Genomic DNA, 72089 nt, shown 5'->3' with positions numbered 1-72089 from the left:
GTCCCTTTACTCCTTCAATAACCTGAGGTAAATACCATCAGGCCCTGAGGTCTTATCCATCTTAATACTCATTAGGAGGCCCAATACTTCCACCTCTGATGTTTATAGAATAAGATGGACTCTTTGATCACACAATCAACCTCATTATGAACTTGCACTTTATCGTTTACCTGCTCTGCACTTCCTCTGTAGCTTTAATACTTTATTCTGCGTTGTTACTGTTTTACCTTATTCTATCTCAATGCACTGTGTAATAATTTCATTCTTGTAAGTTAAAAATCTGACAAAGTGTCTTGGCCCGAAATATTAACTGTTTATTCCCTTCCATAGACACTGCCTGACCTGCTGAGTTCCTCCGACATTTTCTGTGTATGCAAGACAAGCTTTTCACTGTAGCTAGGCATATGTCACAATGATAAACCAATAGTAATAGGGTGTGCATGGTGTCCAGGGAGGGGTAGCACCTCTGATGAAGGGGCTTGTCATGTCCGTTCTGGGGCAGCTGACACGCCTTTGGTCCTCACCTGACACTCAGCTCTCACCTGTTGGCTCCAAGTAGCTGTTTGCATGCGATCGCAGGCACACCTTGCTACACGGCTTCAACAGGCATGCTAAACCAGGAGACGGTAGCCAGCAGGTCTCATACCCCGATGAGATAGGGTGGTATGGTCGTGTAGTGGTTAGCACAGTGCTTTACAGTACGAGTGACCTGGGTTCAATTCCCTTCCCTGCCTGTAGGGAGTTTGTACATTCTCCCCGTGACTGCATGGGTGTCCTCCCACAGGCCAAAGACATACTAGTTAATAGTTGAACTGGACATTTGAAATTGCCCTATGATTAGGTTAGGAGTAAATTGGGGAATTGCTGGGCAGTGCAGCTCTAAGAGCCGGAACGGTCTTCTCCACGTGGTACCTCAATAAATAAACAAAACAAATAAATAAGGACTTTCCTGTCCATGGCCATCCACTGCAACCAAGGAAGACCGCAGTTTGTGAAGCTTGTTCGTACTACTGGATCCAACTTTCAAGCTCAAGAGAAGAGAGAGGAACTCCCTCAGTGCATGGACTTTCCTTTTTAAAAATTCTCCTCTATTGGTGTCCTGTCAGTTAACATGGCAATAATATCAAGGCTGCTATTTATTCAGTCAAGCGAGGTAGCCATCATACAAGAAAGACAAGCCATTTAGTAAGGAATGTTTGTGCAGACTGACAGTTTTCTCAGTGGGCAAGGCTGGGTTCAGCACATTTGGTGTCATGCCTGGTCTGCTTTGATTCAGTCCTTGTATTGCCTTGAGATAAATTCTCCCAGCCTGAGTTGAATTCTCCATTGCTCTCGTGATAACTATGGCAACTCCATGATCTCCAGCAGCTTCCCAGCCCATTAAGCTGCTTATCTGGTCTTTGAAACCCATCTTTGATAATGTTATTGCACTCCCGCCTGCAGAATCATCATTTGTTCCTGCTGATTCTCTTTGCACGCTGCACTCTACACTTTCAGTGTGACTATGCTGTTGAAGTGTCATTAGTAATGGATGGGTGAAGTGTTTCCCTCATGTAGAATTCCTTTGCTCTGGGCATTTTGCTGAGAGTTCATCAGAGAAAGTTGCTCTCTGGGCACCTCTTGGCAGTTATTGGTATTCCCACACCTTGGACTTCTTGAAGATATTTACATCTATACTCACAGTGCCGTCATCATCAAGGACCACCATCATCCAGGTCATGTTCTCTTCTCGCTGTTGCCATCGGGAAAAAGATTCAGGAATCGTAGGTCCCAACACCACCAGGTTCAGGAAGAGTTATTACCCTTCAACCATCAGGTTCCTGAACCAACATGGGTAACTTCACTCACCTCAACACTGAGCTGATTCCATAATTTATAGACTCACTTTCAAGGACTTTACAATTAACATCGTCAGTGCTGTTTATTTACTTATTTATATTATTAGTGGTTTTGTTTTGGTGCTTGTATAGCCTGCCTTCTTTTGAGCACTGGCTGTGTGTCAGTCTTTGTATGCAGTTTTTAATTGATTCTGTTGAACTTTATTCTGCTGTGTACAGTATGCCAGCAAGAAAATGAATTGCAGGGTAGGATTTGGTAACATATACTGTACATACATAGATAATAAATTTACTTTGGACTTGGAAATTTGATAGAACATAGAACATTGCAATAGAGTACAGGCCCTTTTGCCCACAATATTGTGCCAACCTATTAATTTACTCCAAAATCAACGTCATCCTAGTTAGCTCTCCATTTTCTTTCATTTATGTGTCTATCTAAGATTTCTTTAAATGCCCCTATTGTATCTGCCTCAACCACCAGCTCCAACACAGAATGCCTTATGGAGTTCAGATGCAGCAATATTCCAACTGTTTCCTGGTGAATCTGCCCTGTGAACTTGACTGTTGATTCATCTCCATAGACGCTGCCCATCTTGCTGAGTTCCTAAGGGGGCAGCTGGCAAATACTGGCATGCTTTCAGTGTCAACACAGCCTACCCACAACTTACCAATCCTAATACAAACTTTGGAATGTCTTTGGGATGTGGGAGGAAATTGCCTCACCCGGAGGAAACACACTTAGAGGTGGGAATTGAACTCTGGTTACGGGGAGAAAGCAGGAGACGGGGGTTAAGAAGGACAATAGATCAGCCAGGATAGAATAGCAGAGCAAGGGCAAAGGTCTGCATGGCCTAGTTCTGCTGCTATGTCTTATAAGACCATAGAACCATATATAGGAGTTGAATTAGGCTATTTGACCCATTGAGTCTTGCTCCACCATTTCATTTTGGCTTATCCAATTTTCCTCTCAGCCCCAATCTCCTGCCTTCTCCCCATATCCCTACATGCCCTGACCAATCAAGAATCTATCAACCTTTGCCTTAAATATACATAAAACTTGGACTCCACAGCTGCCTGTGGCAAAGAATTCCACAGATTCACCACTCTCTGGCTAAAGAAATTTCTTCTCATCACCATTCTAAAAGGACACCCCTCTATTCTGAGGCTGTGTGCTCTGGTCTTAGACTCTCCCACCATAGGAAATATCCTCTCCACATCCATTCTATTAAGGCCTTTCACCATTTGATTGATTTCAATTTGGTCACCCCTCATTCTTCTGAATTCCAACGAGAACAGGCCCAGAGCCATCAAACATTCTTCATATGACAAGCCATTCAATCTTGGAATCATTTTTGCGAATCTCCTTTGAACCCTCTGCAGTTTCAACACATCCTTTCTAAGATAAGAGGCCCAAAACTGCTCACAGTACTCCATGGTCTTATGGTCTAAGTAAATCACATTTTTAGCAACACACAGAATGCCGGAGGAACTCAGTGGGTCAGGCAGGAATTGGACAATCAATGTTTCAGGTTGAGACCCTTCATCTAGACTGCCATATCACCACACCCACCTGACTTCCTGTCTCTGTCAGTCCAGATGGTGGGTCTCAACCTGAAAAGCCGACTGTCCATTTCCCTCCATAGATGCTGCCTAACTTGCTGAGTTTCTCCAGCACTTTGTGTGTTTCTCCAGGTTCCAGCATCTGCCATCTCTTGTGTCTTCACTGTGATGCCACGCTTTCAGGTTTCTAGGTTTGTGTTGATCATTTTCCTTTCAGTGCTTCCAACCTATATCTGTCAAATGCAACTGAACTGTGTCCTCTGAACTCTGACCCCCAATTAGTCTCACCTTGCGGAATATTAACACTGCATAGAGCTGGACTTGACTTTGACCAGAGTGGGCAACCCTAAGCATAGAAATGGACATAGAATTATGGAAATATATAGCAAGGAAAAAAGACACACCTGCTTAGCCCCTTGATCAGTGTCTCATGAAGCCATGGGAGAAGGTGGTGGATGGCTGTATGAGCAGCTGGTGCATATCACAAGTCCTGGTTATACAACCACTGATGACAGACAGCCTGTCTCTGAAGAGTATTGATAATGGCTGGGGTCACCCGTCTTGTAAGGACTACTGCCCAGAAGAAGGCAATGGCAAACCACTTCTGTAGAGAAAATTGCCAAGAACAACCATGGTCAAAGACCACGATTGCCCACATCATGAAACAAGACACATAATAATGATGATGATGAGTTTTCTTCTTTAGGACGTAGAGTACCCCAGGGCTGGGAACCTACAGGAAAATCACATAGACAACATCCGACGTCTGGGTTTACCATAAGGCAATAAAACATAGGAGAAAAATTTGGCCATTGGCCCAATATGTCTGTTCTGCCATTTGATCATGGTTGATTTCTTTTCCCTCTCAACGCCAATCTCACCCTTCTCCCCGTAACCTTTGACACCCTCACTAACCAAGAACCTATCAACCTTCATTTTAAATATACCCAAAGACCTGGCTCCATCGCGGGCACAACCCTCCCCATCATTAAGGACATCGTCATGCGCCAGTGACTCAAGAAGGCAGCATCCTTCATTAAGCGTCTTCAACATCCAGCACATGCTCTCCTCCTATAGGGGAGGAGGTAGGGAAGCCTGAGGAACTACCCACAGTGCTTTAGGATCAGCTTCTTCCCTCTGCCATCGGATTTTTGAATGGATCATTAACCCACAAACACTACGTCTCTATTCTACTTTTGCAATATTTATTTATTTGTTTTTGTGACATATGGTAATTTTTGGCTTGCATTGTACTGCTCTTGCAAAATAACAAACTTCATGACATACAGTGCGTCAATGATAATCAACCCGATTTTCTGCCTTAAAAAATATTCAAAGGCTCTTCTTCACTTTGAGGAAGAGAGTCCCAAAGATTCATAAACCTTTCAGAGAGAAAAAGAGTACCTACAAAATGCTAGGTGAATTCTGCATCTATGGAGAGATATTAAGAGTTGACATTTCAGGTCGAGATGAGACTCCTCATCAGGGCTGGAAGGGAGAAGAAGCCAGAATAAGAAAATGGTGGGGGTGGGAATGAATATAAACTGGAAGGTGATAGGTGAGACCAGGTGAGGGGATGTTAAGTGGGTGGAGAAGTGACGAGGGAGAGGGGGGAGGGATGAAGAGAGAAGCTGGGCTGGAAGGTGATAGGTGGAACCAGGTGAGGGGGAAGGTAGGTGAGTGGGGGAGGAAGGTGATGTGAGAAACTGGGGGGTGACAGATGGAGGGGGTAAGGAGCTGGAGAAGAAAGAATCTGATTGTAGTGGAGAGTGGAACATGGGAGAAAGGGAATGGAGAGGGGCACCAGAGGGAGGAGAGAAGCAGAGAAGGAGTAAGAGGAGTCCCAGAATGTTGAATGGAAAAGGACACACGAGAGAAGGGTGGAGAAATCACCAAAAGTTGGAAGAGTCAATGTTTATTCTGTCAGGTTGGAGGACGGGCATTACAAATAAAAAACATTGCTTTGCTTTCGATGGGAGACTTGTCAATATTTTACCATTTCTAGATTGCATATCCCCACTCCACCCAGCCAACCAAGACTTCTCAGAACTGAAAACAGCTACTGGACACCTTGGCAAAAAAGCAAGGGTATAATACTGAGGCTTTATGAAGCATTGGTTAGTGTGCACTTGGAATATTGTGAGTAACTGTTTCAGCTGCTTCCGTCTGGCAAATGGTACCACAGCATTAAAGCCAGGACCAACAGGCTATGGGACAGCTTCTTTCTACAAGCTAATAGACTTTTAAATTCACATGTCTCTACATTGCAACAGAGTCATAACACAAAGATTTTGACTCCCTCATGTTGTGGGATGGACGTAAGGTTTTAAATAAATTCAAAAATTCTAATTCTAATTCTAATTTTGGGGCTTCTTATCTAAGAAAAGATGTTTCTAGCAATGGAGAGGGTCCAAAGGAGGTTCGCAACAATGATTTTAAAAAGAAAATGTGTGAGGAATATTTATAGAGTCATAAAATCATAGAAATCACAGCACAGAAATAGGCCCTTTGGCCCATCTAACCATATCTAGCAATTTAAACTGTCTAGTTCCATCAACCTGCACCAGGACAATAGAACACCATAATCCTACATTCTTTGTACCTGTCCAAACTTCTCCTAAATGTTGAAATTGAGCCTGAATGCACTACTTCTGCTGCCGGCTCATTCCACACTCTCACGATCCTCTGACTTTTCCCATCATGTTCCCCTTAAAGTTTTCACCTTGCACCCTTTGGTTGCTCTGGGCCTCTATTCACCGGAGTTTAGAAGAAGGAGGTGGGATCTCATTGAAATTTAGAGAATATTGAAAGGCCTAGATAGAGTGGACATGGAGAGAATGTTTCCAAGAGTGGGAGGGTCTAGGATGAGAGGGCAAGCCTCAGAATACAGCACTTCCTTTTTGAACAGAGATGAGGAGGAATGTATTTAGCCAGAGAGTGGCGAATCTGTGTGATTCATTGCCACAGATGACTGTGGAGATCAAGTCACAGGATACAGTTAAATAGAAGGTTGATAGGTTCTTGATCACTAAGGACATCAAAGGTTACAGAGAGAAGGTAGAAGACCGGAGTCGAGAGGGATAATAAATCAGGCATGATGAAATGGTGGAGCAGACTCAACAGGGCCGGCTATCTAATTCTGCCCCTATGTATTATGGTTGTAAGGTCTGAGAATCATCTTCCATTCAATGAGTTAAAATGAAATCTCTCTTCTCCTAAATGAGTGTATATTAAAAAGGAAGATACAGAATATGTTTGAAAGGAGCTGCTAATTCTATCCGTTAATTAATGCTGCCTGCTGTTTCCACACTTGTGTGGCAGTCCAATTAAAGCAAATTGGATAAACATTATTGCAGTTATTTTATTTTTGCCCTTTCCTCTTTCTTTATCTCCCTATTTTGCACCCTTTATAATTTTCCATCTGTCTTTTTGGTGAATATATATCTCCTTCGCCCACACTCACTCCATCCACCTTCCCAAATCATCATCTTGGAATCCAAATAGGCAAACTACCTTCTCTCCATCTGCCTGCCTTTGAAGAAATGACATGGGCTGATAAAATAGATTCTCATCCTGCATCAAGTTTTTGTTAGTGGATTTTTATTTCACTTTGTTCAGAGTCTGATATATAACCATCTGGCTTGGATCTGAGGGCAAGCTTCAGAATAAAGGGAATGTACCTTTAGAATAGAGAAAATGATGGATTACTCAGCGAGAGGGTGGTGAATCTGTAGAATTAATTGTGCCAAGTCTTTGAGAATCAGAATTAGAATCAGGTTTATTATCATTGGCATATGTTGTGAAATTAGTTTTTTGTGACAATGGAGCCACGCAGTACATTAAAAAATATTATATGTTATAATAAGAAAAATAAGTATCGTAAGAAGAGAGCAAATAGTGTTCATCGGTTCAGGGACCATTCAGAAATTTGATCGCAGAAAGCAAGAAAGTTATTCCTAAAACATTGAGTAGGTAGCTTTAGGGTCCTGTACCTGCTCCCTGATGGGTGCATTTAAGCCAGACACTGATGGAAACATAGAAACATAGAAAACCTACAGCACAATACAGGCTCTTCAGCCCACAATGCTGTGCTGAACATGTTCGTACTTTAGAAATTATCTAGGGTTACCCATAGCCCTCTATTTTTCTAATCTCCATGTACCTATTATGTCTCTTAAAAGACCCTATTATATCCGGCTCCACCACTCTCGCTAGCAGCCCATTCGACACACTCACTAATCTCTGCGTAAAAAACCTACCCCTGACATCTCCTCTGTACCTACTTCCAAGCACCTTAAAACTGTGCCCTCTTGTGATAGCTGTTTCAGCCCTGGGAAAAAGCCTCTGACTATCCACACGATCAATGCCTCTTCCCATCTTATATACCTCTATCAGGTCACCTCTCATCCTCTGACGCTCCAAGGAGAAAAGACGAAGTTCACTCAACCTATTCTCATAAGGCCTGCTCCCCAATCCAGGCAACATCCTTGTAAATCTCCTCTGCACCCTTTCTGTAGTTTCCGCATCCTTCCTATAGTGAGGTGACCAAAACTGAGCGCAGTACTCCAAGTGGGGTCTGATCAGTAGCTGTAACATTACCTCTCGGCTCTTAAACTCAGTCCCATGGTTGATGAAGGCCAATGCACTGTATTGTTTCTTAATTGGTAAAAGGATTAAGGGTAACGGGGAGAAGGTGTCAGAGTGATGTTGAAAATGTCAGCCATAATTGAATGATGTAGCAGACCCAATGGGCTGAATGAATTTGTTCTACTCCAACACCTAATGGTCTGACACAGAGAGCGGTGGGTATATGGAGCAAGCTGCTGGAGAAATCGGTAGAGATACAGAAGGCACAACTACAATGCTTGAAGAACATTTGGACAGGGGATATGGATTGGACAGATTGGAAGGGAAGTAAGGTAAGATGAGCTTTATTTGTCATGTACATCAAAACGTTAAGTGAAATGCATCCTTTGCTTCAATAACCAACACAGTCCAAGGACATGCTGTAAGTACCGCCATGCTTCTGACACCAAAATTGAATCCCAACAACTTTGTAATTCTAATCCATAGGCCTTTAGAATGTGACAAGAAATCAAAGCCGCTGGAAGAAATCCTCACGGTCATGGGGAGAAGGTACAAATTCCTACAGACATTGATAGGAATTGAACCACAATCAATGTCTCTGCCTTCAGGAAGGTGAAAGCATCTCGCCCAGCTGAGGTACCTGGCTGAGTACTCATCAACTGGCCGGAGTGTTCACCAACATCTGTGACCTCTCGCTTCAGCAATCTGAGGTACCCACCTGCTTCAAGCAGGCTTCAGTTACATGGTGCACGATACGAATGTGGTGACCTGCCTCAACGACTATCATCCAGCAGCTTACATCCACTGTGATGAAGTGCTTTGCGAGGTTAGTGATTAACATCTACTTGAGGAGCAACTTGGAACTGCTCCAGTTTGCAACCGTCGCAATAGATCAATAGTAGATGCCATTTCATTGGCTCTTCACTCATTACTGGAACATCTGGACAGCGATGGTGCGTATATCAGGATGCTCTTTACCAACTACAGCTCAGTATTCAATACTATCATCCCTTCAAAAGTTATCAATAAGCTTCAAGTCTTAGAGTTCAATACCTCCTTGTACAACTGGATCCTCGATTTCCTCACTTGCAGACCCCAGTCAGTTCAGATTGGGAACAACACCTCCTCCACGATCTCTAACGCCACAGGTGCACCTCAAGGCTGTGTGCTTAGTCACTGCCCAGCTCGATCTACATTTATGACAGTGAGGCTATACATGGCTCCAGTGCCATATTTAAGCTTGCTGAAGACACCACTTTTGTTGGCTGAATCAAGCATGGTGATGGATCAGTATATAAGAGAGAGATTGAAAATCTGGCTGAGCGGAGTCAGCAAGACCAAGGAGATGATTACTAACTTCTGGAAGCAGAAACCAGAAATTGATGAGCAAGTCCTCATTGGGGCATCAGAGATGGAGAGGCTCAGCATTCCTTGGTGTTATCACTTCAAAAGATCTGTCCTGGGTCCAGCATGTAATTGTCATTATGAAGGAAGTACAACAGTGTCTCTAACTTCTTGGAAGTTTCTGAAGATTTGGCAATGTTGTGTATTTAATATGTCAGTAATATTTGAGTAATATTGCAAATATATTGCTGGAATAAGCACTCTTTGTTGTCTACATAATGCATTATGGGTTAAGCAAACGAATGTGAAGGACATATATCATCATGCCACCAAGTCATAAGAGCATACCTTGCTAAATGTAAACACAAAGCTCACATGCATCTCTCGGGTCCCTTGTTTCTCTTTTGATTCATTTCATATCTTAGAATTGCAAAACATTACAGCGGTGCTGAGGACGTTTTAAATGAACCTGAGACCACTACCTACCTCTTGAAGCGCAGCAAGATCTTTGAGTTATAAAAATGTGCAGTGAGGTGTTTGAGCTCAAACAAAACACATCACATGCTTCTTCGGGCAGGGACAGAAATGGTCGAGTAAAGAAAAAGTGGACGAGATTCATGGGTTCATGAACAATGAGTACCAGGTGGTAACAATAATACATTTCAACAAAAAGCAGAAATGGCCAGCTGAGTCAGAAAGGCAGACATGTTTAACTACAGATAAATAATAACTGAATATTGTAATCTGAGCAAATTGAACAGTATTTTGAAGCAAGTGGAAGAATTGATGAGAAATGAGTGACAGTTTTGCTGAGTGCATTAAATGGAAAGGCATACAGTTTGCTCAGAAGTTTGGCTGCTCCAGCCAACCAATTAAATGAGTTTTGGTGATATCATGAAGGTAATGCAAGAACATTTAGAATCAAAAACATTGTTAATTGCAGAACCCTTTAGGCTTCATAAGTGAAATCAAATGGAAGGGGTGTCCGTTTCTGCTTATTTAGCTGAATTGATGTAATTGTCTGAGCATTGTCAGTTCAGTGATGGGCTTAGTGACGTACAGAGAGAACATTTAGTTTGTGGCTCTTATCTCAGATACAACTCACATTTAAAACAGCAATTGAAATCACTGTATCAACAGAAGCAGCAGTCAGAGACCCAATTGAGTCATAGTCATGAAAGAAAGTGAGTGTGAACAAACTTGCAATGTCTAAACAGAAGCATGCTGGCTGTACAAATTGTGTTACCATTGTGACAGGGCTCTGATACTCAGAACGATGCAGGTTTAAAGGCAAAACTTGCAGAAAATGCAACAAGGTAGAAGACATACAAAGATCACTTCAGGCAGACAAAAATAAATGAAATGCACAGGGAAGAGAAAGAAATAAAAAAATTTCAAGGTGCAGTTTCAAACAAAGCACTAATCTGCATGCTGTTGATGAAATTTCTGATGAAAGTGATACAGGACTTAGTAGCCTTTGGATTTAAAATGTAAAAACTAACATGAGACAAGTAATATGGCTTATGCCAGAAGTGAACGGCAAATTAATTAAAATGGATTTGGACACTGGTTCGGCTGTTTCAGTCATCTCATAAAATGAGCTTAAACAGCATTTTAAAGATACCAACTAAAGCCTGAAGATATCCGACTAAGAACTTATATTGGAGAAGAGATAACTCCTGTGAGAATGACATTCGTAACAATGAAATACAACAAGACACATAGGGCTTGTATGTAGTAAGAACAGGACTGCTGGCATTATGGGAACATGATTAGAACATGATGAAGGAGATAATGCTGAATATTTTATAAGACACTAGTCAGGCGGCATTTGGAGTATTGTCAATAGTTTGGGGCCCCATATCTCAGAAAGGGTATATTGTCATTGGAGAGAGCCTAAAGGATGATTCTGGGAATGCAGAGGTTAACATATGAATGAAGGAGCGTTTGGCATCTTTGTACCTGTACGCCCTGTAACTTAGAAGAATATGTGGGGATCTTATTGAAACCTACCGAATGTTGAAAGGACTAGATAAGGTGGATGTGGAGAGGATATTCCCTCTAGTGGGGACATCCAGAATTAGAGGGCACAGCCTCAAAATTGAAAGGTGACCTTTTAGAAGAGAAGTAAGGAGGAACTTTTTTTAGCCAAAGAATGGTGAATCAGTGGAATGCTGTGCCACAGACTGCAGTGGAGGCCAAGTCCATGAATATATTTAAAGTGGTAGTTGATAGATTCCTGACTGGTCAGGCCATCAAGGGATATGGTGAGAGGGCAGCTGTATGGTTTTGAATGGGATCCGGGTTCTGCCATGATGGAATGGTGGAGTGGACTCGATGGGCTGAATGGTCTAATTCTGCTTCAATGTCTTATGGTTTTATGACTGAGACAACTACGACTTGATTGGAAATGTATCCACCATGTGCATGCCACATCTTATGTATTAGCTGAAAACAAATTAAGAAAGGTACACCAGAGTTCAAGGATGGCATTAAAAAACTCAAATATATCAAGGGTAAAATAGAATTAAATGAAAATGCCGCACACAACTTTCATAAAGCTCGCCTGGTTCCTTATACCATCTGTGATGAACTAGTCAGTGAGCTAGATCATTTGGAGGTTGAAGGAATTCGTTCCAGGTTTGAGTGGAGTCCATGGTTAATGCCAGTGGTTCCACCAGCCGAGAAGATAAGGTCTGTCAGAATCTGTGGTGATGTTAAGGACACCATCAACTCAGTACTAAAGATATATCAATACCCTCTGCCCAGGATAGAGGATATATTTGCAAAACTTTCTGGAGGAAAACACTTCAGTAAAGTGAATTTAGCTGTGGCTTACCTGCAGTTGGAGATGGAAGAAGAGTCCAAAGCGTTTCTCACCATAAACACCCACAATGGGCTTTTTCACTATAACATGCTTATTTTCAGAGCAGCATCTGCACCTGCAGAAAGTTATGAACCAGGTGCTGCAAGGCTGCCCAGGCACTCAGTGTTACCTGGACGATGTCATTGATACTAATAAGAGTGACAAGGAACATCTCCAAAATTTCAAGGTCGGGATGCCAGAGGTCCATGAGTCTGTCAGTATCAGAAGCTCAGAGGTGTAGAGGGTTAGCAACTTTAAATTTCCGGATGTTACTATTTCAGAAGACCTGTCCAAGACCCAGCAATTGCAAAAAAAAGCAGGCAGAAGGTTCACTTCCTTAAGAGTCTGTGGATATTCCGCATAACATCAAAAACTTTGACAAACTTCGATGGATGTGTAGTGGAGAGCGTAATGATATCTGCATCATGGCCTGGTATGGAAACACCAATGGCTTTGAACAGAAAATCCTACAGAAGTTGTGGATTCGGCCCAGTACATCACGGGTAAAGCTCTCCCAACCACTGAGCACATCTACATGAAATGCTCTCGTAGGAAAGCAGCATCCGCGATCAGAGATCCTCACCACCCAGGTCACACTCTTTTCTTGCTGTTGCCATCAGGTAGAAAGTACAAGAGCCTCAGAACTCACGTGACTAGGTTCAAGAGCAGTTACTACCCCACAATCATCAAGCTCTTGAATAAAAGGGGATAACTTCACTCACACCCATCTATTGAGATGTTTCCACAACCAATGATCTTATTCTGTTATTTCATGTTCTCATTATTTATTGCTATTTATTTATATTTGCATTTGCACTGTTGATTATCTTCTGCACTCTGGTTGATCTTCCACTGATCCTGTTATAGTTTCTATTCTATAGATTTCCTGCATATGCCTGCAGGAAAATAAATCTCAGGGTTATACATCGTGACATATATGTACGCTGATACTTTGAACTTTGAAGTTTAAAAAAGATTAGAAGATTAGATCACCCGGGCGAGATGAACTGCATCCTAGGGTTCTGAAAGAGGTAGCGTTAGAGATTGTGGAGGCATTAGCAATGATCTTTCAAAAATCATTGGACTCTGGCAGGTTGCCAGAAGACTGAAACATTGAAAATGTCACTCGAATCTTTAAGAAAGGGGGAAGGTAACAAAGGAATTTATAGACCAGTTAGCCTGACCTCAGAGGTTGGGAAGATGTTAGAGTCAATTGTTAAAGATGAGATTATGGAGTACTTGGTGACACAGGACAAGATAGGACTAAGTCAGCATAGTTTCCTTTAGAGAAAATCTTGCCTAAGAAACCTGCTGGAGTTCTTTGAGGAGAGTACAGGTAGGATAGATAAAAAGGATGTAGTCAATGTTGTATTTTTGGACTTTCAGAAGGTCTTTGACCAGGTGCCACACATGAGGCTGCTTACTAAGCTAAGATCCTTGGTATTACAGGAAAGTTACTATCATGGTTAGAACTTTGGGTGATTCGTAGGAGGCAGCAAGTGGGAATCCTTATCTGGTCGGCTGCCAGTGACTAGTGGTGTTCTGTTCAGGTCACTGTTGGGACTGCTTCTTTTCATGCTATATATCAATGATTTAGCTGATGGAATAGATGGCTTTGTTGCCAAGTTTGCAGATGATACAAAGATTAGTGGAGGGTCAGGTAGTATTGAGGAAACAAGTAGGTTATGTTACAAGAGGAACAGAATATAAAAACAAAAATGTAATGCTGGGGATTTATAAGACACTGGTGAAACCTCACAGAGTATTGTGAGCAGTTTTGGGCTCCTCATCTAAGAAAAGATGTGTTGGCATTAGAGAGGATCCAGAGGCAGTTCATAAGGATAATTCCAGGAATGAAAGCATCATCGTATGAGGAAAATTTGATGGCTCTGGGTCTGTACTCGCTGGAATTTAGAAGGATGAGGGCGGATCTCATTGAAACCTTTCAAATGTTGAAAGGCCTAGACAGAGTAGATATGGAAAAGATGTTTCCCATGGTGGGGGAATCTAGGGCAAGAGGGCACAGACTCAGGTTAGAGGGGCACCCTTTCAAAACAGAGATGTGGAGAAATTTCTTTGGCAGAGGGTGGTGAATTTGTGGACTTTGTTAACATAGGCAGCTATGGAGGTTCTTGATTGGACACGGCATCAGAGGTTATGGGGAGAAGGCCAGGGAATGAGGATGAGGAGGAGAAAAATTAGGAGGAGGAGAAGATGGCCGGGCGATGCAGCTTGCGCGGCCACTCCGGTGAATGTTGTCTGTAATCTGTCAAGTAGGGTGCCGTGCACAATTCTGATTTGATGGAGACAGACGTGAGAGGACGGAGGAACATCTGGTGTAACTTCTGAAATGCCTTTTTCACTGCCTCTGTTACTGTGTGATCTAGAATCTCTGGAGGGGAAGGTCCCGAATCCTCGGTTTTGCCTATTACTTGTTGGCCAGGACGGGGTCGAAGCGCTCGGCAGAGATGGTGCTCGGTGCTCGGTGTCGAAAGGCTGGTCGGAGGCTCAAAGTTTTCAGATGGACTCAGGGTCGGCTGTGGTCGGGTGTGTCCAATGCATCGACTGTCGTCAGTGCCTGGAGGTTTATGGCAGAGAGAGTTTCTCCCTTCTGCCACGCTATCGGGGACTATCAGGAGTCATTAGGAACTTTAAGACTTTTTTTTTACTGTTCCCATGGTCTGCTCTTTATCAAATTATGGTATTGCTTTGCACTGCTGTAACTATATGTTATAATTACGTGGTCTTGTCAGCGGTAGTCTTTGGTTTGTCCTGTTTTTTTGTGATATCACTCTGGAGGAACATTGTATCATTTCTTAATGCATGCATTTCTAAATGACAATAAATGAGGACTGAGTGTCCTCATAATCTAATCTAATCTAAAAAAAAGGATCAGTCACAATTGAATGGTGGAGCAGACTCGATGGGCCAAATAGCCTAATTCTGCTCCTATGTCTTATGGTCTTATTATAGGCCAGAACACAATGCAACAAGTGTGAATTCTTCAAACCAAGCATCATTCGTGGTGGTTACACCCCAGACGTTCAAGGATTATGAAAGTGTTCTGAGCAAATTGAAGCACTGGTGGATTCCCCAACGCCAAAAGATGTGTCACATTTGGGGTCCGTTTTAGGATTTTTTCAATTACATTAACAGGTTCTTGCCAATCTTAGGTGCTGTGCTTCTCCTCTTGAACTCATTACTACAGATCAGGAAGAAATGGCAATGGACAAATCAATGTCAGATGGCCTTCGGAAAAACAAAGGAAGTGGTGACATTAGACACTGTAGTCACACATTCTAACGCACATCATCCCGTGGAGCTTGCCTGTGATGCCTCGCCTTATGATATAGGTATAGAAATGGCACATGTTATGAGTGATGGAAGTGAATGCCTCATATCCTTTGCATCACATTCCCTTGCTGCTGCAGATAACGTTTATACACAGAATGACAGAGAATCTTTGAGTCTGGTTTGGGGTGTAAAATGTTTCAAACAGTACTGTACTTGTATGTGAGAGATACTGATCATCACTCACGAGCATCCGTTTTTAATCTACAGAAGGTTGTTCCTCCCTCAGCAGAAGCATAAATTCAGGGATGGGCTCTGTTTCTTGGGGAACCCAAATACAAAATTGAGTTCAAGAGGACCACTAATCATGGATTGTCCCATTTACCCCTGGAAAGGGAAATACTTAAAATTTACAGGAGTGGATACTCCTCTTAATGTGTTCTGCCTAATACAATCAAATCTTCTGGTTTAAGATGGTGCTACCGAACATGTGCGACAGTGTGCAAAAGGCAAAAAATTTGACTAAAACATGACTAATTTGAAGTAAATTGTGGTAAATTATCACCACAAACAATGAGGAGGCGATCTGCGGCGAAATGAGTTTGAGGGATGAACCGTGCTGATGCGTTGCAGAATCATTGCAGAGGGAGTGAGCCATTCAAAGGGGAGAAGTCGAGGCAGAGGAGCTCTGGTGACCGTACAACTGGCCCAGGTTCAAGGCTGGATCGCACCAGACACTGAGGCGATTTGGAGAAATCGAGAGCAGCTTCAGGTTGGGCCACAAAACTTGGGCCTGGATCGAGTCACTGGCCAGCATAGTGTAGGCCTGGTACATTTCTCTGTAGCGGTGCCCGGGTCCTAATGTGAGGTACCATATGCTGTTCGAACAATTTAAATGCCAGCTCACGTATACTGGAAAGACAGGGTGCTGGGATGTTGCTTGGCCTTTGTGACGTTCACTCGTTCACTCCTCTCTTCATGGCTTGGAGGCTACGAGGACTGCCCCGGCTGTTGTGCTCTGTGCCTTTCTAATATGATGAGCAGATACCGAGGCTTTGGGCCTACTCTGGGGTTCAGATGTAAGATTTCAGTTTGGTTCGGAACAGTTGCTCAGTTCTATTGTTTGCACGATTTGCTGTTTTTTCAGGAACAGCTTCTTCCCCTCTGCCATCATATTTCCTCTGTATTTACAGTTCCTCAGTATTTTTATCCTATTTTTTGCACTACTTATTTAATTTGTTTTTTATATACACGGTACTTACTGTAATTTATCATTTTATATATTGCATTGTACTGCTGTTGTATAACGAGTTTCACAACATATGCCGGCGAGACTAAACCTAATTCTGATTCTGAATCTGTTGTGGGAGCTGTTAGCTGTACAAAGAAACCTGTGTTTGAGAGTTTTGAATGTGGAAAAGCCTTTGCACTGAGTCATTCCTACTTTCGTGACCTCAGAAGTCTGGCTCCAGTGATACGAGTAATTGCCACAAGAGAGGTCTTCCTTGGTGGCAATGGATGACCACGGCTTCTTCTGTGCACTTTGCTCTCCACGTAGCATTGCAGAACAGCCTTCCTAGCCATTCAATCTCGCTGTTGAGCTCATCCGCCCTGCCTGCCAGAGCTGACATCATATGCTAGGCAGGCAACAGGCCTGGCCCCAGCTCAATGGGGTATGAGGCCCACTGGCCAGCATCACCTGGTTTAGCCCGCCTGTCGAAGGGGTGAACTGGAGTGTGGCCACTGTCACAAGCAATCAGCTACTTGGAGCCACAGGTGAGAGTAGACAGCAGCAGCCCATTTTACTGTGTCTTTTGATGTTTCAATATACATGTTGTATTAGCTGGGTGGCGGGGTGGAGATATGTCTCTACCAAAAGAGGTGTAAGGTTTTCCTTCCCTCCGGTAGCCTACAAGGTGGGCAAGGTGTCGCACCCGATTAGCCCCCTGATCGGGGTCACCTGAATCCATGGGAGCAGGCGATGGATGGTCGTATGAGCAGTTGGTGCATTTCACAAGTTCTGATGATGTGACCACTGACACTAGACAGACTATCTCTGATGGGTATTGATAATGGCTGGGACCACCCGTCTTGTAAAGACACTGTCCAGAGGAAGGCAATGGCAAACCACTTCTGTGGAGAAATCTCCCAAGATCAGCCAATGTCATGAAAAGACCATGATCGCCACATCATACAATATAGCACATGAAAAATGAACAAATGATCAAATCTTTATCTTAACCTTAACAGGGAGTAGAATCATAATTAGAATCAGGTTTAATATCACTGGCATATGTCGTGAAATTTGTTGTCTTGCAGCAGCAGTACAATGCAATACACAAAAAATCCATTAAATATAATAAGAAATACAGTACATTTGAAAAAATTAAATTAACTAAGTAATGCAAAAAGAGACCAAAAAAAAGAAAAAGAATACTGCAGTTGTGTTCAGGGTTCATTGTCCATTCAGAAATTGACTGATGGAGGGGGAGAAGCTGTTGCTGAAATGTTGAGTGTGTGCCATGTGCCTCCAGGCTTCTGTACCTCCCCCCTAATGGCAGCAACGAGAAGAAGGCATGTCCTGGGTGATGGGGGTCATTAATGATGGATGCCATATTTTTGAGGCATCGCCTTTTGAAGATGTCCTTGCTGCTGGGGAGACAAGTGCCCATGATGGTACTGGCTGAGTCTGTGACTTAAACATAGAAACATAGAAGATAGGTGCAGGAGTAGGCCATTCGGCCCTTCGAGCCTGCACCGCCATTTATTATGATCATAGAGACTTAGAAACATAGAAAATAGGTGCAGGAGTAGGCCATTCGGCCCTTCGAGCCTGCACCGCCATTTATTATGATCATGGCTGATCATCCAACTCAGAACCCCGCCCCAGCCTTCCCTCCATACCCCCTGACCCCTGTAGCCACAAGGGCCATATCTAACTTCCTTTTAAACATAGCTAATGAACTGGCCTCAACTGTTTCCTGTGGCAGAGAGTTCCACAGATTCACCACTCTCTGTGTGAAGAAGTTTTTCCTAATCTCGGTCCTAAAAGGCTTCCCCTTTATCCTCAAACTGTGGCCCCTCGTTCTGGACTTCCCCAACATCGGGAACAATCTTCCTGCATCTAGCCTGTCCAATCCCTTTAGGATTTTATACGTTTCAATCAGATCCCCCATCAATCTTCTAAATTCCAACGAGTACAAGCCCAGTTCATCCAGTCTTTCTTCATATGAAAGTCCTGCCATCCCAGGAATCAATCTGGTGAACCTTCTTTGTATTCCCTCTATGGCAAGGATGTCTTTCCTCAGATTAGGGGACCAAAACTGCACACAATACTCCAGGTGTGGTCTCACCAAGGCCTTGTACAACTGCAGTAGTACCTCCCTGCTCCTGTACTCGAATCCTCTCGCTATAAATGCCAGCATACCATTCGCCTTTTTCACCGCCTGCTGTACCTGCATGCCCACTTTCAATGACTGGTGTATAATGACACCCAGGTCTCGTTGCACCTCCCCTTTTCCTAATCGGCCACCATTCAGATAATAATCTGTTTTCCTATTTTTGCCACCAAAGTGGATAACTTCACATTTATCCACATTAAATTGCATCTGCCATGAATTTTCCCACTCACCCAACCTATCCAAGTCACTCTGCATACTCTTAGCATCCTCCTCACAGCTAACACTGCCACCCAGCTTCGTGTCATCCGCAAACTTGGAGATGCTGCATTTAATTCCCTCATCCAAGTCATTAATATATATTGTAAACAACTGGGGTCCCAGCACTGAGCCTTGCAGTACCCCACTAGTCACCGCCTGCCATTCTGAAAAGGTCCCGTTTATTCCCACTCTTTGCTTCCTGTCTGCTAACCAATTCTCCATCCACATCAATACCTTACCCCCAATACCGTGTGCTTTAAGTTTGCACACTAATCTCCTGTGTGGGACCTTGTCAAAAGCCTTTTGAAAATCCAAATATACCACATCCACTGGTTCTCCCCTATCCACTCTACTAGTTACATCCTCAAAAAATTCTATGAGATTCGTCAGACATGATTTTCCTTTCACAAATCCATGCTGACTTTGTCCGATCATTTCACCGCTTTCCAAATGTGCTGTTATCACATCTTTGATAACTGACTCTAGCAGTTTCCCCACCACCGACGTTAGGCTAACCTGTCTATAATTCCCCAGTTTATCTCTCCCTCCTTTTTTAAAAAGTGGGGTTACATTAGCCACCCTCCAATCCTCAGGAACTAGTCCAGAATCTAACGAGTTTTGAAAAATTATCACTAATGCATCCACTATTTCTTGGGCTACTTCTTTAAGCACTCTGGGATGCAGACCATCTGGCCCTGGGGATTTATCTGCCTTCAATCTCTTCAATTTACCTAACACCACTTCCCTACTAACATGAATTTCGCTCAGTTCCTCCATCTCACTGGACCCTCTGTCCCCTACTTTTTCCGATCCTCTGCAGTGGCCTCTCCGTGCCAGGTGGTGATGTAACAGATAGAATGCTCTCCATGTTACATCTATAGAAATTTGTAAGTGTCTTCTCAACGACCTTTCTTATTTTTAATGCATAGAGGGTGGAAAGGCTTTGATGTGGGATGGGCTGTCACTTCCTGCCTGACATCAAGCCTCTGACCTGCTTTGTTATCCACAGCTGGTTCAGTAAGCTGACTGGTCAATGTAATCCCCTGAGGTGTTGAGATGGTGTTTCTCTACAATAGAATTTGCTGTGCATTTGTTTTCTCTATATAGAGGTACAGCACAGTAAAAGGGCCTCCTGGGTCCAGTAAGTCTGTGCTACCCATTTCCACCCATGTGACCAATTACCCTACAGACCCATATATCATTGTAACGTACTAACTGCAGCACCTGGGCAGCATGGTAGTGAAGAGGCTAGCACAATGCTTTATAGTACCAGCAATCCAGGTTCAATTCCCACCACTGCTTGTAAGGACTCTTTACGTTCGCCCTGTGACTGCATGGGTTTACTCCAGGTGATCCAATATACTCCCACAGTTCCAGCATGGTAAGTTAATTGGACTGTAAGTTTTACCTTGATTAGGCTAAGATTAAAATTGGGGGATTGCTGGACGACATGGCTCAAAAGGTGGGAAGGGCCTATTCCATGCTGTATCTCAATAAATAATGAATAAATAAACAAACAAACAAATAAGTAAATCTTTGGAATATGGGAAGAAACCAGAGCACCCAAAGTAAACCCACGCAGTCATGGGGAGAAGGTAGTAATTCCTTGCTAACTCTGGAGGAAATGAACCCAGGTCATTGGCCCTGTAACAGTGTTACACTTAGCACAACACTAACACGCTGCACCAAATTATTAATTTTGATACTTGAAGGGGAACTGTGAACAACCCTTGCATTAATTCTTGATGAAGATGTTCTGTGAGTTTTGGGAAACTCTAACTACAAGAATAGCTACTGGATTGCAGAAACTTCAGAAAAACCGTATGGAAAGAACATCAGCAAGTTTGAATGTGTATGCTAATGCCATGCATCTTATTATATTAGTCACCTCAAGATTCAAGATTGTTTAATGTGATTTCCAGTACACAAGTGTAAAGGAGATGAAATAATTGTTACTCCCGATCTGATGCAGCACAAAAAAACACAATAAGATAAAGAACACAGTAATAATAAAAAACAAAATAAATAAAGATACACAAAATAGCTAATATACATAGATTGATTATATATCCATAAAGTGAGGCTGGACACAAGAGTATCTACATAAGGTGACTGACATGAAATGATAAAGTGGTGGTGGTTAGGGGTGGGGTGGGGTAGGGGTGGGGATAATCAACCTTATTGCTTGGGGAAAGTAAAGGTGAATGAGTCTGGTGGCCCTGGTGTGGATACTACATAGCGTTTTCCCTGATGGAAGTGGGACAAACAGTCCATGAGCAGGGTGGGTGGGATCCTTCATGGTCCTGGTGTGGATATTACATGGCCTCCTCCCTGATGAGCAGAGTGAGTGGGATTCTTCATGATAATGCTGATCTTTTCTTGGCACCTTTCTGTATATATGTCCTTCATGGCGGCAGGCTGGTGTCAATGATGTGCTGGGCAGTTTTCTCTACCTATGACTGGGTTTTCCTGTGTGTCTTGTAAGTTAAACAAGAGACAAGAGACAAGAGAAATTAGGGATAGTATCAATTCCAAAGAAGTAGCATACAAATTAGCCAGAGAAAGTGGCTCACCTGAGGACTGGGAGAAATTCAGAGTTCAGCAGAGGAGGACAAAGGGCTTAATTAGGAAGGGGAAAAAAGATTATGAGAGAAAACTGGCAGAGAACATAAAAACGGACTGTAAAAGCTTTTATAGATATGTAAAAAGGAAAAGACTGATAAAGACAAATGTAGGTCCCCTGCAAACAGAAACAGGTGAATTGATTATGGGGAGCAAGGACATGGCAGACCAATTGAATAATTACTTTGGTTCTGTCTTCACTAAGGAGGACATAAATAATCTTCCAGAAATAGTAAGGGACAGAGGGTCCAGTGAGATGGAGGAACTGAGCGAAATACATGTTAGTAGGGAAGTGGTGTTAGGTAAATTGAAGGGATTGAAGGCAGATAAATCCCCAGGGCCAGATGGTCTGCATCCCAGAGTGCTTAAGGAAGTGGCCCAAGAAATAGTGGATGCATTAGTGATAATTTTTCAAAACTCGTTAGATTCTGGACTAGTTCCTGAGGATTGGAGGGTGGCTAATGTAACCCCACTTTTTAAAAAAGGAGGGAGAGAGAAACCGGGGAATTATAGGCCGGTTAGCCTAACGTCGGTGGTGGGGAAACTGCTGGAGTCAGTTATCAAGGATGTGATAACAGCACATTTGGAAAGCGGTGAAATGATCGGACAAAGTCAGCATGGATTTGTGAAAGGAAAATCATGTCTGACGAATCTCATAGAATTTTTTGAGGATGTAACTAGTAGAGTGGATAGGGGAGAACCAGTGGATGTGGTATATTTGGATTTTCAAAAGGCTTTTGACAAGGTCCCACATAGGAGATTAGTGTGCAAACTTAAAGCACACGGTATTGGGGGTAAGGTATTGGTGTGGGTGGAGAATTGGTTAGCAGACAGGAAGCAAAGAGTGGGAATAAACGGGACCTTTTCAGAATGGCAGGCGGTGACTAGTGGGGTACCGCAAGGCTCAGTGCTGGGACCCCAGTTGTTTACAATATATATTAATGACTTGGATGAGGGAATTAAATGCAGCATCTCCAAGTTTGCGGATGACACGAAGCTGGGTGGCAGTGTTAGCAGTGAGGAGGATGCTAAGAGGATGCAGGGTGACTTGGATAGGTTGGGTGAGTGGGCAAACTCATGGCAGATGCAATTTAATGTGGATAAATGTGAAGTTATCCACTTTGGTGGCAAAAATAGGAAAACAGATTATTATCTGAATGGTGGCCGATTAGGAAAAGGGGAGGTGCAACGAGACCTGGGTGTCATTATACACCAGTCATTGAAAGTGGGCATGCAGGTACAGCAGGCGGTGAAAAAGGCGAACGGTATGCTGGCATTTATAGCGAGAGGATTCGAGTACAGGAGCAGGGAGGTACTACTGCAGTTGTACAAGGCCTTGGTGAGACCACACCTGGAGTATTGTGTGCAGTTTTGGTCCCCTAATCTGAGGAAAGACATCTTTGCCATAGAGGGAGTACAAAGAAGGTTCACCAGATTGATTCCTGGGATGGCAGGTCTTTCATATGAAGAAAGACTGGATGAACTGGGCTTGTACTCGTTGGAATTTAGAAGATTGAGGGGGGATCTGATTGAAACGTATAAGATCCTAAAGGGATTGGACAGGCTAGATGCAGGAAGATTGTTCCCGATGTTGGGGAGGTCTAGAACGAGGGGTCACAGTTTGAGGATAGAGGGGAAGCCTTTTAGGACCGAGGTTAGGAAAAACTTCTTCACACAGAGAGTGGTGAATCTGTGGAATTCTCTGCCACAGCAAACTGTTGAGGCCAGTTCATTAGCTATGTTTAAAAGGAAGTTAGATATGGCCCTTGTGGCTACAGGGGTCAGGGGGTATGGAGGGAAGGCTGGGTTCTGAGTTGGATGATCAGCCATGATCATAATAAATGGCGGTGCAGGCTCGAAGGGCCGAATGGCCTACTCCTGCACCTATTTTCTATGTTTCTATGTTTCTAAACCTTGTCATAACTTTAATAATAAAGAACAGATATGGCACATGACTCTCCATCTTTAAATAGCACAAAATATAAACACATCTGTTAAACATTTACTCTGTAAACCGGTTTCCTCCAGAAATGTAGATTTTATTTGAGTGGGTCTCTGCTGTCTCAACTTCTCAAACTGGTGATTGTGTGACAAGGTCATTCAACTCACCTCAGCTCAGTGGCTCTGCAACACCAGTTGATTCTGCCTCGAACTCCTAAGCAGATCTGTCATCCAATATTTCTTCACTTTCCTCAAATACAGTATGTCGCATACTGCAATCACCTCAATTTCTGCCTTTATCTCCAAAACATATCAAATAACGTTCCAGTCTCCAGCTTGCATCAATGCCCCTTGTTTCATACTTGTTCTCCGTTCTGGAGACATCTTTTCTTCTGTTTCCTCCACATTATTTCTTGCTACCACTCACTAATGATTTTTATTTCTTTATTACCTTTCCTCTGTCTCCTGGGCTTTTCCAAATTCAATCCCTTTCAAAGGCAAGAAATAAAACCTTTGAAAATATGGAATATAGGATGCTTTCTATAGTGGGGGAGTCCAGGACCAGAGGGCACAGCCTCAGAATAAACGGGCATCACTTTAGAACTGAGATGTCAGGAATTTCGTTAGTTAGAGTGTGGTGAATCTGTGGAATCATTGGAGGACAAGTCACTGGGTATATTTAAAGCGAAGGTTGATAGGTTCTTGATTAGCATGAGGTCACAGGAAGAATGCAGCAACTCCTTACAGACAGTGGAGGGCATTGAACCTGGGTCGCTGGTACTGTAAAGCGTTGTGCTAACCATTAGGCTGCAGTAGGTGGGAAGGGCAGAAGGGAACAATGGGTGAGAAACGAATGGGTAGGTGATGGACAGGTGGCATGGGGGAAGAGGGGGTGTGGTGCAATGAGTGTGGGTGAGTGTAGGGGGAATTGGATAGATCAGGGAGAGAGTGTAGAGGAAGCGAATTACCTGAGATCGTGAATTCAGTGCTCATGCTGTTGGACTGTCCAACACCTAGGTAGGATATGCAAGCATGGATCAACTTCTTCTTCAGAACTCCCTTCAATACATCTTCTGCTAGCTGAACTGAGCCTTTAGAATTGATTGCAAAGTTTTATTACTTATTTTTTAAACCTCTTAATGGTCTGGGACCAAAATACATCATAGAATCCTTTTCATTTTAAAATCCTGCTTGAATTCTCAAGTCGTCTTCAGCCAGTCTCTTAAATTTAAACACATGCTCTCAAAAGATAATTGGCAGGTCGTTTTCATTGAACTACACTCCTAGACTGTGGAATTCAATGCCTAAAACTTGACACTTTTAAATCAACTCAAAACTTTCAACTCAAAGCATGTGTAACGCTCAATTATATTGGCTCGTATATGTCTAGGGGAAATCCCACCCAGTATCTGCCTCAACGCTTCCCACAGAGTCGGTTGCCACCCGAATCAATCCCAAACATCAATCATCAGCCAGCACACCCAGTACGTTTTACCAAGTCACATTATTGATATTACTAATTCTATGACATTAATATAAATTCGATACAGAAAAGGAAGTAATGAAAAAAAGGCGCCAAGACTTATCGAAGTCCAAGTTCTTCGTGCGCAACCGTTGGAGCTCAATCGATTCCTGACGACCACCCGACGTAATCGACCGGAGCCCTTCTGCATGTCCGCCGTCCTCCCCATCTCTCCTCCGACTCCCCGCCAAAACCCCGTCTCCAGTCATATGATACAGCATTATCATCCGAAAACAAAATGATACATGAACACCCATTGGCTAATAGCACCCTGCTGTCTGTATTAACCCAAGCAAATGTCTAGCTAGAGACTTTCTCAGCATTTAACATAACAAAGAAGCATTCCTAGTATAACATAACAAAGAAGCCATTTTAAATTTAAAATACAAAAAAAAGAAAGACCCCGTACACATGTTTATTTAACCTTGCTTTTAACTGACATCTTTATGTCTTTTCATGTATTTTTAAATTTTATTTTCAAGTTTGCATATTATTATTATTATTTTGAGGCCGGTTGATGAAGAGGAGCTAACAAATGCTCGTACTACTACATCTCTGCCTTAATCAAGCAGATGGGGTGTGAGAAATGTTTGGGACACCTGCATTTCTTGCATGGCAAAGTTCCATCACACATTCCTCTCGCTGGTGTATGGGGTTGAATGGGATCCAGGATCAGCCATGATAAAATAGCAGAGCGAACTTGATAGGCTGAATGTCTTAATTCTGCCCCTGTGTCTTATGGTCTTCGGTTATCTGTTCTTCTGTTGTGGAAATACCGTACCATCTTCACCAAGTATTGTCACTTTGTCATGGTGGAGAGGCTTGTGAGTTCCTGAGATCCCCAGAGCGATGCTATCTGGAGTATAGCTCCAGAGAGGATCACCAATGGGGGTAAGGTCAAGGTGGGGATTCCAAACAGGGCAACCCAATCAATACCTCAGCGGAGGAGCTGGTGGAAGATTATGACACATCACATTAGCACTGAAGGAGGAGGAAACAAGTGGCAGTGTAAAGTCCCCAGTCATACTACATTCCATGCCACTGGGCCCTGCACCTGATCTGTCAAGGAACGTATGGCGGCTGCCCGTGTGTCATCCTCCCCGCATCAAACAAAGTCATGCCCAGGTGTTCTCCATTAAGGGGATTACCCCTTGGGAGAAGATCATACTTGGCCTGAGAGATCGTACTTCTACTACAAGTATGTACCATGCAATCCATTCAGAGTGTACTTCAGCGAGATCTAGAATTGTCATTTCCTTTCCCACAAAAGTCAACTTCATTTTTTGGACAGTCGTGTTGGCCATTTCTAGTGGTGTCTATGCTGGCATGCTCTAAACTGCTGGCATACAGTACCCACTGACACAACTTCCTCTAAATGCTTATCAAAGGTTTGCCAATATACAAATCTCCTGGCAATGACGTGATTGTTAATGATTTCCATATGGTATTATGTAACTCATCCAAAATCAGTCTTTTAAGAGCACTTAGGGTGTAAGAACAGTATCTTTTCATCAGACAACCTTGGTCAATTGATAGGTCAATATCTCCATTGCTAAATGGAAGTGTACCCGCACTTGGACATTGTACACACATCAACAAGGAGTAATGCTGCAAGAAAGCAACACCTACCATCAAGGACCCCCAACATGCATGCTATGCTCTTCTCACTGATACCATTGGGAAGGAGACTTAGGTCCTTCACCAGCAAATTCAGAAACAGCTATAACCCCTCAACCATTAGGCCCCTGAACCAATGAGCATAAATTCACTCACCTCAATATAGAATGGATTCCACAAACTATGGACTCACTTTCAAGGACTCTACAACTCATGTTCTCAGTATTATTTATTTGTTGATTTGTTGATTGATTTAATTATTGGATTTTTTATCTGTATTTAATCAGTTTGTCTTCTTTTGAATCATGGTTGCCAGTCTTTCTATTGGCGTAGTTTTTCATTGATTCTATTGTATTTTTGTTTTACTATAAATACCTTCAATATTCAATATTCAGGAGGGATAGACATGAAGGAAGGGGAGGTGGGGTGGCGTTGCTGGTTAAAGAAGAGATTAACGCAATAGAAAGGAAGGACATAAGCCGGGAAGATGTGGAATCGATATGGGTAGAGCTGCGTAACACCAAGGGGCAGAAGATGCTGGTGGGAGTTGTGTACAGGCCACCTAACAGTAGTAGTGAGGTCGGAGATGGTATTAAACAGGAAATTAGAAATGTGTGCAATAAAGGAACAGCAGTTATAATGGGTGACTTCAATCTACATGTAGACTGGGTGAACCAAATTGGTAAAGGTGCTGAGGAAGAGGATTTCTTGGAATGTATGCGGGATGGTTTTTTGAACCAACATGTCGAGGAACCAACTAGAGAGCAGGCTATTCTGGACTGGGTTTTGAGCAATGAGGAAGGGTTAATTAGCAATCTTGTCGTGAGAGGCCCCTTGGGTAAGAGTGACCATAACATGGTAGAATTCTTCATTAAGATGGAGAGTGACATAGTTAATTCAGAAACAAAGGTTCTGAACTTAAAGAGGGGTAACTTAGAAGGTATGAGACGTGAATTAGCTAAGATAGACTGGCAAATGACACTTAAAGGATTGACGGTGGATATGCAATGGCAAGCATTTAAAGGTTGCATGGATGAACTACAACAATTGTTCATCCCAGTTTGGCAAAAGAATAAATCAAGGAAGGTAGTGCACCCGTGGCTGACAAGAGAAATTAGGGATAGTATCAATTCCAAAGAAGAAGCATACAAATTAGCCAGAGAAAGTGGCTCACCTGAGGACTGGGAGAAATTCAGAGTTCAGCAGAGGAGGACAAAGGGCTTAATTAGGAAGGGGAAAAAAGATTATGAGAGAAAACTGGCAGGGAACAGAAAAACAGACTGTAAAAGCTGTTATAGATATGTAAAAAGGAAAAGACTGGTAAAGACAAATGCAGGTCCCCTACAGACAGAAACAGGTGAATTGATTATGGGGAGCAAGGACATGGCAGACCAATTGAATAATTACTTTGGTTCTGTCTTCACTAAGGAGGACATAAATAATCTTCCAGAAATAGTAAGGGACAGAGGGTCCAGTGAGATGGAGGAACTGAGCAAAATACATGTTAGTAGGGAAGTGGTGTTAGGTAAATTGAAGGGATTGAAGGCAGATAAAGTCCCAGGGCCAGATGGTCTGCATCCTAGAGTGCTTAAGGAAGTAGCCCAAGAAATAGTGGATGCATTAGTGATAATTTTTCAAAACTCGTTAGATTCTGGACTAGTTCCTGAGGATTGGAGGGTGGCTAATGTAACCCCACTTTTTAAAAAAGGAGGGAGAGAGAAACCGGGGAATTATAGACTGGTTAGCCTAACGTCGGTGGTGGGGAAACTGCTGGAGTCAGTTATCAAGGATGTGATAACAGCACATTTGGAAAGCGGTAAAATGATCGGACAAAGTCAGCATGGATTTGTGAAAGGAAAATCATGTCTGACGAATCTCATAGAATTTTTTGAGGATGTAACTAGTAGAGTGGATAGGGGAGAACCAGTGGATGTAGTATATTTGGATTTTCAAAAGGCTTTTGACAAGGTCCCACACAGGAGATTAGTGTGCAAACTTAAAGCACACGGTATTGGGGGTAAGGTATTGGTGTGGGTGGAGAATTGGTTAGCAGACAGGAAGCAAAGAGTGGGAATAAACGGGACCTTTTCAGAATGGCAGGCGGTGACTAGTGGGGTACCGCAAGGCTCAGTGCTGGGACCCCAGTTGTTTACAATATATATTAATGACTTGGATGAGAGAATTAAATGCAGCATCTCCAAGTTTGCGGATGACACGAAGCTGGGTGGCAGTGTTAGCAGTGAGGAGGATGCTAAGAGGATGCAGGGTGACTTGGATAGGTTGGGTGAGTGGGCAAATTCATGGCAGATGCAATTTAATGTGGATAAATGTGAAGTTATCCACTTTGGTGGCAAAAATAGGAAAACAGATTATTATCTGAATGGTGGCCGATTAGGAAAAGGGGAGGTGCAACGAGACCTGGGTGTCATTATACACCAGTCATTGAAAGTGGGCATGCAGGTACAGCATGCAGTGAAAAAGGCGAGTGGTATGCTGGCATTTATAGCAAGAGGATTCGAGTACAGGAGCAGGGAGGTACTACTGCAGTTGTACAAGGCCTTGGTGAGACCACACCTGGAGTATTGTGTGCAGTTTTGGTCCCCTAATCTGAGGAAAGACATCTTTGCCATAGAGGGAGTACAAAGAAGGTTCACCAGATTGATTCCTGGGATGGCAGGACTTTCATATGAAGAAAGACTGGATGAACTGGGCTTGTACTCGGTGGAATTTAGAAGATTGAGGGGGGATCTGATTGAAACGTATAAGATCCTAAAGGGATTGGACAGGCTAGATGCAGGAAGATTGTTCCCGATGTTGGGGAAGTCCAGAACGAGGGGTCACAGTTTGAGGATAGAGGGGAAGCCTTTTAGAACCGAGATTAGGAAAAACTTCTTCACATAGAGAGTGGTGAATCTGTGGAATTCTCTGCCACAGGAAACTGTTGAGGCCAGTTCATTGGCTATATTTAAGAGGGAGTTAGATATGGCCCTTGTGGCTACGGGGGTCAGGGGGTATGGAGGGAAGGCTGGGGCGGGGTTCTGAGTTGGATGATCAGCCATGATCATAATAAATGGCAGTGCAGGCTCGAAGGGCCGAATGGCCTACTCCTGCACCTATTTTCTATGTTTCTATGTTTCAAGAAAGTAAATCTCAGGGTAGTATATGGCAACATATATGTGTTTTTATCATACATTTACTTTGAACTTTGAACTTTGACTGGATCAGTTTCTCAGTGTATGTTTCTAGACTTGATTTGCGAGTCCTCGTTGAGGGATCAGTTGGGTCAGATCTGTGCCACAGTGCGAGTATTCAGCATTTGAAAGATACAGTGCAAAATTATGCATCCAATTACAATGTCTGAAACTTCTTGAGATAATATAGAGAATCATCTTCTGTGGTAAATAGTTCTGCTCAATTAATTTCCATTCTTCTTCACCCATCCTTGGTGGGTGTCGGAGGAACTGGGTGGATCAAGAGGAGAGAGAAAAGAGAAAAGGGAAAAAGGGAGGAGCAGATTTAAAGAGGATCTGAAGGGAAATTAGAAAATACAATGTTCACTGGATTTTTCTTGATTTAATTGTTACAGTACTGAGAATATGTGTGTGTTTGTGTGGGTGTGTGTCTGTGTCTGTCTGTGTCTGCTTATGTGTGCCAGTGTGTGTGTGTGAGAGCGTGAGAGTGAGCTACTTATTCTACAAACTGCCTCTTCAAAATGTTCCTGGAACACACTATAGGGTTATTAAAATTTTTTTTAAAAATCACACCCTCTTAAAAATTTCTTACCCCAGGCAGTAAAACTGATAATCCATTTGTTTAGCAACCTCCAACCCTCCTTTATCTATTAACCATGTCATTGTAACCACTCTTTATAATGCAGTTTACATTGTAAATACATACTAGTATTTAAGGACATTTTATTCCATATCTCTACTTCTATGTTATCTTTGTAGTTGTTATTGTTTTTCTTTTATGTCATGTTAACACACCACAGCAAATTTCCAAAACTTGTAAATATATAATATTGTGCAAAAGTCATAGGCGTCTGAGCTATACATATAAATAGCTAGTGTGCCAAAGATTTTTACACAGTGCTGTAGTAATTTTATGCCTCAAACAGAAACAAATTTCATGACATGTGAGTGGTGATAAGCCTGATTCTGATATGGGTCTCTGGTGTAGACTGAGAGTGGGAAGGGAGCAGGGAGAGAGGCATTCTGGTAAGGAAAGGGCAATCATGGCTGGGAAGGGGGAAGTGAGAGGGGAGGAAGCAGGAAGCACCAGAGAGATATTCTGTAATTAAAAATAAACCAATTGTTTGGAATCAAATTACCTCGCCTGGTGTCTCAGGATTGAGAGAGTCTGCACCCCCACTATGCCCACCCTGACTCTTCTTCTCTGCCACCTGCCCCACGACTCTCCTGCGGCACATCACCCCCACCATTCCCAACACCCTTTGTTCCCCCAGATTTACAAACTCGCTCTCCCCTCCACTTTGACAAGTAGAGTACTGTACACTCAGTATCAACTTTATTCGGTACACCTGTACATCTGCTTGTTCATGAAAGTATCTGATCAGCCAATCATGTGGCAGTAACTCAATGCATAAAAGCATGCAGACGTGATTTTGAGATTCATTTGTCCCAACTAAACTTCAGAATAAGTAAGAAATGTGATCTAAGTGACTTTGCCTGTGGAATGATTATTGGTGCCAGATGAGATGGTTTGATTATCTCAGAAACTGCTGATCTTCTGGGATTTTCACACACAACAGTCTTTAGAGCTAACAGAGAATGGAGCAAAAAAACAAAAAAAAAAATCCATTGAGTGGCTTTCCTGTGGGTGAAAATACCTTGTGAGGTCAGAGGAGAATGCCCAGTCTGATTCAAACTGACAAGAAGGTGACAGTAACTCAAATAACCACACATTACAATGGTGGTGTGCAGAAGAGCATCTCTGAATGCACAACACTTCAAACCTTGAAATAGATAGACTACAAAAGCAAAAAGCCACGGAAATACACTCAGGAGATACAGGTGGTACCCAACAAAGTGGCCACTAAGCGTATATGATGAAGAAAGCTGATTCTTGATTGCTCTTGTATTTTCAGTATAATTAAGCGTCCCCTTTTTTAACAGGTGTAGGTCATTCTTAAATGCGTGTGACTTTCAAAGACACAAGCAATCTCACTAACAGTGTCTGTTTCAGCCTATGGGGCTGTATCTTTTGAGTTATTTTCTGAGTATGGCTAGCCAGCTGAGCAGGGAGAAGCGCCTTGGGAGGCTGATGAATACATGCAGTCTTGGGCTGAGAGGAACGTGCATCTACGTGAGAGTGAGGGGCTTGTTTTCTTGTTGCCATTTTGTTGCTTGATGGGCTCTGTATTGTTCTGCTGAACATTGTGGGGATGCTATGTTGGTACCGGAATCTGTGTCAACTCTTGCGGGCTGCCCTCAGCATACCAATGGGTGTATTAGCTGTTAACACAAAAGACACATTTCATCAAATGTTTTGATGTGTATATAATGAATACATTTGAATCTTAAATCTTCAATCTCATATGTTGAGTCTTGAAATGTGATTCTGAGAAGCCTGGATTCAATCTCCCAGTGGAAGCCCATGGCTGAAAAAGTACAGAGTCTGAGCAACAGTGGATGTTCTGTCCAACAAGGACAGATCATATTTGCTATTATCAAAGTACATCAGAAGTCTAACAGACTGTCCCACTCCTATCAGGGTGGAGGCTATGTAGCATCCACAACAAGATGACCAGACTTAAAAACAGTTACTTTCCACAAGCAGTAAGGCAGATCAGTGCCTCCAACCCCACTAACCCAACCCTCCACGCCCCCAACCACAACTACTTTATCATTTCCTGTCAGTCACCTTATGTGTCACTTTACGTACATAAAATCTCTATATATAAGAACATAAGAAATAGGAGCAGGAGTCGGTCATCTGGCCTGTTGAGCCCGCTCCGCTATTTAATAAGATCATGGCTGATCTGGCCATGGACTCATCTCCACCTACCTGCCTTATCCCCATAAGCTTTAATTCCCCTACTATGCAAAAAAATCTATCCAACCTTGTCTTAAGCATATTTATTGAGGAAGCCTCCATTGCTTCATTGGGCAGAGAATTCCACAGATTCACCACTCCTCTGGCAGGAGGAGAGATAACAGCGCACCGCACCTGCGCAGCCCTCCGGTGAAAATGATATTGTATCAGTTAAATAGGGGCCGTGCACAATTCTGATTTGATGGAGACAGACGAGAAAGCACAAAGGAACATCTGGAGAAATTTCTGAAACTCAAGTTCGCTGCTGTTATTACTGTGCAATCAAGAATCTTCCGGAGGGAAGGCCTCAAAATCCCCGGCTTTGCCTGCTGTTGGCAACCGAACTTGAGGTCGAATCGTTCGGATAGGGATGGTGCTCAGTACTCGGTGTCGGAGAGCTGATCAGAGGCTCGAAGTTCTCAGACGATTCAGAGTCGGACTGTGGTCGGGCATGGTAGGGAGAGTTTTTCTTCCTTCTCCCGTCTGCGTGAGATGTGGGACATTTGAGAGACTGTGAACTTTTTACTGTGCTCATGGACTTCTTCATCAACTTATGGTATTGTTGCACTGTTGTAACTATATGTTATAATTACGTGGTTTTGTTAGTTTTTTCAGTTTTGGTCTGTTCTGTGTTTTGTGATATCACACCGGAGGAAATAATGTATCATTTCTTAATGCATGCATTACTAAATGACAATAAAAGAAGACTGCGTGTCTTCATAATTTAATCTAATCTAATCCTCATCTCTGTCCTAAATCTACTCCCCTGAATCTTGAGGCTATGTCCCCTAGTTTCAGTCTCACCTACCAGTGGAAAAACCATCATGTAAGCATACAATATTTATTGTGTTTTTTTATTATTATTGTTTTCTTCATCTTTTTTTTAATGCTACATTAGATCAGGAGTAACAATTATTTAATTCTCCTTTACACTTGTGTACTGGAAATGACATTGAACAATCTTGAATCACATCAATCTTGAAGTATTCCTCAGATGTGAGGTTTTGTACACCTCATCCTGAAGCAATCGTTAGCAATTTAATAAGTTGGAGATGATAATCTTGGCTTTGAAAACGTTAAAGAATAAACTGCTTTTTCAGCGAATTCAAGTTAAATCTCTGAGACTTTCTTCCCACCTAATCTATAGCACAGCTGGAGTTAAATTGATCCAAATTCCCGACACTTGCTGAAGTTAATGACTTTAGCAATCTGGTTAAAACAGCTGACAGAAGCTGTCTCACTTTCTGCTCAGGCACTGTATTGATTATGGCTGAAGTATCCTTGTCTTCTGATAACTGTACAGAATTATACTGTTTATGTATCAAGTATCCTTCTCATCCATCCCACAATCTCTTTGACCCTCGACCACCAGGCAGGTCGTACCGTGGTGTTAGAACAAGGACTGTTAGGATAGGAAACAGCTTCTGCTTCCAGGTCTTGAGACTACTGAACACCCTGCCACCACCCAGGTCTCATCACATATGAAGCATCTGTCATGTTATTCGGTTTCTTTTTAAACTAGTGTTAAAATGCACCTTATGCAAAATATCAATTTTATTATTTGTTGATATCTTTGATATGATATTACTTTATATGTTGTGTATGAGTTATATGCACTGGCACCTTGATCCGGAGGAATGTCGTTCCATTTGGCGGTATACATGTATATGGTTAATGACAATAAACTTGAACTTCACCTCAGTGCTGCAAAATTAGCACTAAAGCTCCTTATTGTGCACACATCTCAGATATCAAACCCTATGCTGTTTTCTTTTGGAATTTTTACTTGAAGGTGGACATTCATGGCCTGTGGAACTTTGAAGAGAATTAACATCTGCTTTTGAATAGTACAATCCCACAACCATAAGACATAGGAGCAGGAGGAGACAATCAAGTCTGCTCCACCATTCACTCTCTGCTAATTTTCTTTTTAACACCACTCAAGATTCAAGTTTATTTCTCACGTGTATATCGAAGCATACAGGAAAATGCATCAATTGTATTAGCCACCAACACACAGGAGGCTGTGCTGGGGATAGGCGGTAAATGTTATCATACATTCCGGTCTCAACACAGCATACCCACAAAACTCAGCATTTTTCCAAATTTCTCCCCATTATTAATAATCCCTTTATTGATCAAGAACTCTCAGTCTTTGCCTTAAATACACCCAATCACATGGCCTCCACAGCCCTCTGTGCCACCAAATACCACTGATTCACCACCTTCTGATTTAAGAAATACTTTCTCATCTCAGTTTTAAAGAGATGTTTTGAGTTTGTGTCTCATAATGGAAACAGCCTAACCACTTCTTCTTTAAAGTGGCCCTTCAGTTTCCAGTTAGTTTCAATGGTATCTCTCCACATCGTTTTGTCATCAGTTCCATCTGAGTTGGAAGTCAATGGAGTTCAACCCAGAGAAGTGTGAGGTGGTACACTTTGGAAGGACAAACTCCAAGGCAGAGTACAAAGTAAATGGCAGGATACTTGGTAGTGTGGAGGAGCAGAGGTATCTGGGTTCCACAGATCCCTGAAAATTGCCTCACAGGTGGATAGGGTAGTTAAGAAAGCTTATGGGGTGTTAGCTTTCATAAGTCGAGGGATAGAGTTTAAGAGTCGTGATGTAATGATGCAGCTCTATAAAACTCTGGTTAGGCCACACTTGGAGTACTATGTCCAGTTCTGGTCGCCTCACTATAGGAAGGATGTGGAAGCATTGGAAAGGGTACAGAGGAGATTTACCAGTATGTTGCCTGGTTTAGAGAGTATGCATTATGATCAGAGATTAAGGGAGCTAGGGCTTTACTCTTTGGAGAGAAGGAGGATGAGAGGAGACATGATAGAGGTGTACAAGATAATAAGAGGAATAGATAGAGTGGATAGCCAGCGCCTCTTCCCCAGGGCACCACTGCTCAATACAAGAGGACATGGCTTTAAGGCAAGGGGCGGGAAGTTCAAGGGGGATATTAGAGGAAGGTTTTTTACTCGGAGTGGTTGGTGTGTGGAATGCACTGCCTGAGTCAGTGGTGGAGGCAGATACACTAGTGAAGATTAAGAGACTACTAGACAGGTATATGGAGGAATTTAAGGTGGGGGGTTATATGGGAGGCAGGGTTTGAGGGTCAACACAACATTGTGGGCCGAAGGGTCTGTACTGTGCTGTACTATTCTATGTTCTATGTTCTATGAATACTGGATCCATCAACTATTCATTGGGCCAAATCGTTCAGTTAAGTATTTGTCTGTGATTCCACTGTATGATTTGATGTACTGTACAGGTACTGTACCAAAGTATTAAGCACATATCTAGGGTACCTAAGACTTTTGCACAGTACTGTATTTGTCAACTTGGAGCAGAGTGCAAGACTGTAAATTGGCAGGAGCAAAGGTTGTTGGGATTGGTGAGGTCGGAGCACCATGGGAGGGGCGTGGGACAGGTAGCAGAGGAGGAGCGCCAGGGGCTGGACGGGGCATGTTGTGGGTGCAGACACACCCAACCCTCAGGCACCAGGCAAGACCATTTGATTCCAAACAATTGGTTTGTTGCTCATTACAGAATGTCTCTCTGGTGCTATCCATTCCCTCCCCTCTCCCTTCCCCTTTTCCCAAACATGATTCCCCTCTCCTTGCCCCCTTCCCACTCTCAGTCTACAATAAAGACCCAGATCAGAATCAGGTTTATCATCACTTACATATGTCATGAAATTTGTTTTGATTGTGGCAGCAATACAGTGCAATACATACGGTTACTACAGTACTGTGCAAAAGTCTTAGGTACCCTAGCTATATACTATATGTGTGCCTGAAACTTTTGCACAGCACTGTACATGTGACAAATAAAGTTAATCTTTATCCTTATCTCTGCCCCTCATGATTTTATACACCTCTCAACCCAGTATACAAGTGAATGAATGGCATCAAAGGCATGCCTGCTATGTTTACTGACAACCAAGATAGTTAGGAAAGTAGTTCAAAGTTCAAAGTAAATTTATTATCAAAATACATATATGTCACCAAATACTAGCTATCCTGAGATTTGTTTTAGAAAGATAGAAACATAGAACAACCTACAGCACAATACAGGCCCTTCAGCCCACAAAGCTGGGCTGAACATGTCCTTAACTTAGAAATTACCTGGGGTTACCCATTGTCCTCTATTTTTCTAAACTTCATGTACCTTTCCAGTGTTTTCTGAAAAGGCCCAATTGTATCTGACTCCACTGTCGCCCGCAGCCCATTCTACATACTCACCACTCTCTGTTTAAAAATCTTAACTATGACATCTCCTCTGTACCTACTAGCCATTTCAGCCCTGGGAAAAAACCTCTGACTATCTACATGCTCAATGCCCCTCATCATCTTATACACCTCTATCAGGTCACCTCTCATCCTCCGTCGTTCCAAGGAAAAAAGGCTGAGTTCACTCAATCTATTCTCATAAGGCATGCTCCCCAATCCAGGCAACATCCTTGTAAATTTCCTCTGAACCCTTTCTATGGTTTCCATATCTTTCCTGTAGTGAGGCGACCAGAACTGAGCACAGTACTCCAAGTGGGGTCTGACAAGGGTCCTATATAGCTGCAACATTAACTCTTGTTCTTAAGCTCAATCCCATGATTGCTGAAGGCCAATGCACCATATGCCTGCTTAACCACAGAGTCAACCTGCTCAGCTGCTTTGAGTGTTCTCTGGACTCGGACCCCAAGATCCCCCTGATCCTCTAACTGTCAAGAGTCTTACCATTAATGCTATATTCTGCCATCATATTTGACCTACCAAAATGAACCACCTCACACTTACCTGGGTTGAACTCCATCTGCCACTTCTCAGCCCAGTTTTGCATCCCATCAATGTCCCACTGTAATCTCTGACAGCCCTCCACACTATCCACAACATCCCCAACCTTTCTGTCATCAGCATATGTACTGACCCATCCCTTCACTTCCTCATCCAGTTGGCAGGCATTCACAGTAGAACAAAGAAATACAATAGAATCAATGAGAAACTACACACAAACTGACTAACAACCAAGGTGGAAAAAGTTTAAGTTCAAGTTTATTGTCATCTGATTGTACTTACAGTGTTTGGAACCAAATGAAACAACATACCTCTGGACCCACAAACAGCACACACACCTACATCACACACAGCACCTAAACCATTATATTACTGCAGATACATTTATAAAAATGTAATTCAAAAAGCATGTGAAGTGTAAACACGAGGAAACCTGCAGATGCTGGAAATTCAAGCAACACACATAAACATTGCCGGTGAACACAGCAGGCCAGGCAGCGTCTATAGGAAGAGGTACAGTTGACGTTTCAGGCCGAGACCCTTCGTCAGGACTAACTGAAGGAAGAGTGAGTAAGAGATTTGAAAGTGGGAGGGGAAGGGGAGATCCAAAATGATAGGAGAAGACAGGAGGGGGAGGGATGGAGCCAAGTGCTGGACAGGTGATTGGCAAAAGGATATGAGAGGATCCACCCCTCCCCTCTTGTCTTCTCCTATTATTTTGGATCTCCCCCTCCACCTCCCACTTTCAAATCTCTTACTATCTCTTCTTTCAGTTAGTCCTGACGAAGGGTCTCGGCCCGAAACGTCAACTGTACCTCTTCCTAGAGATGCTGCCTGGCCTGCTGCGTTCACCAGCAATGTTTATGTGTGTAGCACGTGAAGTCTGCAGTGCAGGCAAACGGTAAACACTGAAGAGAAGACAAGTTGTGCAAATATACAAAAAAAATAAATGTATGGGGAGTCTATCATATTACATGATATATGTAAATAAATATAATAATGATATGATGAGACTAGATGGGAAAGTAATTTGATTCAATCTGGCACCGGGAGTAAAATGTGAGAAGAAGTATAATTTGGCAAGAGAGATCAGAGGCTCATTACATTAATGGGAAGAGATGGTAGAGTTACCCGATGCAGAGGTGTCTTTGCTAATTCACCAAAGGCAAACATGCAGGTGTTGCATATCATTTGGAAAACTAACAGTACATTATTGTACTTAATTCCTTTTGCAATAAACAGGACATTATTGCTGATTATAAACAGAAGAGATTCTGCAGATGCTGGAAATCCAGAGCAACACACACAAAATGCTGTAATCCTGATGAAGGGTTGACTATTATTTCTCTCCGTAGATGCTGCCTGGCCTACTGATTTCCTCCAGCGTTTTGTGTGTATTGATCAAGATTTCAAGTATCTGCAGAATCTCTTGTGTTTATTATTTGATTTCATGCCCCATTCTAGAGATTACAGCACAAAGACTTGGCCGAGTGTTCTGCAGAAATGAGCGAAGGCTCTTGGCCCAAAACATTGACTGTTTATTCCCTTCAATGGATGTTGCCTGATCTGCTGAGTCCCTCCAGTATTTTGAGTGTGTTGCTCTAAATTTCCAGCATCTACAGAATCTCTTGTGTTTATATCTGCTGGAGTTTCAAAGACTAAGGGGTGAATTGTTGGAAACATATAGGACACTCTGAGGTCTTGACAGGTGATGTGGAGATGATTTTTCATCTTGGAGGATTTAAGAAGCACCCTTGTTTACAAACGAGTGTGTGCCTATTTAAGAAATGGTGATATGAAATTCTTTAACATTTCAGGGAATGATGAATCTTTAAGACACATTTCCTTGAAAGATGGTGGAAATAAAGTTATGAATATTTGTAAGTAATAAAGATAGATAATTAGGCCTACAACAGAAACAGAATTAGGCTATTTTTCCCATCAAGACTGCTCTACCATTCGATCATGGTTGGTTGATTTATTTTCCCGCTCAACCCTATAACTCTTACAAATCAAACTTCAAAAGTTCAAAGTAAATTTATTATCAAGGTATGTATATGTCATTATATTCTACCCAGAGATCATTTTTCTTGCAGAACCTATCAAACTCTGCTTTAATTATACACAATAGGTTTGGTTCTGCTGCCGTCTATGAAAATAAATTGGACAAATAAACCACCCTTAATTTGATAGGTGAAGATTGCAAGTAATGGCAGAATTAGGCCATTTAGTCCATCAAGTCTGATCCACCATCAATCTGCCTGATTCAGTTTTCCCGTCTGCTTCGTTCTCCTATTTCCTCATCATAAACTCTTAATCCTGCTACCAATCAGAGGGGTGGAAGATTATCAGGAATATGCAGAAACACAGAGCTGAGCTGATTAGATCCGCCATGATCTTATGAAATGGTCTGGCAGATTTCAGTAGATGAGTAATTGTGCTCTTGTCCTAATTTGAATGTTTGTATGTTTGAAGATTAATCTTATTACAACACCAAAGAATTCATTTATTCCACTGAGTCCTTAACAGCCCTAAATACATAAATCCCATCAGTCCCATTCACTGACAGATGCAGACAAATGGGACAAGCTTAGTTAGGCAACTTGGTCACCATGGAGGAGCTGTGCAAATGGCTTGATTTCTGTGCCTATGAAATGTTTCCCTTCACACAGATGCTCTCTGAAAGACTGAGTGTCTCCAGAATTTTCATTTCAGAGCAATTTACAAAGTGAATCACCTTGTAGTATTTCAGAGTCATTTTGATCTTCACAAAGCAACTTGAGTTGTCTTCACTTTAAAACTCAAGAGTGTCACAATATGAGGAACATAGAATGTAGAACAGCGAGGAAAAGGCCCTTCAGCCCAAAATGCTGTGCTGAACCAATTACATTGGTAATCCTTTTTGCCTACACAATAACCATATCCTCCATTTTCCTCACATCATGTATCTATCTAAATGTCTCTTAAAAGTCCTCAATGTTTCTGCCTCAACCACTACTCCAGGCAGTGCATTCCAGGCACCCAACACTCTCTGTGTAAAAAACTTGTCCCTTATATCTCCTTTGAAGTTATTCCCACTCACCTTAAATGCCTGGTCCCTGCTATTATTCATTTCAACCTTTTAAATAAGATACTCTATCCATGCCTCTCATAACCTTATAAACTTCTATCAGATCTTCACCTGGCCTCAGGCACTCCAGAGAAAACAACCCAAGTTTATCCAGCCTCTCTTGATAGCAAAAGCCCTCTAAACCAGGCAGCATCCTGGAAAACCTCTTCCGCACCCTCTCCAAAGCCTCAACACCTTTCCTATAACATGACAATCAGAACTTTATGCAATACTCCAGATGTGGCCTAACTAAAGTTTTATAAACTTAACTTCCTGGCCTTTGATCTCAATGCCTCAACTAATAAAAGCAAGCATGCTATATGCCTTCCTATCCACCCTATGAACCTGTGTCACCATTTTCAAGGAGCTACGAACTTGGACTTGTCAGTGATGATGCTTCCCCTAGCAGCAGTGTCCAGGATTAATGGTCACGATCTCAGTTTAAGAGGTCAGAGGTTCAGGACTGACATTTTCTTCCTTTCAAAAGGTGATGGATGTTTTGAATTCTCTCCCTGAGAAGACTGTGCAGTCTCTATAACTAAATATAGCAATTTTTCAATGGACAAAAGGATGTGTGTTCCTAGTGTCATGTACCCCATGACGGGTTAAAGAACCAGCAGAAATGGAGAACACTATGGAGTCCAGTATTGCTATTAATTAATAGTATTTATTAGTAACTATGCAATACAGTAATATAAATGCAGATATATCAAACAGGTTAGCAATGATTATATATAAGTAAGTGTGGAAATATATGAAAACCAAGCTTCTTCAAGTATAGGGGTAAATAGATAGTCTTACGATGATGAGTAAAGATCAGTTCAGTTCATGGTATTGAGTTGAGTAGTGATGAGTGGTATTGAGTTGAGCAGTGATTAGAGGGAGAGAGAGATTTGAGACTTTAGGTGAGCTGACATCATTGATTTTCCCGATGTCCTCCGAAATCCTTTAGAGGTCACTGACTGTGACCACAGCAAAGGGGACTGTTCCTCCGCTGTGGAATTATCAACCCAGGCAAGGGTCGGACACACGAATAACTCCCCACTGGTCACACCCTTTTCACACTGCAAGAGCCACTGATCGATCCATCTGATTGATCCTCCAAAACCTACCTTTTCTGTGGGTACAACAAAGCTCATTGTGTCCAAAACCATGTGTCTGTAGGTCTAACAGCTGACTTCTATTTATCTCACAGTGCTGAATACCAACTGTCCATCAAGCAGCTCCTCCTTTCTCTCTCTGTAAGAACTTGGAAGCTGCTAATGGCCTTGCAGAAAGTATAAACAAACTGTAAGCAGTCTATGCCCCTCTCTCTCTTTCTTTCTCTTTCTTTTTAACAAGGTGTCTGTGTTGAACAACTCTCTCTCTCTCTGTTTCAAAAGCACAGTTCATAAGGGTAATTCAGGACCCCGTCACACTAGCAGTCATTTCATTAAGCAAAAATTTGTAATGTAAAGACTTGGCAAAATATGTGATAGGAATTCTAGAAGAATGATAAAAATAAATATTTACTTTATTTGTCACATTACATTGAAACACCAAAGCATACAGTGAAATGCATTGTCTGTGTGAGCGATCAACATATTCCAAGAGTTTGCTGGGGGCAGCCTACAAGAGTCACCACACTTCAGCCACCAAAACAGCAGGCCTGCAGCTCACTAACTGTAACTTGCGTGTCTTTGGACTGTGGGAGGAAACCAGAGCACCCAGAGGAAACTCATGCAGTCACAAAGAGAACATACACACTCCTTACAGAACTGAACCTCGATTTTTCAGCTAGCTTTGTAAAGTATTAGACTAACCACTACCAATGTTTGCCTGCACATAGAGATTAGAACCATATTGACGAGCAGCTCAACCAAGGAATCATAACTTAAGAGTCTATGGGCATAACAGACACTTCAAGTTTATAAATTTTGAAAAGGAGAATTTCTGTCTATTCAAGACAGAGGTCAATAAATTTCAAAGTTAGAAAGGAAACTAAGGAAGGTGCAATAATTACAGGAAAGAGTTGCTGAGGTGAGAAGATCCACATTTGTATTATTGAATAGTGAATAATGAAGAATGAATGGTTTCTCCTGCACCTGTTTCTACAGTTGACGCAAGTCTTGTGCTCTTCCTTACCTAGACTTCAAGTCTAGAGCACTACAGCACAAAAACAGGTCCTTCAGTCCATCTAATCCATGCTGATCTCTTAATCTGCTTAGCTCCATCAACCTGCATTCACACCATAGCCCTCCATACACCTCCCATCCAGGTACCTATCCAAATTCCTATTAAATGTTGAAATTACTCCTGCATCCACCACTAGTGCTGGCACTTCATTCCACACTCTCATCACCCTCTGAGCGAGAAGATCCCCCTCATGCTCCTCTTAAATATTTCAGCTTTCATTCTTTAAGCCATGACCTGACTCACACAACTTCAGTGGAAAATGCCCTATGTATAACCCTCATAATCTTGTATACCTCCATCAAATGTCCTCTCAATCTTTTACGTTCTAGGGAAAGAAGTCCTAACTTCTTTAACCCTTCCCGATAACTCAGGTCCTCATGTCCTGGCAACATCCTTGTAAATTTCCTCTGCACTCTTTCAATCTTATTGATATATTTCCTGTAGGTAGATGACCAAAACTACACATAATACTCCAAATTTGTTCTCACCAATGTCTTATCATCTTCAACATAACATCCCGACTACTGTACACTACAGAAGTAATTTCTGAAGTTTCCTGTAACAACAGTAATAACCCTAATAATTAGAATGCATACTTTATAATACATAATATAATCATTTTTCATACAATACTGAGCAAAAGTCTTAGGTACATATATATATAGCTCAGGTACCTTTGCACAGCGCAGTAGTAATTTTATCTATTGCATAGTATTGCTGTCATGGAAAAAAGTACAAATTTCATGACAATCTGTGAGTGATAATAAACCTGATTTTGATATAGGTCTACATTGAATTGAATTGAATGGAATTGAATCGACTTTATTACTTACATCTTTAATATTGTCGACTTGGAGTGGAAAAGGGGTAGGGAGAGGGGATTCATGGTTGGGAAAAGAGGAAGGGAGGGGGGAGAGAGCAGGAAGCAACAGAGAGACATTCTGTAATGATCAATAAATCAATTGTTTGGAATCGAATGTCCTTGCCTGGTGTCTCAGGACTGGGTGTGTCTACAACTACCCTGTCACTCCTTCTCTGCCACCCGCCCACCTCCTCTCACAGTGCTCCAGCCTTGCCATTCTCAACACCCTTTGCTCCCACTAGATTTACAGACTCACCCTCCACTCTGTACACAATTTTACAGAATTGTGTAAAAGTCTGAAGCACTCAAGCTATATATATGTGCCTGACTGTTGCACAGTCCGTGTCCCTTGATCAAAACCATGCTAAGGCCACTAGGCCCCTTTGGAATGTCAGACCACAGTAGTGTGGCAGTCAGCGTGACATTATTACAGCTGGGACGTTCCAGAGTTCAGAGATCAATTCTGGCACTGGTGCCATTCTATAATATGTCACTTTACATCCTCACTGTGGAATCCATGGGATTTCCCGGGAAGTGCTCCAGTTTCCTCCCACAATCCAAAGACATACCTGGTAGGTTAACTGATCATTGTAAATAGTCCTGTGATTAGTTTACGATTAATTGGGGTTTTGAGGTTACTGGGGCAGCACGGCTCAAAGGGCTGGAATGGCCTACTCTGCACCGTATTGCTAAATAGATGAAGAATAAATTAAATGTGATTCATATCTTGACAAATTGCTCCCCAGTAAATGATAACTGCAAACATACACTGCAATATGAATCTGTTTGTCTCCATTGTGCACTCATTACTGCCATCTATGTTGCCCCTAGCAACTGCTATCACAAAACATCACTGGGTAGGTAGACGCTGTCTCAAGTAAAGGAATTCTTTCTAATTTGCTTGCAGAGCAAGTCACTGATCAGTCCAATTGTTTCACTCTGAACACAGCTCAGTAAATTGGCTAGAAGGAGGCAAAGCATTAGAATGAAATGAACACAGCACGTCAATTCTTATACATCACTAGAAATTAACTGTTTTTTACTCTTCCATCTCTGGCAATATGACGAATATTTTCCAGCGAATTTTCATTTTAGTACAATCAAGTATTTTATTGAAAGTTTTCAAGAAGGACAAAAGAATTCTCTGCCAGCCGTTGCTTATTACCCTATCAGTTTACTTTGTTACTGTTACAGTACTGGTTCTGACATGTTGCTGTGTACATTAGGCCACTGAGTTTAGTTCATTGTGATTGGTTTATCATCATTATTAATATTGATGTTGACATTACTAATATTGATTTATTACTGTCACCTGTACTGAGGTACAGTGAAAAATTTTCTTTTGCATGCCTTCCATGCGGATCATTTCTTTATTTCAGTACATTGAGGTTTCGAAAGAGAAAAGCAATAAGAGAGGGGAAAAATTTGACATATGTACATCAAAACATCAAAACATACAGTGAAATACATCCTTTGCATCAACAACCAACACAGTCCAACGATGTGCTCTGGGCAGCCCGTGTCACCAAGCGTCCTGTGCCAACATAGCGTGCCCACAGCTTACTAACCTTAATTGTACGTCTTTGGAATGTGCGTGGAAACTGGAGCATGTGGAGGAAACACACCCAGCCAGAGAGAGAGAATGCACATACTCCCTACGTACAACGATGGAAATTGAATCCTTGACCACAACCCCTCATTCTTCTAAACTGCAGCGAGCATAGGTTCAGAGCCATTAAACATTTCTCATACAGTTATCCCTACTTTTCCAGGATCATTTGGATCTTTTCTTGTGAAGAACTGTGGAGGTCAATGGACAGAGGACGTTCAGAAGTCCAAATGAAGAGACTCGTCTAGAAATGTCGGCTGTTCATTTACTTCCATAATTACTGCCTGACCTGGAAATAATTGACTGGACAAGATCAGTCAGTTAAGGGGAATAAGAGGAGTTTCTTTTAGGAATATCTTTCATTGGGGTTTTCTACTTTGAGCTCTGTGGATAATGAGTCATTGGATTCATTAAGCTCAGAAAAATATCTTAAATCCTCTAGCTTGAGCTGAGTTTGAATTGATTTAGATTGGTTTGGTCAAGTTAGGTGGAACCAAACAGAGTCATAGAAAAGTACAGCACAGACCAGATTCTTTGGCCCATCTAGTCCATGCTGAACCATTCAAACTGTCTAGTCCTATTGACCTGCACCCAGACCATAGCCCTCCATACCACTCCCATCCAGGTACCTATCCAAACTTCTCTAAGTGTTGAAATGAAGCTTGCACACACCATTTCTGCTGTTCCACACTTTCACGACCCTCTGAGTGAAGAAGATACCAAATAGGAGCAGACAGAAAAGCCAGAATGAAATCTGTGAAACATGTCACCCGATCTGTAGCATACTTGGAAAGGTGGTGTTTATATCTGAATTAGCATTAAACTTCAACATCACAGATGTAACACTGTGAATCCTCAAGTTAGGAAAGGGATGTGTTTCACTTGGAAATATTTTGTCAAATCTGTTGGAATTCTTTGAAGAAATAACAAGCAGGATAGAAAAAGGGATGTTGTGAACCTGGATTTTCAAAAGGCCTTTGACAAGCCTCACACATGAGGCTGCTTAAAATGTGAAGAGCCCATAGTATTACAGGAAACATGGATTGAGCATTAGCAAATTGACAGGAGGCAAAGAGTGGGAATAAAGAGAGACTTTTCTGGCTGGCTGCTGGTGACTAGTGGTGTTCCACAGGGATCTGTTTTCTGACTTCTTTTTACATTATATGTCAATGATTTGGAGTTGGTAGTGATGGCTTTGTGACCAAGTCTGAGAATGATATGAAGATAGGTGGAGGGGCAGGTAGTTTTGACAAAGAAGAGAGGCTACAAAGGACTTAGACAGATTAGGAGAATTGGGAAAGAAGTAGCAGATACAGTAGCATCAGGAAGTCTATGATCATGCACTTTGGTAGAAGAAATGAAAGGGTTGACCATTTTCTAAACGGGGAGAAAACTCAAAAAATCTGAGGTGCAAAGGGACTTGGGAGTCCTTGTGCAGAATTCTATAAAGGTTAATTTGCAGGTTGAGTCTATGATGAGAAAGGCAAACATGACGTTAGCATTCATTTCAAGAGGAGTAGAACATAAAAGCAAAGATGTAATGTTGAGGCTTTATAAAGCACTGGTGAGGCCTCACTTGAAGTATTGTGAGGAGTTTTGGGCCCCTTATCTAAGAAAAGATGTGCTGACATTGTAGAGGGTTCAAAGTAGGTTCACAAAAATGATTGAAGGACTGAAAGGCTTGTCACATAACAAATATTTGATGGCTCTGGGCTTCTGCTCACTGGAATTCAGAAGAATGAGGGATGACCTCATTGAAACTTATCAAATGTTGAAACGCTTCGATGGTGCGGATGTGGAGAGGATGATTCCTGTTGGGGGGTTTAAGACCAGAGGTCACAGCCTCAGAATAGAGGGATGCCCATTTAAAACGGGGATGAGGAGGAATTTCTTAGGCCAGAGAGTGGTGAATCTGTGGAATTTGTTGCCACAGGTGGCTGTGGAGGCCAAGTAATTGGGTATATTTAAGGCAGAGAGTAATAGATTTTTGATTAGTCAGGGCCTGAAGAGATACGGGGAGAACACAAGAGATAGGGGCAGAGAGGGAAAATACATCAGCCAAGATGAAATGGTGGAGCAGACTCGATGGCCAAATGGCCTAATTCTGCTCCCGTACCTTATGGTCTTGTAGTCTACATTAAATTTCATAACATGTTAAGTGCGGGCAAGATGCATTGAGAGATTTTGGCACACTTTATACCCAAGGATGGAGGGACACACTATTCCTTCTAGCAAGGAGATGTCAAAGATAGATTTTTTCATGTAAGGGGTAGTGTGTGCTAGAATGAAGAGTGGTGGTAGAGGCAGATATATAAGGCACATAAGATACATCGGGCAGATTTAAGAGACTCTCAAACAGGCACATAGATGATAGAAAAATGGAGTGCTATGTGGGAGGGAAGGGTTAGACAGATCTTGGAGTAAGTTAAGAGGTCGGCACAACATTGCTGGCCAAAGGGTCTGTACTGTGCTGTACTGTTCTATGTTCTACGTTCTAAAAAAATGTAGTTGTAAGGCAAAAATAGTGCAGAAGTCATCAATAGCATTTCAGCAAAAATTCATTGTGTGCTTATAAATAAATATAAAACAGTACAAATGAACATGTCATCAGATAACTGAATGAAAATGATAATCTTCTTGTAAAGCATTGTCTGCAATTGGTAAACTCATACAACACAGAAACATCCCGTTTGGTCCAAATGGACATGGCAAGCAAGATTCCCATCTATGTCCATTTGCCCTTCTTTGGCCCATAATCCCTCTTTGATACCCTTCCATAAGGTAAATTACTTTTATTTTATTATATTCTTTTTTTGAGATCTGGACATTGTTTAAATTGATTGCCATCAGTAATTGTCCCTGAGAAGGTGTTGCTGAGTTATCTATAACTAAGTACACTCACTGGCCACTTTAATAGGTACACCTGCATACCTGCTCATTATTGCAAATATGTCATCAGTGAATCGCATGGTAACAAGTAAATGCATACATAAGGCCGGCTGGTGGCGCTGTGAGATCACGCCGGACTCCAGAACGAAGGTTCCCAAGTTCGAATCCAGATCAGGCCAACCCCGAGCACACTTTCCATCCATGCCGGGTTGAGTGGCGAGCTAGCCACTTGGCCTCGTAAAAAATACAAGGGTGGAGCCAAGAATGTTCATAACGTGACCTGGTTAATTCTGACACCACGTGCCAGACAAGAATGGCTGAATGTCTGGTACGACACGCTTAAAAAATGCATACAATATGGTCAAGAGGTTCAATTGTATTCAGATCAAACATCATGTTGTGTATTTAATATTTAAGTAATATTTCAGTATACAGGCATCCATTAGTCTTGTGAGACCATAGATTTGTGCCTCGGAAGGTTTCCAGGGAGCAGGCCTAGGTAAAGTTGTATGGAACACCGGCAGTTGCTCATGCTGCAAGTCTCCCTCTCCACGCCACCGATGTTGTCCAAGTGAAGGGCACTAGGGCCGATACAGTTTGGCACCGGTGTCATCACAGAGCAATGTGTGGTTAAGTGCCTTGCTCAAGGACACAACACGCTGCCTCAGCTGAGGATCAAACTAGCGACCTTCAGGTCACTAGATCAATGCCTTAACCATTTGGCCACGCGCCAACAATATTTCAGTAATCTTGTAGATATATATAAGTTGATTAAGCATTTATGTTTGTTTCAAGAATTCATTATAGGTTATATGTATAAAAACATGAATTGCACACATTATCATGCTACCACATGATACGTGTGCATCTCGCTTAAAGCACAGACCTGCATTTCTGGACTCCTGTGTCACCCTGTGAAATGGTTTAATGCTTTGAACAGATAAGAATGGGGAAAAATGTGATCTAAGTGACTTTAACCATGGAATGATTTTTGGTGCTAGACGGATGGTTTAAGTTTCTCAGAAGCTGCTGACTTCGGATTTTTATGCACAACAGTTTCTAGAGTTGTGAAAAACAAGTGGCAGTTCTGTGGGCAAAAACACCTTCTTAATGCAAGAGGTTAGAAGAAAATGGCCAGAATGGCTCAAGCTGAAAGGAAGGTAAAATTAACTCAAATAACCACATATTACAACAGTGAGCACAGGAGAGCACATCTGAACACACAACACATCGAACCTCGGAGTGGACGGGCTACAGCAGCAGAAGATCACAATCATACACTCAGCGGCCACTTTATTAGGTAACGGAGGTATCTAATAAAGTGATCACTGGTGTAGCTTGCATTTTAGCAAATATTAATAAATAAACCATTTATAGATCAGACTAGGTTGGATGAAAAACTTCTTCACCCTCCTAAACAACAAAGGGTAGCTTGTTTATTTAACATAATCTAGCTGTTCTTGTGTTCATGAGTACTAAAACTAGATTTTACAAATTACATGATATTAATCAGAAAATTAAAATTTCCATAGTTACTGTGGTGGGATTTGGACCCAGGTCTGTGGATTACAAGTCCAGTAGTTTAACAGTTACAACCTTCTTGACCATGGCCTTTTCTCATTACTACCATCTGGGAGGAGGTACAGGAGCCTGAAGACCCACAGCTAACAGCTAATTTCCCACCGCCATCAGATTTCTGAATATTCCATGAACGCCAATCCATTATTCCTCCTTGGCACTATTTATGTACTTCTTGTAACTTGTGGTAGTGTTTTTTATAATGTCTTGCTCTGTACTGCTACCACAAAGCAACAAATTTCATGGCAGCACACACAACCGCTTATCTTCCTTCTGGGTAGCCTCCAACCTGATGGCATGAACATTGATATATCTAACTTCCAGTTCACCCCTCCCCCCTTGGTTCTTCTTTCATTCCTCACTCTGGCTCCGCTCTTATCTCTTCTCTTCTTCCAACCTCTCGCTGGTGCCCTTCTCCTTCTCTTTCTGCCATAGTCTATTCTCCACTCCTATCAGATTCCTTCTTCTCCTGCTCTTTAACTTTTCCACCCATCATCTCCATGCTTCTTACTTCCTCCCCCACCTACCTGGCTTCACCTATTACCTTCTAGTTTGCCGTCCTTCCCCTCCACCCACCTTCTTACGCTGGCTTTATTCCCCTTCTCGTCCAGTCCTGATGAAGGGCATTGGTCCAAAATGTCAACTGTTCGTTAATTCCCCCTCATAATTTTAAATAGCTCTATCAAGTCCCCCTCAACCTACTACGCTCCAATGAATAAAGACCTAACTTGTTCAACCTTTCTCTGTAACTCAGGTGCTGAAACCCAGGTGACATTCTAATAAATCTTCTCTGTACTCTCTCTATTTTGTTGACATCTTTCCTATAATTTGATGACCAGAACTGTACACAGTACTCCAAATTTGGCCTTACCAATGCCTTGTACAATTTCAACATTACATCCCAGCTCCTATACTCAATGCTCTGATTTATAAAGGCCAGCAAACCAAAAGCTTTCTTCACCACCCTATCCACATGAGATTCCACCTTCAGGGAACTATTCCTAGATCCCTTTGTTCTGCTACATTCTTCAATGCCCTACCATTTACCATGTATGTCCTATTTTGATTAACCATATAACCATATAGCAATTACAGCACGGAAACAGGCCATCTCGGCCCTTCTAGTCCATGCTTTACTCTCACCTAGTCCCACCGACCTGCGCTCAGCCCATAACCCTCCATTCGTTTCCTTTCCATATATCTATCCAATTTAACTTTAATGACAACATTGAACCTGCCTCAACCACTTCTGCTGGAAGCTCGTTCCACACAGCTACCACTCTCTGAGTAAAGAAGTTCCCCCTCATGTTACCCCTAAACTTTTGCACTTTACGTCTCAACTCCTACCAAAATGTAGAACCTCACACTTATCAGCATTAAACTCCATCTGCCATCTTTCAGCCCACTCTTCTAACTGGCCTAAATCTCTCTGCAATGTTTGAAAACCTGTTTCATTATCCATAACGCCACCTATCTTAGTATCATCTGCATACTTACTAATCCAATTTACCACCCCATCATCCAGATCACTAATGTATATGACAAACAACATTGGACCCAGTACAGATCCCTGAGGCACACCACTAGTCACCGGCCTCCAACCTGACAAACATTTATCCACCACTACTCTCTGGCATCTCCTATCCAGCCATTGTTGAATCCATTTTACTACTTCAATATTAATACCTAATGATTGAACCTTCCTTCCGTGTGGAACCTTGTCAAAGGCCTTACTGAAGTCCATATAGACGACATCCACCGCTTTGCCCTAGTCAACATTCTTAGCAACCTCTTCAAAAAATTCAATAAGATTTCTCAAACATGACCTTCCACACACATCCATGTTGCCTGTTCCTGATCAGACCTTGTCTATCCAGATAATTATATATACCATCTTTAAGAAAACTTTCCATTAAATTACCCTCCTCTGACGTCAAACTCACAGGCCGATAATTGCTAGGTTTACTCTTAGAACCCTTTTTAAACAATGGAACAACGTGAGCAATACGCCAATGCACAAGCACCATTCCCGTTTCTAATGACATTTGAAATATTTCTTTCAGAGCCTCTACTATTTCTACACTAACTTCCCTCAAGGTCCTAGGGAATATCCTGTCAGGACTCGGAGACTTATCCGCTTTTATATTCCTTAAAGGCACCAGTACCTCCTCTTCTTTAATCATTATAGTTTCCATAACTACCCCACTTGTTTCTCTTACGTTACACAATTAAATATCCTTCTCCTTAGCGAATACCGAAGAAAAGAAATTGTTTAAATATCCCCCATCTCTTTAGGCTCAACACATAACTGTTCTGTTCTGCTCTGATTCTCTAAAGGACCAATTTTATCCCTCAATATCTCTTTGCTATTAATATAACTGTAGAAACCCTTTGGATTTATTTTCACCTTACTTGCCAAAGCAACCTCGTATGAACTTTTAGCTTTTCTAATTTTTTTCTTAAGATTCTTTCTACATTCTTTATATTCCTCAAGCACCTCATTTGCTCCATTCTGCCTGTATTTATTGTAGAAATACAATAAATATATAAAAAAAGAGATATCCCTCTTTTTCCGAACCAAGTTTCCAATATCCCTTGAAACCCATGGCTCTCTCAAACTTTTAGATTAAATTAGATTAGATTTTTTTTAACCTTTCCTTTCAGCCTAACAGAAACATAAAGATTCTGTACCGTCAAAATTTCACCTTTAAATGACCTCCATTTTTCTATTACACCCTTCCCATAAAACAAATTGTCCCAATCCACTCCTTCTAAATCCTTTTGCATCTCTTCAAAGTTAGCCTTTCTGCAATCAAAAATCTCAGCCCTGGGCCCAGACCTATCCTTCTCCATTATTATATTGCAACTATTAAATAAATTCAAAATATTATTTTAGGGATACTTATACTTTATGCTTTATACTTTATTGTCGCCAAACAATTGATACTAGAACGTACAATCATCACAGCGATATTTGATTCTGTGCTTCCTGCTACCTGGATTACAAATCGATAGTAAATATTAAAAATTTAAATTAAAAATCATAAATAGAAAATAGAAAAATGGAAAGTAAGGTAGTGCAAAAAGACCGAGAGGCAGATCCGGATATTTGGAGGGCACGGCCCAGATCCGGGTCAGGATCCGTTCAGCAGTCTTATCACAGTTGGAAAGAAGCTGTTCCCAAATCTGGCCGTATGAGTCTTCAAGCTCCTGAGCCTTCTCCTGGTGGGAAGAGGGACAAAAAGTCTGTTGGCTGGGTGGGTTGTGTCCTTGATTATCCTGGCAGCACTGCTCCGACAGTGTGCGGTGTAAAATGAGTCCACAGACGGAAGATTGGTTTGTGTGATGTGCTGCACCGTGTTCACAATCTTCTGCAGCTTCTTTCGGTCTTGGACAGGACAACTTCCATACCAGGTTGTGATGCACCCTAGAAGAATGCTTTCTATGGTGTATCTATAAAAATTAGTGAGGGTTTTAGGGGACAGGCCAAATCTCTTTAGTTTTCTCAGGAAGTAAAGGCACTGGTGGGTCTCCTTGACAGTGGACTCTACTTGGTTGGACCAAGTCAGGTCATTTGTGATATTGACCCAGAGGAACTTAAAGCTTTTGACCTGTTCCACTTGCGCACCACTGATGTAAATTGGGCTTGTGCGGTCCGCTACTCTTTCTGAAGTCAACAACCAATTCCTTCGTCTTGCTGACGTTGAGGGATAGGTTTTTGTCTTCGCACCATGCCACCAGGTTCTTAATTTCCTCTCTGTACTCAAACTCATCATTACCCGAGATACGGCCTACAATTGTTGTGTCATCAGCAAACTTATATATTGAGTTTGATGGAAACTTGGCTACACAATCATGGGTGTACAGTGAGTACAGCAGGGGGCTGAGTACACAGCCTTGTGGGGCACCGGTGCTCAGAGTGATTGCAGAGGAGAGCTTGTCCCCTATTTTTACAACCTGGGTCCTGTCTGTGAGGAAGTTGAAGATCCAGCTGCAGATTTGAGTGCTAAAGCCCAGGTACCAGAGCTTAGGAATCAATTTATTTGGAATGATGGTATTAAAGGCAGAGCTGTAGTCAATAAAAAGGAGCATTACGTATGCGTCTTTATTCTCCAGGTGTTCTAAGGAGGAATGTAGAGCCAGAGAGATGGCATCTGCTGTTGACCTGTTGCTCTGGTAGGCGAATTGCAAACCGTCGAGGTTGACCAGTAGGCTGTAGTTGATGTGTGCCATAAACAATCTCTCGAAGCACTTCATAGCAATTGATGTCAGAGCCACAGGTCGATAGTCATTAAGGCATGCCACCTTGCTCTCCTTCAGCACTGGGATTATCATTGCCTTCTTCAAACATGAGGGGATCTTAGACTGAAGCAAGGAGCAGTTGAAGATGTCAGCAAACACTCCAGCTAGCTCGCTTGCACAGGTCCGAAGAACCCGTCTGGGGACACCATCTGGGCCGATTGACTTCCTTGGATTTATCTTCATGAAGGCTCTTCTAACGTCCTCCTCGGTGACGATGAATCTCGATGCCACCAGGTCCGGTTCATCCAGAGGGAGCGGGATGTTCCTCTTCTGTTCGAAGCTTGCGTAGAATATGTTAAGCTCGTCAGGAAGAGAAGCGCCACGGTTATTGATATTCCCAGCCTTTTCTTTGCGCCCAGTGATCTCATTTAGACCCTGCCATAGTCTACTGGCATCTCTTTGGTTAACCTGGGCTTCCAACTTGGCTCGATATTGCCGCTTGGTGCCCTTAATGGCTTTCCGGAGTTCACGCCTGGATTCCGTGTAGCGACTGGTATCCCCGGACCTAAAAGCTGCTGCTCTAGCCTTTAAAAGGGATTTGACCTCATAATCCATCCAAGGTTTCCGGTTAGGGAATACCCGGACCATCTTGCAAGACACACAGTCCTCCATGCATTTCCAAATAAAGTCCGTGACAGCTGAGGCATACTCATCCAGGTTAGCTGCCAAGTCTTTGAATACTAACTAGTTCACTGATTCAAAGCAGTCACGGAGGACCTCATCCATTTCCTCTGTCCAACGTGACACTACTTTTGACACCGTGACCTCCAGCTTCAGTTTCTGTTTGTAAGCCGGGAGGAGGAGTAAGGCCTGATGGTCTGATTTTCCGAAGTGAGGTCGTGGGATGGAACGGTAGGCATCCTTGAGTGCTGTGTAGCAGTGGTCAAGTATATTCAGGCCTCTAGTGGGGCAGGAGACATGTTGGTATAACTTTGGCAGCACCTTTCTGAGGTTGGCCTGGTTAAAGTCCCCGGCTGTAATGAGTAAAGCCTCCGGATACCTGGTCTCAAGTTCACTGATGTTGGCATACAGTATGTTCAGAGCACACTCCAAGTCCACCCTGGAGGGGGAATGTAGACTGCTGTCAGTATGACCGAGGTGAATTCCCGTGGCAGATAGTAGGGACGACACTTCACCGACAGGCGTTCCAGGTCCGGGCTGCAGGAGCTTGTCAGTGCCATTGTGTCCGAGCACCACCCAGTGTTGGTCAGTAGGCAGACACCACCTCTCCTCGTCTTGCCCAAAGACGCCGTGCGGTCCATCTAATGGATCGAAAATCCCTCTGGTTGGATGGCACAGTCAGGGGTGAGGGGGAGAGCCAGGTATCGGTGAAACAGAATACATAGCAGTCCTGCATGTCCCTGCAGTAGGTGAATCTCCCTTTAAGATCACCCTTCTTGTTCAGGCAATTCCAGCCCAGCGAGCTGCACAGCTCAGCAACCCACCTATTTAACCCTAGCCTAGTCAGCGGACAATTTACAATGACCAATTCACCTACTAACCGGTACATCTTTCAACTGTGGGAGGAAACCAGGGCACCAGGACTAAACTCATGCAACTGCACAGAGGACATATAAACTCCTGATAGAGGACGCTAGAATTGAACTCTGAACTTTGAAGCCGTAAGATTGTTGTGTTAACTGCAACACCACCCACCTAATTTTGTCCATGGAATGCCCGCCTGCAGTTGCTTATGGCTAATCAATACCAGTGAGTACAAAAATTACATCTCATTTGCACTTTAAAGAGAGCTGTCTCTATCAAAGCCAAACAAGTTTCCTTGAAGCCACCTTAAAACCTGAGGCAAAGTATTTTGAAGCTCGTGTTTATTGCAAACAAGTTTGACAGCAGCAATTGACATTGCGCTGAATTTCTCCAGTGTAATAGAAAACGTTTCTTTTGCACCTTGAGATAACTTTGTCAATTGTTTTTGACAGTTTGCAAGTCCAGAAACACTTTAGAAAACTCATCCAAGCATGCTCCATTCTCCCCAGCCATTGATAGACATGAGTCGAACAAAGGAGAGAGCAGTACCATCAAAGGTATTTGTGAAGTAACAAATTGGAGGAGCTCAGTGGGAGAGGCCACACTTGACAGTTCTGATGCAGAGTTTCGACCCGAAATATTGACAATTCCTCCCCCACCCGCACACAAATACTGCTTGACCCACTGCGTGAGATTGTCCAGATTCCTGCAGCTGCAATTTGTTGTGTATTTATGTTCCCTCTTTCCTGATTCTGAACCAGAATCAAAACCAGGTTTATTATCACTGGAAAATATTGGGAAATTTGTAGTTTTGTGGCAGCAGTACAGTGCAATACATTTTAAGAAATGCTGTAAATACAATTATTTACTTACTTAAGAGGTTGAGAGGAAAGTGGGAGCAGCCATGATGAAATAGCACTGCAGACTCAGAGAGCCAATTCTGCTCCTATATCTTATAGTCTTAAGCACATCGCCCTGACTGTGGCCCTAAGCCGCCCACAGCAGCTCGCCGGATTTCTCTGTCCTGGGCCAGTTTTTTTTCAACTTGTCTGCAAGTGTAGCTCATCTTGGTGTATCCTTCCTCTCCCAGAGAGAGCAGGGATACGTCTGGAGACCAACTGAGCTCCTTTTGGCATTTCTGTAGCTCTGGGTTTTTACTGGATGGGGTTGCTAGCCCCATACCCATCCTTCCTACTTTTGCCGCCGGCTTGGGACCGTCCATGGCAGAGTTACAAGCTATAATTAGTGATATATTAAAACATATCAATAACTGAAAAAAGAGAGTAAGTCAGTGTTCATGAGCACAGACCATTCAGAAATTTCATGGTGGAGGGGAAGAAGCTGTTCCCAAATCTTTTCTTATGAATAGAAATGTTAATTGCATCTCCTTTTATAATGTCAACCTACTCAATGCTCCCGGATCTTTTCAGACCCAGTACTGAACTCTCAAACCCATCAGATGAAGAATCACAGTCATTGAGATATACAAGATGATGAGGGCTGTGAAGAAAAAGTGAAGAGAAAGGCAAATTATACAGTTATCTGAATTTTCTTCAATGATTCTAACTCTTTTGAAAGGCTTTCTTTTTGTTAACTTTGTAGTGTCCCAAGTACACAAGAGATTCTGCAGACTGTAGAAATCCAGAATAACACACACAAAATACTGGAGGAACTCAGCAGGTCAGGCAACGTGGATGGAAAGGAATAAAGAGACAACCTTTCAGGCTGAGACCTTTCTTCAAGTCTAGTAAAAGAAGGGGGAAGAAGCCAGAATAAGGGTGGGGGGAGAGAAAGATTCAAAAATAATAACTAAATAAATAAATAAATAGACGATTCGATAGATAAATAATAAACACATGAATAAATAAACAAATAAGCAATAAATACTAAGAACATGAGTTATAGAATCCTTGAAATCCATAGGTGGTGGGATCAGTTCAGGAAAAGGAGTACAAGTTAGAAGGTGATAGGTGAAGCTGGTTGAGGGGGAAGGTGAGTGGGTGGGGAGGGGGTGTTGAAGTGAGATGCTGGGAGATGATAGGGTAAGGGAAAAGAACTGAATATGAAGGAGTTTGATTGGATAGGATAGTGGACTATTGGGGGAAAGGAAAGAGGAAGGGTGTACAGGATGTCCTATTATCTTGCACTCCCACACATAAATTTGCTCAAAGTTCAAAGTAATCTTATTATCATATAACCATATAACAATTATAGCACAGAAACAGGCCATCTCAGCCCTTCTAGTCCGAGCCGAACTCTTACTCTCACCTAGTCCCACCAACCTGCACTCAGCCCATAACCCTCCATTTCATTCCTTTCCTGTCCATATAGCTGTCCAATTTAACTTTAAATGACAACATCGACCCTGCCTCAACCACTTCTGCTGGAAGCTCGTTCCACACAGCCACCACTCTCTGAGTAAAGAAGTTCCCTCTCATGTTACCCCTAAGCTTTTGCCCTTTAACTCTCAACTCATGCCCTCTTGTTTGAATCTCCTCCACTCTCAATGGAAAAAGCCTATCCACGTCAACTCTATCTATCCTCCTCATAATTTTAAATACCTCTATCAAGTCCCCCCTTAACCTTCTATGTTCCAAAGAATAAAGACCCAACTTGTTCAACCTTTCTCTGTAACTTAGGTGATGAAACCCAGGTAACATTCTAGTAAAACTTCTCTGTACTCTCTCTATTTTGTTGACATCTTTCCTATAATTTGGAGTATTGTGTACCAGAACTGTACACAATACTCCAAATTTGGCCTCACCAAGGCCTTGTACAATCTCAACATTACATCCCAACTCCTATACTCAATGCTCTGATTTATAAAGGCCAGCAAACCAAAAGCTTTCTTCACCACCCTATCCACCATATCAAAGTCCATATACTGTGTCCCACCATAGGACACCCTGAGATTTATTTTCTTCTGGGCACCCACAGTAACGATAAACAAATACAACAGAATCAATGGAAGACCCCGAAACTCAGACAAAAAAACAATGTGTAAAAGACAATAAACTGTGCAAGTACTACAGAAAAATAAATACATAAGCAATAAATATCGAGAAAATGAGATGAAGAGTCCTTGAAAGTGGTCCATAGGTTATGGGAACAATTCTGTGTACCCAAAACTTCCAAACTTCCAGAAGTTTGTTCAAGCTCAAATTGGAAACTTTCAGAAATTTGGCCTTCTGGACAAGGAAGTAAGGAATAGTTAGGAACCGAAATGACAAGCCATACTCATCAATTAGCTAGCATGCTTGGATATAGTGGAGTAGGAGAGATGCTCCAAAAGACAATAAGGCATGGGAGCAAAATTTAGGCCTCCACCTCAAAAGTTCCTAATACACTTTGGAATGCTTTGAAGACATGGTAAGGTGGCATATAAATAGTTGCCTTCATTTTTTGTTTCTTTTTGTAATAAATGTTATTCATGAAATCTAACACATTAATTTAAGTTTAAGTTTGTTGTAGCTGAATTTAGTCCTGCTCTTTGCATTTAAAATGAAGCTGAAATGATAAATTTAATCTGGATCTCTACAGCTGAATCCTAAATAAATGTCACGGACTCTGCAAAAACTTCCAAATTAGAATAATTTATGCTCCCATTTACTAATAATCACATTACAAAATGAGTTGTGAATTCCACCGTGTAATAGCTCTATTGACCTCTCAATGGTGATATGTTTCCTGTCATTAAAAATCCTTTTGTAAAAAAGAGATTTTTTTATTTTGATAGGAAGCTTCTTGTTTATTTTGCATGAAATTTTTTATGGAATATATCCACTGATGTTTGCTGATGTTTTGAAAGAGCCAGTGACATTCATTTCAAAATGAAAGTACTCTTCTTCAGGGTGTGGGCTTTGTAGTCATGCTGACCATTTCAATCAATTGCCGTCCAAGGCCCATGTGAGATCGTGTTGGGTTGTTCTTTTCTAAATGACATAAACTCCTTCTATATTGAACATTCCTCCACAGTTCTGTAAAGGTTGCTTGGGAGACCCAGGACATGCCCTCTTCTCATTGCTACCATCAGGGAGGAGGCACAGGAGCCAGACTACACTCATTCAATGTTTTAGGAACAGATTCTTCCTCTCTGCTTTCAGGTTTCTGAATGGACAATTAACTCCTGTGCACCATCGTACTATAATTTCTTTTTTGTTCTTTTTGCACTACTTATTTAATTTATGTATTTTTTCTCATAGTAATTTACAGCTTGTTTATTATGCATCACAATATACTGCTGCTGCAATACAACATAGTTCATGACCTATGCCAGTTATATTGAACCTCATTCTGATTCTTTTATATGAAAAGTATTCCAACAAAGTTTCCTGAAGATTGTTATAGTCGGGGGGGTTGGGGGTGTTGGGTATGGAGAAGCTCCCACTACCCATTAAATGCTCCCAATGGCATGCATCTCAAATAGCCTCTTACAACCAAGACCAGTTCCTGGCCTTCATGTGTGGCTTAGCTACTAAATCCAGTGGAACCGTAAAAAAAGGCAAAGGTGGGTTACTGGCACCTTGAAACCGGTTGCTCTGGGCAGACGGGGCTCGGCAGCTGTGATTGGCAGCTCATCTAGGAGAAGGAAAACTCTGATCTCAAACCTCTGCTGCTTTGCGGCTGTACCCACTCATGGTTTCAGGAGTAATGCCTAAGGAAAAGTCTGGAGTTGGAGTCCCTAAGGCTGTTCTAAATTGAGTTCAATGCTGACTGGCAACTCCTGCGATGCGGCTGTTGCCAAGAGCATCAATCTCAGCTGATTCATCAGGGGAGCTTGCTACATGGGTAACAGCTTGCTCTCCATATCATACCACCCTGGCTTGTGTACTGGCTTGAGTATCACATAGACAGCTGGGCCGCACCAACCACGGTTGACCCCAACCAATGGAGGAGCCCCTCATCACAACAAAAAGCTGTCCCAAATCTGGTCTTATGTCGGCTAACAAGGGTTAGACTGATTGACTTCACAACGGGGAAGGAGAGAAAATATGTTCCATTCTATACGGGGGTGGAGGGGTGGGATCAACATGGAGAGTCAGCAGTTTTAACATATCGGGTGATGTATCCTGGGCCCAGCACATTGATATAATCACATGGAAGCTGCATCAGTGACTTCCTTAGGGGTCAGGGGTGTTTGGCTTGTCACCGAAGACTCTGACAGACTTCTACAGATGTATTGTTGAATGCGTCCTGACTAGTTGTATCATGGTCTATTATGGCAAATTCTAATGGATGGGAATGTAGGAAGCCACAGAGTAGTGGTCTCAGCCCTATACATACCCTTCATACCCCTGTCTAGGCTAGTAGCTACAGGAGGTCCTGCCCCATGGAGGCAACATCCATCTTCAAAAGCAGAAGCATTTATTCAGATGCTGGGAAACCAGAGTAACACACATACAATTCTGGAAGATCTCAGCATCCTTGGGAATGAATAAACAGTTGGTGTTTTGGACTCAGAGCCTTCATCAAGACTGCAAAGGATGGAGGAAGGTGCCAGAATAAAACAGTGGGATGAGGAAGAGAAGGAGGACTAGCTAGAACAGGCTGGGTGAAGCTAAAGATGGTGCTAATGGGTGACTTCTCCCAGCTCATGAGCGAAACAGTTAAATTCCTCTTGTTCTAATGTCTCTGTTTTCCTTTTCAGAGTGGTTGGGGTCCGAGTGGCATCTTGGTCTACAGTGACAGTCAAATACTGTGGATCTGCACGACGGCATGTTTCCATTCTTGGAGCTTCCAATCAGCCGCAGTTTGGTATGTCCAGGTTTGGCCTGAAACCGGTGACTTTGGGGCCTGCATTGCCCCTGTGGACGTGAGTTCTCACCGGAGTCTCGTACTGAAGTGCAGTGGTAGCTGGAACATCGTAGACTGCGAGAGTGGCTGTCGGAATGCTCTACTCTCGGTAATCAATTTGCCTATTCTCAAGTTAGAGAACTCCAAAATAAAAAAGCAGGGCTTCAGACTGATTATAAGATTGAAATAGTGACTGTTGTCTCTCATGTCGCCGTGGGATGAGAGCCTGTGGGATGTCAAAAATGTTGGAGCAAACAGTTAGTTTTTGATGTACTGTAGACCATGGATTCTCTTTGGGGGCTTTGCTGTTGCTGGCATGGTGGGTGGTGAGAATGCTGATATTTTATGCTAGAATAAGTGGGGGAAGGGAATTGATGCTGATTGTGTGTGGAGGAGGACCAGAGGGCTTTGGGGTTCTTGTGTCTTTTTTCTATCAAATCAAATCAAATCAAATCAAATCAAAAAACTTTATTGTCATTCTAACCGTACATCAGCTCTGCAGGGCAGAATGAGATAGCGTTTCTCAGGAGCAGTGCAATCATAACATAACAAACGCAACACTAAATAATAAACATAACAATATATAGTAAAACACAACAGCCACATGTCAGTTAAAATCAAGTTATAAGTGTCCAGTGCAAGTTAAAAGTGTCCAAAGCAGAGTCAGGTATTTAACAGTCTGACTGCCTGTGGGAGGAAGCTGTTTAGTAGCCTTGTGGTTTTAGTTTTGATGTTCCTGTAATGTTTGCCTGATGGCAGAAGAACAAACAGTTCATGGAGAGGGTGTGAGGGGTCTTTAATAATGTACCGTGTCTTCTGGAGGCATCGACTCTGAAAGAGGTCTTGGACAGAAGGTAGGGAGACCCCACTAACCTTCTCTGCTCCCCTAACCACCCTCTGCAAGGTTTTTTTGTCGACAGAACTGCAGCTGGAGTACCAGGTTGTGATGCAAAAGGTCAGCACACTCTCAACCATGCCTCTGCAGAATGTAGTTAAGATGTTAGTGGGGAGTGATGCTTGTTTAAGCTTCCTCAGAAAGTGCAATCTCTGCTGGGCCCGTTTCACAATCCCAGTGGTGTTCCTGGACCAGGTGAGATTGTCCGAGACCTGCACCCCAAGGAACTTGATGAACTTGATCATTCGTTCTTTGTTTCTTTTTTCCTGTTTTGAGAATGTCTGCAGAGAGGAAGAATTTCAGATTGTATATTGTGTACATTCTCTGATATTAAATGGAACTTCTGAGCTATTGAACTATAGGAAAGCATTTCTCAAACTTTTTTATGCCATGGACCACCGAGGGGTCTGTGAACCCCAGGCTGGGAACTCCTGAGTGAGAAAGTGATGGGTGAAGCCAGATGGGTGGGAAGGTTCAAAGGCTAGAGAAGAAGGGATCTGGTAGTTGAGGAGAGTAGATCATGGAAGAAAGGGAAGGAGGGACCTGAAGAGATAAGACGCCAGAGTGGGGAATAGACTTGAATAGGATAATATCCCAATCATCTTGGTCATACCAGCTTCTCACAGCCACCATCGGGCAGGCGGTACAGAAATCTGAAGTCCCACATTACCAGCTTCAGGAACAGCTACATTCCTTCAACCACCGAATTCTTGAAATAACCAGCACAACCCTAATCCCTACAGTTTAGCAAGACCATGACCACTTTTTTCACTATACGCTAAAATGGACTTTGCTTTTTTATATTATTGCTGTGCTGTTGTAATTGTATTATGTGTTGTAAAAACTGTGCGTAACTTAAATTTAATTTATGTTTGTATGTGTCTGTCATGCTGTTGCAAGGAAGTTTTTCCTTCCTCCTATGCGTACGTCACTATCAGAATTAGGTTTATTGTCACAGACAGACAGTATGTCATGTAAATTGTTATTTTTGGGGCAGCTGTACAGTGCAATACATAAAATATTGCTATAAATTACAATAAGAAATATATAAAAACATAACTAAGGCAAAAAGTATGATGAGAGGCCAAGGGGAGGATGGCAAGTCCCAAGTGCTGGATTATCTAAAACTAGAACTGAGACACGATTTTGAAACTGAGTTGAGAAAACAGTTCTTCACTAGGCAAGAATCCACACCAGAGTGAAATTCTAAACGCAATTGCAGACTGAACCATAATTGGGCTGACAATTAAGCACTGGACCTGAGTTCAAAAGTTCTTTAAATATCCAAATCTTGTAGGTAAAACATAGCTGCTAATTAGCAGAGCTGGCCAGAATATTTAAAGAGATCACGCCTGTTACCCATACTTAGGAGAATTGGTATGTCTAAGCCCCAGAGGGAATATAAAGTTCATAGTTCAGAAATCTGATGGTGAAGGGGAAGAAGCTGTTCCTAAACTATTGTATGTGCATCTTCAAGCACCTGTACCTCATCCCTGATGGTAGTAATGAGAGGAGGATGTTTAATGATAGATGTCACTTTCTTGAGACACCACCTTTTAAAGACACCTGGATGGTGTCCCTCGATGATATGACTAAAAACTTTGACTTTGAAGTAACATTTAACAAACTATATAGACAGACAATTGAGTTGTGAATACATGGAAAACTAAAGGCTAATAGTAAAAGGGATTATTTTCGATGGATACTCCATGCACAAGGTAGACATGGTGGCTGATGGGCAAACATGAGAAAACCTACATATACAAGGGGTGATTGATAAGTTTGTGGCCTAAGGTAGAAGGAGGTGAGTTATTAACTTTAAACTTTCTGCATTACCACTCAAGGAGTTAAACTGTACGTGCATGTAACGAGAGCTTCTTGGACCTCCAGGTGTTCCACAGCAGGGGTGATTGATAAGCTTGTGGCCTAACGTAGAAGAAGATGAGTTAGATTTAGATTAGATTATGAGGACACACAGTCCTCTCTTATTGTCATTTAGTAATACATGTATTAAGAAATGATACAATGTTCCTCCAGTATGATATCACAGAAACACAAGACAGACCAAGACTGAAAAACTGACAAAAACCACATAATTATAACATATAGTTACAACAGTGCAAAGCAAAACTGTAATTTGATAAAGAACACACCATGGGCATGGTGAAAAAAAGTCTCAGAGTCGCTCGAAAGTCCCAACATCTCACGCAGACGGTGGAAGGAAGAAAACTCTCCCTGCCATGAACCTCCAGCGCCGCAAACTTGCCGATGCAGCACCCTGGAAGCACCCGACCACAGCCAACTCTTGAGTCTGTCCGAAAACTTCGAGCCTCCGAGCCGCCCTCCGACACCAAGCACCAAGCACCATCTCTGCTGAGCGCTTCGACCCCAGCCCCGGCCACCAAGCAACAGGCAAAGCTGAGGATTTGGGGCCTTCGCCTCCGGAGATTCTCGATCACACAGTAGCAGCGGCAGCAAAGCGGGCATTTCAGAAGTTTCTCCAGATGTTCCTCCGTGCTTCTCACATCCGTCTCCATCAAATCAGAATTGTGCACGGTACCTACTTAACAAATACAGATATCATTCCGGAGCGGCCGCGCACGCTGCGTCGTGCCGCCATCTTCTCCTTCCCCTAGTTATACAGCTCTTGTTACATGCACATGCAGTTCAACTCTTTGAGTAAAAATGCAGAAAGCTCGAAGTTAATGACTCATCTCCTTCTACCTTAGGCCACAAACTTATCAATCACCCCTGCTGTGGACCACTTGCTGGAGTTCCAAGACGCTGACTTCTACAAAGAAGGGATCCGTATGCTCCACAACCACTGGACTAAGTGTGTAAATGTAGGAAAAATAAATGTGCCAGGTTTTCTAAAATTGATTCCTTCTACCCCAGGCCACGAACTTATCAATCACCCCTCGTACTGGAAATCCAAGCAGCACACACAAAATGCTAACGGTAGGCTTATTCAGAAAGTTAGAAGGCATGGGATCCAGGGAAGTTTGGCCAGGTGGATTCAGAATTGGCTTGCCTGCAGAAGGCAGAGAGTGGTGCTGGAGGGAGTACATTCAGATTGGAGGATTGTGACTAGTGGTGTCCCACAAGTATCTGTTCTGGGACCTCTACTTTTCGTGATTTTTATTAACGACCTGGATGTGGGGTTAGAAGGGTGGGTTGGCAAGTTTGCAGATGACACAAAGGTTGGTGGTGTTGTAGATAGTGTAGAGGATTGTCAAAGATTGCAGAGAGACATTGATAGGATGCAGGAGTGGGCTGAGAAGTGGCAGATGGAGTTCAACCCGGAGAAGTGTGAGGTGGTACACTTTGGAAGGACAAACTCCAAGGCAGAGTACAAAGTAAATAGCAGGATACTTGGTAGTGTGGAGGAGCAGAGGGATCTCGGGGTACATGTCCACAGATCCCTGAAAGTTGCCTCACAGGTGGATAGGGTAGTTAAGAAAGCTTATGGGGTGTTAGCTTTCATAAGTCGAGGGATAGAGTTTAAGAGTCGCGATGTAATGATGCAGCTCTATAAAACTCTGGTTAGGCCACACTTGGAGTATTGTGTCCAGTTCTGGTCACCTCACTATAGGAAGGATGTGGAAGCATTGGAAAGGGTACAGAGGGGATTTACCAGGATGCTGCCTGGTTTAGAGAGTATGCATTATGATCAGAGATTAAGGGAGCTAGGGCTTTACTCTTTGGAGAGAAGGAGGATGAGAGAAGATATAATAGAGGTGTACAAGATAATAAGAGGAATAGATAGAGTGGATAGCCAGCGCCTCTTCCCCAGGGCACCACTGCTCAATACAAGAGGACATGGCTTTAAGGTAAGGAGTGGGAAGTTCAAGGGGGACATTAGAGGAAGGTTTTTTACTCAGAGAGTGGTTGGTGCGTAGAATGCACTGCCTGAGTCAGTGGTGGAGGCAGATACACTAGTGAAGTTTAAGAGACTACTAGACAGGTATATGGAGGAATCTAAGGTGGGGGGTTATATGGGAGGCAGGGTTTGAGGGTCGGCACAACATTGTGGGCTGAAAGGCCTGTACTGTGCTGTACTACTTTATGTTCTATGTTCTATGAACTCATCAGGCCAGGCAGCATCTATAGAAAAGAGTAGAAAAGCCCTTCGTCAGGATGAGAGTTTACTTTTCTCAGTTGACGCTGCCTGGCCTGATGGCTGAAGAGCCCATTTCTGTGTGATTCTGAGTTTGTAAGCAGCACTGACAAGTCCAGCTCATGTAAATCATCCATTTTTGCTCTTGAATTCAGCAGATTCTTAGACCAAAGGAAACGCAGGTGCTGATATCCCAGAACAAACTGCTGGAGGAATTCAGAAGGTCAAGTGGTATCTATGAAACAAAGGATGCTGTCTGCAGGGGAGCTTGCATGTTCTTCCTGTGACAACATGATTTTCCCTCAGTTATCCCCAGTTTTCTCCAATATCAAGTTCAAGTTTAATTGTCATTCAGTCACAGACATGTACACAGCTAAACGAGACAGATTCCCTCCGGGGCCAAAGTGCAAAACCCCACAATGCATACAGTCACACACACAGCACATAGAGTTACAATAGTATATACAGTCACAAAAAGTCATATTGGCACTAATGATTAGATTAGATTTGAATTATTTGTCACATGTGATAAACAGTGATATACACCATTGCATTAACAACCAACAGAGTATGAAGATGTGCTGGGGCCAGCCAGCAAGTCTGACCACACACTCCAGAAGTAATGTACCATTCCTACAATTTGTAGCAGAACTGCATACAATTAGTTACAATAACATCAAACTAGACCCCTTTACACCCCCACCCCACGAAGGGAATCATCGGCCCATGTCTTCAGGGTTCACAAACTACCATGTGGATCGCAGGTCTACATCTTCAGCCTGCCTGCTGACACAACATCCCCATGATCAATGGTAGATTAATTGGCCACTGTAAATTACCTCTGATGGTAGGGGAGTACGTTTGAAAAACTTACAGGGAAATAAGAGGAGAAATGAGATTGATGACATGTTTGGGTGCCACAATAGTGCAACAGTTAGCAAGACACTACTACAGCTCAAGGGGCGTTCCAGAGTTCAGAGTTCAGTTCTGGCGCTGTCTGTAAGGAAGTTAGTGCGTTTTCCCTATGAACTGCATGGGTTTCCTCCGGGTGCTCCAGTTTCCTCCCACAGTCTAAGGACCTACCATTCAGGAGGTCGTTGTAAATTATCCTGCGATTAGACTTGGATTAAATAGGTGGATTGCTGTGCAGTGACGCTTGTTCAGTCAGAAATGCCTGTTCTGCACTGTATCTTCAAATAAATAAAGATAAATAAATGGCATTGTGCTGGAAGTTAGCATTACACTGATGGGCTGAATATCCTTTTGCAATGTCGTGAGTTAAAGGAATGATAATCAGACATGGTCTTCAAAAATTCCGGGCTGGTTTTAACGAAACCACCTCGGAAGTCATGACATGAATCAAGCTGTAGTTTCCCAATTAAAGCGATGTGTTTTTGAAGCATTTTCAAAGATATGGTCCAAGAAACAGAGAGACAACAATTGCTGGTGGGAATAGCACTTTGATATGACCAGATAAAGGCTGTAATTGTTCCTAAACTGTTGGAGCTTTCAGCCTCCAATTAACATCAGAAAATACAAACACATTGGCACAAGTAGTAACCAATTCTTGCCTGGAATTAGAGACACTGAATCTGTCTTAGAGTGGTTATTCTTGGCAAAATATTCTACCATTTATTTCTAAGGGGAACATATCAGCAAAAGCAGTAATTTATCACTCATTAATAACGGTGGGGTGGAGATGCATCTCAACAAAGCTCAAAGTTCAAAGTACAATTTATTATTCAACTATGTATGCAGAATACAAGTATCTAATCAGCCAATCATGTGGCAGCAACTTATAAAGACTCATAAACGCATACAAACATGATCAAGAGGTTCAGTTGTTGTCCAGACCAAACAGAATGGAGAAGAAATGTGATCTAAGTGACTTTAACCATGGAATGATTGTTGGTGCCAGATGGGGTGGTTTGAGTATACAACCCTGAGAATTGCTTTCCTCACAGACAGCCATGAAACAAAGAAAACCATGGAACCCTTTCAAAGAAGAATATCAAACTCCCCCACCCACCCATGCACAAACGGTAATAAAATAAAATGAATGAAAAACACAGAATATAAAACACAAAAGAGCTTGGACCTATTCAGTTTAGTCCCCCACCAGTCAATCAGGTTCACGTGAAGCCATGGGATCAGGTGGTAGGTGGTCGTATGAGCAGCTGGAGAATATCACAGGTCCTGGTTATGTGGCCACTGATACCATGCCAACAATCTCTGAAGAGTATTGATAATGGTTACGGTCACCTGTTTTGTGAAGACTCTGCCCAGAAGGAGGCAATGGCAAACTATTTCTGTAGAAAATTTTGCCAAGAACAATATTGGCCATGGGACCATAATCACCCACATCATAGGAAATGGTACATAACAAATGAATGAACAGTAAACAATTAACCAGAAATGGGACCAACCAAACCTCATCTTTGATCGTGGGCCCTTTGATATACAAGCTATCTTCAGACAATGCATCTGGACACTACGGTACAGACATCAGAAGCAAGCTGGAAGATGGGGCCGATGACCATTCTTGATCACACTATGCAAGATAGCAACAAAGGAATGAGTGCAGCTTTGATTGAAACATGAGGGGCTTTGAGAGGCTGGATCAGAGAACTTGGAGAATCTGGACAGATTGATATGATTAGATGGACAGCTGAAATAATTTTCCAAGGTGGAAATGTCTAATACTAGAGGAAACATGTTTAAAATGAGAGAGGGTAGGTAGAAAAGAGAAGTAAGGGACAAGAGAGACACTCTCTCTCTACACAGAGAGTGGAGATTGCCTGGAATGTTCTGCCAGTAATGGAAATTGTACTTGACACTCTTAGACACGAAGATGAATATGCAGGAAATGGAGGGATTGTTATGTTTTGTAACTGGAAAACAAAAAAAAATGAATTGAAAGAAAATGTGGTAGCTAGGAATAACTCATGTACATTTAGTTTTGCTTTAATAAGGTGCTCAGATATGATGTAGTGGCATGGTGATCTATGCCTTTCATGTACTTCCTACACATAACCCGTAATGATTTATAGAATGCTTCGTCAAACAATATATTTACAATATTATTCAAATAATATTGAAATATTAAACACATGTAATGTCCCGGTTAAGGTTTCTACTGCTATGCTGAAGGTATTTCATTTTAGCAGTTTTCTGTAAAATCAGGGTGTCCTGCTGGTAGAATGTATTGGTTTCAGCTAAAGATAAGAAATCCTGTTGTTCAACTTGGGATGATGGAATTGATAGAAGGTTCCAGAGAGACCAAGGTAGAGAGAATATATGGAAGTCTGTTTGGTAGTCTGGTTTTGGGTCTTTCAGTAGGAGGAGGACAGAAGGGAAGATACTGCAGAAGTAGGGTCCCCGTTGCTAGAAGTGTTTTGAGCAGATGAATGACTTCAAGACCAAAGGGCAATATGCCTGAGAGAGAGAGCCAGTTGCATGAGATGGTCTTCGAGGGGTGTTTGAAAATGTGGGTGTTTTCATCTGGACTGTGGATCCAGCACGTGGGTAAGTGATACACACCTGAGTACTCCAGTAAGAGCTCTGATGGTTATGTGAACATTGGGCTAGTTTAACTACAATGGGCCCTTCTCTTTTCTTTTCTTTTTCCTATTAACTCTTTGGTAAAGCTGAAATTGGCAAATATACTTTCTTTAAAATTTTATGTGGTGTACGATTTGTTATTACTTGCCGAACAAAAATGACATATGGGCAATACTTACACAGCATTCACTCAAATCAAGGTTCCATTAATCAGAACATTCTGACTTTCCTGTTTGGTTGAACCCCAAATCATATTGACCTTAGGTATATTCTGTTATAAAGGTGGCCCTCTCCTAGCTGAGTCCTGCGGCTGTTAGCCCGGTGAGAGAGTTACATACACAAAACTGCTCCCCGGTTTAGTTATAAATTCCAACTCAATATAGAATGCATCTCAACTTATTACTGTACATAGCCATTCGTTCAGGCTTAAGGAGAGCTATGGTCCCTGTGCTGGTTGATGGGTGTAGGCAACACAAACTAGATGGTGTGAAGGGCCTTTTTCCGTGCTGTACTCTTCTATGACTCTCTCTCTCTCTCTATGTGTATATACACAACATGGGGGAATCACTCTGCTTGGCCAATGAGACCTGTGGTTGTGAAACAATCTAGGTTCTGGGGCCTCCTCTGTGGTGGTTGTAAGAGTTGACTCTGGAACTGCAGGAAGTGGTTCTGACAGCTCTGGACATCTTTCTTCTCTAACAATTGACTCTGCTCTCCTCAACTGATCGATGTGTCATCTCCAGATGATATCAGACACAATCTCCTCTGTGTATAATAGTCCAGTTCTGTCCTTAACCATTCCAAATAACCAATTTTCATCTCTTCAGTAGTTCCTCACGAAGACTGCAGGTGCGGGAGTGACACTTTGAACCTCCTTGTTTGAGGAACCCTCAATTTGTCTCAGCCATTTGCCCTGCATACTTCTTTTGAAGTTGGGTTTGAGGACATCCAAGTGTGAACGCAAGCAATGACCAAGGAACAGCACAGCTGGTGAGTTACTGGTTGTGGAGTGTGCTGCATTGCAAGGAAGAAATTGGTGAGTTTCTGATTCAGTGTCACTGTAGAGTATTCTACTGACTTTGCTGACTCTGGATAAACTTGTAGCTGGATGGTATGGTGCAGAGGTAGTATGTCTTAATTAACTCATTTCCAAGAATAACTGAATCTGTTCTGCAACAACCCAAAATGGCTGGAATGTGCAGTTGCCCCATTTTTACCAGCACTGGAATGAACTCACTGTTGACGGTCCATTGTCACTGATTAAGTGTTCTGGAACTCCAAAAGAGGCTTCTCAACTCATCAAAGGGAATACTTCTGGCTACTTTTTAGCTGCATCCATTACTCCCAAGAAATTTGTGCCCATTAATGTTCTGGTAAAACCCACATGAATCCTCTGCAGGCCATTCCTAGGGATGGAGAGGTGCTGCTCTTGGCATCTTGGGGAAGTGTTAGCATCCAGAACTGTGCATGGCAACCTGCTTGATCTGCTGATCTATCCCAGGACATCAGTCAAAGTTTCGAGACAGTGCTTTCATTTTGACCATGCCTAGATAACCGACATATAACTCCTCCAACATCTTCGCTCTCAAATTGGATGTTACAACAACTTTCAATTCCCACATAAGGTAACACCCATCGGGCAGCTGGAATTTCTGCTGCACATTCCAGCCATTTTGAGTTGCCATATGCATATTGCAAGTTGACAGTGTGAGTTTTTTCTGGTTTCCCTTTGGATCATTTCCAGCATAAAAGGGATACTTTTGACGTATTCGGGAGAATACATCATTGAGAGTGTCCTCTCTTGTAATTTTTTCAGGTATTTCTTTTTCCAAAGATAAAGGGGACAATCTGTCTGCATTTTAATGCCTAGTCGTCCTCTTGAATTCGATTTTGTAATTGTGTCCTCTAAGAAACAGAGCCCACCACTGCATTCAGTGCTGCTGTTAGTGGAGCGATCTTGCATGGATTGAAAATGGACACTAGTAATTATTGATCAGTAATGACGGTAAGCTTT

The sequence above is a fragment of the Mobula hypostoma genome, chromosome 7 (genome assembly GCF_963921235.1).
Source record: "Mobula hypostoma chromosome 7, sMobHyp1.1, whole genome shotgun sequence".
Lineage (NCBI taxonomy): Eukaryota > Metazoa > Chordata > Chondrichthyes > Myliobatiformes > Myliobatidae > Mobula > Mobula hypostoma.
Note: the sequence above shows the minus strand (reverse complement) of the source record.